General features: G+C 37.7%; 4 protein-coding genes and 2 non-coding genes across 9 annotated transcripts; 5 read left to right on the top strand and 1 right to left on the bottom strand.

Annotated features, from left to right (window-relative positions):
* The first annotated feature begins 14,434 nt into the window (after nt 1–14,434).
* LOC149947287 (uncharacterized) lies at nt 14,435–16,242 on the top strand. Its single transcript, XM_090170872.1, has one exon. It carries the CDS (start codon nt 14,452–14,454, stop codon nt 16,240–16,242), a length of 1,791 nt encoding a protein of 596 aa, XP_090026998.1. The 5' UTR covers nt 14,435–14,451.
* Nucleotides 16,243–40,070: 23,828 nt separating this feature from the next.
* LOC149947286 (uncharacterized) lies at nt 40,071–46,913 on the top strand. Its single transcript, XM_090173046.1, has 11 exons — nt 40,071–40,105; nt 40,154–40,215; nt 40,280–40,363; nt 40,441–40,504; nt 40,560–41,312; nt 41,372–41,566; nt 41,703–41,953; nt 42,013–42,226; nt 42,289–42,558; nt 42,622–46,459; nt 46,522–46,913. The coding sequence occupies exons 1-11, from the start codon at nt 40,078–40,080 to the stop codon at nt 46,856–46,858; spliced, it is 6,096 nt and encodes a 2,031-aa protein (XP_090029172.1). The 5' UTR covers nt 40,071–40,077; the 3' UTR covers nt 46,859–46,913.
* Nucleotides 46,861–52,197, bottom strand: LOC149947285 (SUN domain-containing ossification factor). 3 transcript variants are annotated; one of them, XM_090173049.1, is made up of 13 exons: nt 52,024–52,197; nt 50,790–50,910; nt 50,626–50,727; nt 50,495–50,559; nt 50,033–50,430; nt 49,719–49,957; nt 49,482–49,655; nt 49,259–49,412; nt 49,075–49,194; nt 48,971–49,004; nt 47,560–48,854; nt 47,433–47,497; nt 46,861–47,374 (listed from the first exon to the last, which is right to left on the bottom strand). In XM_090173049.1, the coding sequence occupies exons 1-13, from the start codon at nt 52,089–52,091 to the stop codon at nt 46,958–46,960; spliced, it is 3,252 nt and encodes a 1,083-aa protein (XP_090029175.1). In that variant the 5' UTR covers nt 52,092–52,197; the 3' UTR covers nt 46,861–46,957. The 3 variants fall into 3 exon arrangements, with proteins under 3 accessions (XP_090029175.1, XP_090029173.1, XP_090029174.1); XM_090173047.1 differs by having other exon boundaries at nt 47,560–48,905; nt 52,024–52,196; XM_090173048.1 differs by having other exon boundaries at nt 47,560–48,905; nt 50,504–50,559; nt 52,024–52,196.
* Nucleotides 52,198–52,219: 22 nt separating this feature from the next.
* Nucleotides 52,220–61,689, top strand: LOC149947284 (uncharacterized). Of its 2 annotated transcripts, none has more exons than XM_090173051.1 (12): nt 52,220–52,656; nt 52,728–52,822; nt 52,915–52,990; nt 53,056–53,126; nt 53,180–53,338; nt 53,392–53,506; nt 53,566–53,667; nt 53,781–53,878; nt 58,903–58,987; nt 61,240–61,323; nt 61,393–61,473; nt 61,529–61,689. In XM_090173051.1, exons 1-12 carry the CDS (start codon nt 52,495–52,497, stop codon nt 61,667–61,669), a joined length of 1,269 nt encoding a protein of 422 aa, XP_090029177.1. In that variant the 5' UTR covers nt 52,220–52,494; the 3' UTR covers nt 61,670–61,689. The 2 variants fall into 2 exon arrangements, with proteins under 2 accessions (XP_090029177.1, XP_090029176.1); XM_090173050.1 differs by having other exon boundaries at nt 61,237–61,323.
* An 8,904-nt stretch (nt 61,690–70,593) lies between these two features.
* TRNAT-GGU (transfer RNA threonine (anticodon GGU)) lies at nt 70,594–70,666 on the top strand. Its single transcript has one exon. It is a non-coding gene; the product is annotated as a tRNA-Thr (tRNA).
* Nucleotides 70,667–70,932: 266 nt separating this feature from the next.
* On the top strand, nt 70,933–71,005 carry TRNAT-GGU (transfer RNA threonine (anticodon GGU)). The gene has a single exon. It is a non-coding gene; the product is annotated as a tRNA-Thr (tRNA).
* Nucleotides 71,006–72,089: the final 1,084 nt, after the last annotated feature.

Below are 72,089 nucleotides of genomic sequence, written 5' to 3'. Positions count from 1 at the left end.
TTTAAACTGAAATAGTTAAGAGGTTCTATTCCCGCTACTAGTTTATGGGCCTCCATAAAATTCTACGCGCCAAAAAAACATTTTTGGTGGGACCACTCGTTTGTTATAACGATTTTAGCGCTAAGAATCCACACCTGATGTAAAAAGTTGGGGGCCACTTTTTCAATTTATTCGCCATGGTCTCTACAAATCATAGAATGTCGTAGAATAATAAACCGTTTTTATAATACACTCGGCTCTTTTTTACCAAAACGACACTTTTAGCTAGCGAGAGGGGACACCCGCTGTGTCTATTTTACGCGCTGAGGGTAAGGGCCATTCTCTAGCTACCCTTTACCCCCCTAGGGCCGATATTCCGTAAGACGGGTAGCTTTGCGCATCGTGAAAGTGTTTGAAAATAATGTTACACGGGGGAAAGTGTTTGTCGGCGAAAACACAAAAGGCTCGACCCATTAAACTATTTGGATTTATTTATAGCTACTGGCTGTTTGCATAACATCATGTCAGCGCGTCATTTTTTAGATTACGTAATTAATAGTTCATTGTGTCCATTCATTCGCCCACGTTGGAAAAATATTATAAACGTATTTTAAAAATATTAAGTGTCAATTTACCCATGTAAAAATTACTTTATACGGTCACCTTTAAAAATAACAATGTATTCAATATAAAAACGTTTATTCACATTTTCTTTACAGCGGTTTTAATATTATGACTTTGATTAGTTTTACAATATTCTTGAAAATAAATCAGAGCAGCCATTTCCTTTTCAGTCGGCATTTTTAATTCGGCTGGCAGGTTAGATGTAGTTGGTTCGGTTGATTCCATTGTGGCACCGCGCTTTTTACATGCCACAATAAGTTCGTTAAGATAATCGATAATTTTATCATCTGACATTTCCTCGGCCTCCGTGTAATGGAGCGATTCACTCGCATCACAATCACACGCCAGATCCGAATCTTCTTTCATTGTATTACACGATAAATGTGTCATTAAATGTTGTTTGAAACCTCTCACGGACCGGTATATTTCCGCGCATATCCAGCATTTCTTCGGTACTCTAAGCGGAGACATCTTCCTCTTTCCCATAGCGGCTGGCTTATGAAAACCACAACGCATCTACGTAATCTTTACGTTTCATGGTGTAGATTACGTCATCTTTAGTGAGTCATTTTTATAGATTACGTCATTTTTATAGATTACGTCATTTTTATAGATTACGTCATTTTGGGGTTTAGACCCAGAAATATTATTCCGTAGCTCAAATAGAATCGGGATGGCTAGTCACGAGGATCTCACCACCGTAACCGGTCGGCTAGAAACGTTCAAGCAATGGGACAACGTACACGTGAACAAGGAAGACTTGGCCCACGCAGGACTTTTCGCCGTAGACTCGGACGGCATAGTCGAATGTTACCTCTGCCACGGACAGTTAGGCAGTTGGGAATCCGGCGACGTACCCCAAACGGAACACGACAAATTTTATCCCAACTGTCCGTCACCCGCCGCTTTGGAGGGCCAAGATATCCCGCCATCCGAAAAATACATCTCCGGCGGAACCACAACCACCCCCGAGGGACCCGGCGACAACGTAATCGTAACTCTTACCATCAAACGCCTCGAGGTAGAACATTTAATGAAAATGCTCGTAAAAACGCTAATTTCAGATGGTTCGTTTCAACCCTTTGAGTGAACTTTGGTATATACCCTACGAAGATCGACGTAATTACCATGATATAAATAAAATACATTTCCAAAGACGTATTTTCAATGTAAATCGTATTATACAGCCTCTACTCGAAAAATATATAAATAAAACCGTATAATTTGTATACACTCTGCTCTTTTTTTCCAAAACACTTTTACCGATGACCGCCCGCTATTTTACGCTACCCTTAGGGGCCCGAAAGTGTTTGTCGGCGAAAACCAACTCGAATTGTGCCCGACATTAACTATGACGGGTAGGCTGTTTGCATAACATCGTTTCACCGCCATAGGGGCAGATAACCTATTGACCTAAAATGGGTTAGCACCTGGGTTTTATGGGCTATAACATCGTAAATCAGCTAACCTTTTGACCTAAAATGGGGGTGCCTCCAGCTATTAACTATGACTGGCCGGCTGTTTGCATAACATCGTGTCACCACCATAGGGGCAGATAACCTATTGACCTAACATCGTAAATCAACCCCGTAAATCATCTATTGACCCTAAAATGGGGTGCCTCCAGCTATTGCCCTATTGACCTGCCGAAAATGTACGCAAAATGGGGGCCCCTATAGGGGGTCCGTTTCACACCTATTTAACGGCTGTTTGCATCGTGTCCATAGGGGCAGATAACCTATTGACCTAACATCGTAAATCAGCTAACCTTTTGACCCCGCTGAAAATGTACGCAAAATGGGGGCCCTATAGGGGCCCGTTTCACCCTTATTTAACGGCTGTTTGCATCGTGTCCATAGGGGCAGATAACCTATTGACCTAACATCGTAAATCAGCTAACCTTTTGACCCCGCCGAATATTGCCGCAAAAGGGGGCCCCTATAGGGGCCCGTTTCACCCCCATTTCCCCCGCCCGCAGGTGCCCCTTATCGGTAGACGCACTCACTTATCTCTCCTATATTTGCATTTCAGAAATCTATTTTAACATATTGAACGCCAAGAAAAGAGGCTTTTGTAGTATTTACTACCTTTATTTACATATTGGAATGTAATTTAACGTATTGAAGGTAGAGTATAGAGATTTTGTAGTATTTACTACCTACATTTGCATTTCAGAAATCTATTTTAACATATTGAACGCCAAGAAAAGAGGCTTTTGTAGTATTTTTCCTCCTATATTTACATATTGGAATGTAATTTAACGTATTGAAGGTAAAGTATAGAGATTTTGTAGTATTTTACTACCTATATTGGCATTTCGGAAGTATATTTTAACGTGTTGAATGTAGAGTATAGAGAGTGTTGTAGTATTTTTCTTCCTACGTGACTACACCGGAAACGTCTCTGTGTTATTCGCTTTAGTAATCAAGCCGACTCTGAACATATGTTTTACTCTTTATTCTACGAGGTTTAAACATACACCATTTCAGTACATTCTTAACTTATTCCATACGCTATTTAAAACACATGCGATAAAGATAACGAGGAAACAAGTTAACTCTGAACATATATGTTATGCTCTATACGTGAAGGATGTTGTAAGCTTAAATTAATAATGATTAATGTGTAGTATTTTTCTACCTTTTTACATTTTATAGTATTTCTTTATCTATATTTGTGTATCGGAAATGTATTTTAACGTATCGAACGTAGAGTAAATTTTTTTTTATATTTTCTTTATATATTTGCGTATCAGAGTTGTGTGTTGTCGTATTAAAAGAAGAAAAAGGAACTTTTCATAGTGTTATTCTACCTATTTACATATCGGAAATGTATTTATATTTTACCGTATTTAAAATATAGGTAATTGTTTTTATTGGCTTGACTTAAATAAAGCGTGAAAGTTATTAGTTTCAAAATGATATTTACAAATCTTATCCACACAAATTTAATTTAATTTTAATTTTAGTGTTTTATAGTATCTTTCTGACTATATTTGTGTATAAGAATTATATTTTACCGTATTTAAATAGTAATAAAAGCGAATTGAAAGTTTGAAGAAAATATGAATTAAGTTCGTAAATAAAATCCTTTTATAGTACTTTGAAGGACTCTTAATACGTTTTCAACTTGAATAAAATTAAAAACAATAATCTAAGATACCCTTTAAAGTTAAATTCCTTTAGAGTTTATCAGTAAAACCACTTTAAGTATTTTTTCAATCCTTATACCTATATTTACATATTGGAATTGTTACAAAAGGTTCTTTTAAACGTAACTTAGTACACTAATTAAGTATTTTTAATTTACCGTAATTAAAATATAGGTAAGTGGTTTTTATCTTATTTTATACCTACGGAAGCGATAAATAAATTAAAGCAATAAATTTTTGGAGTTTCGAGATGGGTGGAAAAAAAAATAAGGCTCTTCGTTTTTCCAACTGCTTTTCTGATGTACCCAAAATGGACCAAAATAGACCAAAAGTACCCTTAAAACGACCAAAGTCACCATTTTCGGCCCTATGTACCCCATTTCGGACCAAAAGTACCCCAAACTGGACCTATTAGCTTTATTGTAATGTTAAACTCCCATAGAGATTCCCCTAAAAGAAAAAAAACTTGCGGTCCAATTTTGGGTACATGAATTATTTCGGAGAGGGAATCCATGTTTTAAATTCAAATTAACCGCGCGCCCGGGCAATCCGCCCCTCCCAGGTAATCCGCGCACGCGCGCGCTATCTTCCTGCCTAGGTTATCAAGTATCATACAACTTACATAATTTCCACTTATTTCGTACGATAAAACGCGATCGAGATATTCGTTTTAAGAAATACTCGTGAGATTGGTTCAAGTGTCAAGCGTATTTAAGTACTACAATGATATTAAAATGAAGTTTAAAAATATTTCCATTCTACTTTAACAACGAATATTCCATGACGTCAAAACACTCTTAAATTCAAATTAACCGCGTCCCCCGGGGTAATCTGCGCACGCGTCGCCTAGGTTATCAATTTTTACATCATTTCAACTTATTCCGTACGATAAAACTTGATAAGATATACGTTCAAGTATCTTTCGAGATAAGCGTAGATAAATGAACAAGTTGGTCTGGACACAATATGTTGATATACGAAAAAACAAATCGTCGCGAGAAATATCATAAGTACATTGACTTTTCGACGATTTTACCCCCATTTCACCCCTTAAATCCCGGATCTCGATCCCGAACCTAAACCTGAACCTGGGATCGATGTCTCGCCCTTACTTTCCCTCTACTGATTGTTCCACCAATTGTTCACGGTATTCGTCTAATTATCAATTTTCGATCGCATCGGGCGGGTTTCGAACCCGAGCCCTTCTGTATGACAGGCGAATGTTCTACCACAGAACCACCGATACATATTACGTTTCATTGAAAATTATAAACTCAGCTTAGCGGAACAGTATATTAATGGTTTTTAAAGTCTACATTTTTTAAGTATGAAATTTTAAAGGTCAAATCTTGTTTTAGCGCAGTCAGCAGAGATAAGAGGGTTAGAGGGTGATCCACTTTGTTAGTTTTTTGTTATTTATTTACGAGTTTTCTAATCGTCTTAAATATAGTTGCTATACAGCGAAGGCGTTCATTTAACGTTTATTGATATTCGAGCTTGCGTTTAGTAAAGTGGCACTTTGTGCTTTGTTGATGGTAAGGTTTTGCTTCTTGTTAATACATTTGGTATGGATATTTAGATATCTACGATTCCTGATACAGGCATTGGTTTCCTGGGTTTGCGAGTCAATATATGATATTGGAAATTGGACGGCATTGGTCTTTTTCATGCGGTATGTGTCACAACGTCAACTGGAAGACTACGAGTCGTCCACTACCAGATGTTGAAAATGGCTATTCTACGTTATCTTCAGCAAGGGCAAGTGTTGAAAAATGAGCGTTAAAGGTGTGGCTATAGTATTTCGTAAGCGAGAAAAATACAAATACCCTCTGTAGATATTTCTTTCATTAAAATTTGCTTCGTATTATATTCAACTGATAAACTTGTACTGTAAACAGGGTTTAATTCAATTTTGCATTGTTATAGTACGTCTAACTCACTGTTGTAACTACTTAATTTATAATATTCTGAATAAATTAAAATTGGTCGTTTCGTCTCAATTATTTTAATGGTAATTAAAATTTTATACCAGGCGGGATAGAACTGGGATAACATTTTTAGCAAATAACTCTGAATTGCGGAGATATATTTTTAAGGGTTATCTCGATAAATTAATACCACTAGGGACGATTCTTCCGAGGAGAGGTATATTTTGGCTTGCCAACTTGTTATTATCTTTATTTGCATGGCTTATTTTAATAAACTGAATAAATACGGTGATCATTAAGTTGTCTTTGTGTAATCTGAATTGCGGAGATATTTCTTTAAGGGTCGTCTCGATAAATTAATACCACTGGGGACAATTCTTCCGAGGAGAGGTATATTTTAGCAAGCTTGCCAACTTGTTAACTTTACTATATTTTAAAAACGTCGGACATTATGTCTATAGATTATGACTTGAGCAACTGTTGATTTTCTTATAATTTAACTGATATAGGCAACTATCAATCGTATAAAGCCAGAATTCCTACACTACCATGATCTGTTCCAAAGAGCGAACCGGTCTACAGTTGGAATTTCAGTCTAATTGTTCAAATTTGGTAAGTACATAAATTGAGATATAAATATGTACCAAAATTAAACAACCGGTAGTACATGGAAGATTGTATGATTTTTTTTGAGACATTAAATGCTCTAAAATATATTTTACTTCAAGAATTTGTCAAATTTTTACATTCACGTACGGTATCTTCAATTACTTCAACCCGATTAAATTAAACAAGTTGGCAAGCCAAAATATACTTCTCCTCGGAAGAATTGTCCCTAGTGGTATTAATTTCTCGAGAGGACCCTTAAAGATAGATCTCCGCAATTCACAGTTATTTACTAAAAACGTAATCCCGGTTCAATCCCGCCCGGTATAAAATTTTAATTTTAATTAAAATAATTGAGACGAAACAACCGATTATAATTTATTCAAAATATTACTAGGGCGTCGCAAAAACCGAAAACGGCTCTTTCAACAAAGATCTGAGCGGAGCGAGTTGGAAATTCACTGGTTAATTAGGCTTAAGTTAATGATACCCTCACCCCAGCAGAAAAGGAAACATGGAAAAAGAAAACTGCGTTTTATTTGGAAAAGGAAAAACAATACGGCGTTTGCCAGTTTGCCATCCAGCTTGCCCTATGTGGTAGTGCTCCAAAGGAGCTTAAGTCTTTCAAGTTCAGTTTTTTTGGCACAAAACCCACTTTTATTGTTGATTTTTAAAAAGGTGCCCAATGTTAAAACCCGGCAACATAAGTCATTCCGAGGGCAAATTCGTTAGGCCCAATGTCCGCAACTGCTTTCTCCAGAGTTAAACCTTGGGAACGGTGAATACTTAAAAAAAAATATGTTAACTTCCGGAATAAATTTCATTTCAAAAAAATATGTTAACTTCCGAAATAAATTTCATTTCAAAAAATATGTTAACTTCCGAAATAAAACAAAATAAAAAGAATTGTTAGACTCCCAGTCTCTTTCCCACACCCGTTCACGACTGGCGCTTAGTGCTTACCCCTCTCTTCCCCCCACCGATCCACGACATTTTTCTCCAGCCGCTTATCGAGGCTCTCCCTCTCTTTACCTGCCCACCCATCACCCGACGTCGGACAGCAAGTCGGACAGCAACAGATTTTTCTCCAGCCGCTTATCGTGCCTCCCCTTCTTTTTCTACCCCCCCAGCACCTTGCGTTGGACAGCAATATTTCCGGCGACGGACAGCAAGATTTCCTATCAACTTTCCACAGTGAGAGCTTCGCTCACTCGCTCCGCTCAATAAATTAAGTAGTTACAACAGTGAGTTAGACGTACTAAAACAATGCACAATTGAATTTAACCCTTTTTACATTACAAGTATATCAGTTGAATATAATACGAAGCAAATTTTAATGAAAGAGATATATACAGATGGTATTTGTATTTTTCTCGCTTACGAAATAGTTGCCGCATCTTAACGCTCATTTTATTTCAACACTCGCCCTTGATACCGTAGAATAGCTATATTCGACATCTGGTAGTGGACGACTCGTACACTTCCAGTTGACGTTGTAACACATACCGCATGAACAAGACCAATGCCGTCCAATTTCCAATATCATATAATGACTCGTACACCCAGGAAATCAAAGACTGCATTAGGAATCGTAAATATCCAAATATCCACACCAAATGCATTAACAAGAAGCAAAAACATTACCATCAACAAAGCATATAGAGCCACTTGACTAAACGACCGCTCGTACATCAGTAAACGTTAAATAAACGCCTTTGCATTATTACAACTATTATTAAAAGCCATAAATAAATAACAAAAAACTAACAAAGTGGATCACCCACAGGTTCTAACCTATAATTAACCCTCTTATCTCTGCTGACTGCGCTAAAACAAGATTTGACCTTTAAAATTTCATACGTAAAAAATGTAGACTTTAAAAACTATTAATATACACTTCCGCTTAAGCTGAGCATATAATTTTCTTTGAACTGTAACATGTATCGGTGGTTCTGTGGTAGAACACTCGCCTGTCATGCAGGAGGGCTCGGGTTCGAATCCCGCCCGATGCGATCGCAAATTGATACTAAGACGAATACCGTAAACATTTGCTGGAAACCCTGTCATTTGGACGTTGAGACGTTTATCGTAACCCTCAGCACTCGGTCCGTCCCAAAAGTCGAACTACTTACAAGGAGACTACCCGAGGTGCAACTCACCGATTTTGTTCAAACTCGGGGGTTAAGTAGGCCTTAATGAATCATGAAAATTCCCAAAGGGAAAAGTTTCGACGGGCATTAGTTTTGCCATGGCAACCAAAAATGTTTTCGACAACACAATTTCGAAAATTCCTGACCGAAAATAACATGGGATTTTGAAAAATCTTGAAAAAATTAAAAATTTTGAAAATGCCAAAAAGAGTAAATATTGATCAAAATTGACGAAAAAAAATTAAAATTGGTCAAGTTTTGATCAATTTTGATCAAAATGGGTAAAAGTGGAAAGATGTCATGTAAAACTAATGGAAATCACTTGTATGGATAAAAAACTCTTTGATGGCAAATCAATTGGTCTATTTATCAAATTACTAGAACAAGATAAATTTTACAAAATTTGATTCTAATGTGAAATATTGCTTAATTTTGATCAAATTTAATAAAAATTAATAAAATATGAAATATTTATCAAAATAATTTATAAATTTAATGAAATAAATAAATTTTAACAATGTCTGATCAAACCAGATAAATTTGACCAAATTTGATCAACATTTGAAATATTGCTTAATTTTGATCAAATTCAATTAAAATTAATAAAATAAAACATATTTTAAAAAATAAGGCATGCATTTGATGAAATTGATATATTTCAACAATTTCCGATGAAACAAGATCAAGTTGACCTAAGTTATAAATATTATTTTAGATCAAATTTTATAAAAATTAAAAATTTACGAAATAATTAACAAAATAAGGCATAGGTTTGATGAAATCGATATATTTGAACAACGTCTGAACAATATTGGTCAATTTGATCAAAATGGGTAAAAATGGATTTAAAAAAAGGAATTTGTATTTAATGGGTAAAGATTTTTATAATGGCTTAGATGATGTGGTACAGTTGTTACTATATGCGATTGTTAGTATAGTATAAGTTTGTAATAAATAAAAACTTCATTACATTTGCATATATATATAGGTTTAAAATATTTTTCTTTTTACAAAATTTACATCAGCGTCTCATGTAAATTTTGTAAAAAGAAAAATCTATTTAAAAATATATATATGCAAATGTAACGACGTTTTCAAAAATATACCAGTACTATCAATTTTGATTTATTCTTTAAACCCAAAAAGTAATTTTTATTATTTTTTTTATTTTTACCCATTTTGATCAAATTGACCAATATTGTTCAGACGTTGTTCAAATATATCGATTTCATCAAACCTATGCCTTATTTTGTTAATTATTTCGTAAATTTTTATTTTTATAAAATTTGATCTAAATTAATATTTATAACTTAGGTCAACTTGATCTTGTTTCATCGGAAATTGTTGAAATATATCAATTTCATCAAATGTATGCCTTATTTTTTAAAATATGTTTTATTTTATTAATTTTAATTGAATTTGATCAAAATTAAGCAATATTTCAAATGTTGATCAAATTTGGTAAAATTTATGTTGATCTATTACTTTTATAATTACACCAAATGATTGCTATAAAATTTGAGTTTTTATCCGTAAAAGCGATTTTCATTAGATTTCCATGACATCTTTGGTTTTTTTACCTATGTTGATCAAAATGACCAAAATTGTTAAAAAAATATTCAAATATATCGATTTCATCAAACCTTAATTTTGTTAATTATTTCAAATTTTTTTAAATTTTTATTAAATTTTGTGAAAATTAATTAATATTTATGATGTTGGTCAAATTTGGTCAAATTTATCTTGTTTGATCAGACATTGTTAAAATTTATTTATTTCATTAAATTTATAAATTATTTTGATAAATATTTCATATTTTATTAATTTTTATTAAATTTGATCAAAATTAAGCAATATTTCACATTATAATCAAATTTTGTCAAATTTATCTTGTTCTAGAAATTTGATAAATAGACCAATTGATTTGCCATCAAAGAGTTTTTTATCCATACAAGTGATTTCCATTAGTTTTACATGACATCTTTCCACTTTTACCCATTTTGATCAAAATTGATCAAAACTTGACCAATTTTAATTTTTTTTCGTCAATTTTGATCAATATTTACTCTTTTTGGCATTTTCAAAATTTTTAATTTTTTCGAGATTTTTTACAGGGGGGGAGCATTAGAATTTTTCAAAATCCCATGTTATTTTCGGTCAGGAATTTTCGAAATTGTGTTGTCGAAAACATTTTTGGTTGCCATGGCAAAACTAATGCCCGTCGAAACTTTTCCCTTTGGGAATTTTCATGATTCATTAAGGCCTACTTAACCCCCGAGTTTGAACAAAATCGGTGAGTTGCACCTCGGGTAGTCTCCTTTGTTAGTCCCCTCGGAGAGGTAAAAATAAGTAAATAATTTAGAGATTAAAGTTTTCACAAATTGCTATATCTTTATCTAATCGCGTACATTGGAACGTACATAAAATTACAGGGGCCCATTCTCTTATCTTGCATTGGGGCGCAATTTTCATAGCTAAGCTATTGTGTATGTTAATTTACACTTTATGTTTAGTAAACAGCTTTAAGCTTTCTTAGAATTACACAGTTTTTAAGAACAATCCTTAGACAAATGATCTATGAATCGATAGGAAATACTACAACGTAAATTTTAACGTTAAGATAACATTTCATAAACACCCTTAATTACTTCTCGTAATTTAATATTTCCGTGGTTTGCTCATTTCAAGGAAAAATCTACTGCTACATTTTCCTCTATTCGGCCACTACGAATGAAATACTCATTCTAGCAGCATCTATCGCACGACGTGACGGCGATTGTATATGATTTAAAAAAATCCTCGTTTTAGTCGCTTGCCAAAAATCCTTGTTTTAGATTTTCCGCGTTTTCAAAGAAAATGGCTTTAGCAACGTATTTCTGATTTATATTAATGTATCGTAAGTATGAGAAATTCGAATTAACATTTAAATGGTTAATAAATTGCTTTAATTATTCTCAAATTCGTATAATTCATTTTCCTCGTTTTACTACATTCCTCGATTTAGCAACCAAATGCTATAATTACAAATTTCTGATTTTATATTTTTATTATCGTAGGTACGAGAACGTAAAATTAGCATTTAGCTGCCTCATAAACACCCTTAATTACTCGAAATTTCTCTTAATTTAATTTTTCCGTGGTTTCTCCATTTGCAGGACTAGCGGCATCTATCGCACGACGTGACGGCGATTGTATATGATTTAAAAAAATCCTCGTTTTAGTCGCTTGCAAAAATTCCTTGTTTTACTATATTCCTCGATTTAGCAACCAAATGTTATAATTACGAATTTCAGATTTTATATTTAAAGTATCGTAAAATTAGCATTTAGCTGCTTCATAAAGACCCTTAATTACTCGAAAATTATCGTAATTTAATTTTTCCGTGGTTTGTCCATTTGAAGTAACACACTATGAATGAAATACTCAGCCGCCGGACAACTAACGACATCTATCGCACGACGTGACGGCGATTGTATATGATTTAAAAATCCTCGTTTTAGTCGCCTGCAAAAAATCCTTGTTTTAGATTTTCCGCGTTTTCAAAGAAATCTGTTTTAGCAACGTATTTCTGATTTATATTAATACATCGTAAGTATGAGAAACTCGAATTAACATTTAAATGGTTAATAAATAGCTTTAATTATTCTCAAATTCGAATAATTTCATTTTTTCTCGTTTTAATATTTGCCGTGATTTAGCAACCAAATGTTATAATTACAAATGTCTGATTTAAATTTAAAGTATCGTAGGGACGAGAACGCAAAAATTAGCATTTATAATCTTAAAAAGCAAACTTAATTACTCGTATACTCTCGTAATTTAATTTTTCCGTGTTTTCTCTATTTGCAGGACTAGCGGCATCTATCGCCCGACGCGACGGCGATTGTATATGATTTAAGAAATCCTCGTTTTAGTCGCTTGCAAAAATTCCTCGTTTTACTATATTCCTCGATTTAGCCACCAAATGTTATAATTACGAATTTCAGATTTTAAATTTAAAGTATCGTAAAATTAGCATTGAGTTGCTTCATAAGAACCCTTAATTACTCGAAAATTATCGTAATTTAATTTTTCCGTGGTTTGTCCATTTGAAGGAACACACTTAGAATGAAATACTCAGCCGCCGGACAACTAACGACATCTATCGCACGACGTGACGGCGATTGTATATGATTTAAAAATCCTCGTTTTAGTTGCTTGCAAAAAAATCCGTTTTAGATTTTCCGCGTTTTCAAAGAAAATTACTTTAGCAACGTATTTCTGATTTATATTAATGTATCGTAAGTATGAGAAACTCGAATTAACATTTAAATGGTAAATAAATAGCTTTAATTATTATCAAATTCGTATAATTTCATTTTTCGTCGTTTTACTACATTCCTCGATTTAGCAACAAAATGTTATAATTACAAATTTCTGATTTTATATTTAAATTATCGTAGGTAGGAGAACGTAAAATTGGCATATATATATATTACACGAAAATTATCGTAATTTAATTTTTCCGTCGTTTTTTTATCGCACGGCAAAAATTCCTCATTGATTATTTTCTGCGGTTTACTTGCTGGGCGCAGTGTGACAAAGCCGTATTACTACTATTTAGTAGCTTTCCTTCATTTTCCTCGTTTTCCGGGTTTTCCTCGATTTCCTTGTTTTAGTCGTACCCAAATTCAACTAGGTAATACTTTTAGCGTTGTTTTTCAAAAACTTCTGGAAAGTTTGGGATATAAATCTTACGATTTGATCTTTATCCAATAAGTTTTCATTTAAACCATTTATTTAATTAAAGTAATATGCTTATATTGAGTTTTATTAGTTAATTGCTAAGCCTAACCAAAGTTTATTTTGCTTTTCACAGGTTTCAAGTTTTTAAGTTTTCAAACCAGTATTAGCATTTATTTTATCCGAATTTTAAATAAATAACCACAATATTATTCATATTATTATTATTATTATTATAAATAGCTTTATTATTCTTTAAATTAAGTTCACATTTCTCAAACTTTAGTTTTAAAATATTGCCTTTTTTAATATGCAAAAATGCCCACCACAAAAATTTGTTGTGTTCCATTCTGTGAATCTAAGAAGAATATCAATGTATCATTTCATCAGTTTCCAGTTAATGAAAATTTATGCTACTTATGGACTAAGAACATATCTAGAAAAGATTTTGGGGTCAATGAAGCTTACGCATCACGCAAAAGATTTGTTTGTAGTGTACATTTTAAGGAAAGTGATTACTATGAAGGTCTAAAGATCCGCAAATTAAAGAAAGGTGCCTTTCCAACTGTATTTCCTGATTATCCAAAATACATGCAACAAAACGAGGAAGTTACCAGGAATGTTAGAGAAAGAAATCTAAAGGCTCCACCATCAAAGATCTTAAAGGGAGCATCAACTTCAACTCTACAAGATGCAAGACTTATTCCAAATATTTCTAGCTCAAATGAACTTTCACTATCTGAGCCCTTCAGAAATAATGAAGTTGAAACTGAAATAACAGTTCCAACATATGCCATTTTACGAAATCAGCCAACTGCTGAAAGTTATCTACAGATGAAAAGAACCATTAACACCTTTAGGAGCAAAGTCTGGCGCCAAAACCAAAAATTACAAGATCTGCAAGAAATAATTGACTCACTTCGGACCCAACTTGATGCATTTAATAACCCTCCAGTAAAGAAGGTTCAACAACTGATGGCTGATGCTGATGACGAAAATGACGGGGCTATTTTCTTGCTGAACATAGTTTGCAACTATAAAAAAAAAGCGTCCTACATGGAATGAAGCTGCAGTGAGACAGTGTGCTCTGTGGAACTTTTCTTCTCCTAAAGGGTATAACTACCCCAGGAAAAATGGAATCCTTTCCTTACCTTCCAAGAGAACACTGAAGAGATTTGTAGGTGGTATCAATGGAGAAACAGGTGTGACAACAGTCATCAAAGAACGACTCAGACTTGAAGCTAGCAGACTTGATCCTAAAGATAGATTCGTGTCAGTAATTATTGATGAAATGTCCATCAAGCCCCAAGCGATTTATGATAAAAAGTTAGACCGGATCTTTGGCTTGAAAGACACTGAACGGAACATCACTGTTGTTGTTGCTAGCGCAAGTGATGAACCACAGCCTAAAAAACCAACAGTCCCAGTAATTGCAAATCAGTTGTTATGTTTCCTGATGAGTGGGATGTCAATGTCATTTAGTATACCAGCTGCTTATTATTTTTCAAAGCAACTTACAGGTGTAGAGCTCCACAAGTTAACCATTTTAGTTATCCAAGAAATAGAAGCTTGTGGTTTCTTTGTCATTAGATTAGTGACAGACAACCACAAAACAAATTGCGCCATGATGCGATTGCTTGGTAATGGTCCTCGCTCCACCTTTATACCAACAGTACCACACCCTGTGGACAAAAGCCGAGTCTTGAATCTTAGTTTTGATGCTAGCCACGTAATGAAGAATGTCAAAACTCGATTCCTAGAAACTGATAGTGAAGAAGGCTCTGAAGATGTTTCGGGTAAGTACGTTAAATGGACTTACGAGCTTCAAAAAGACGAAAACATCAAACCAGTTTGTTGCCTCACGAGAAAAGCTGTTTACCCAAGTAATATTGAAAAGATGAGTGTAAGGCGAGCAATAGATATATTTTCAACTCCTGTCATAGCGGCTTTGGAATATCTAATGAACTACCAAGGAAGTCATCCACAAGCGCACAAGTTTAAAACAGCAGGTGCAACTATCACTTATATGAAAGTTATTCAAAAGTGGTATGACATTCACAATGTAGCCACTATGAGTCTTGGATACAGGTCCAGAAATCAGAACAAGTGTCCATTCTTCTCTGTTAATGACGAGAGACTGGCTTGGCTAGAAAATGATTTTCCTCAATATCTAGAAAAAGTTCAAACCGACTGCGAGAAGAAAATATTGACAAAGGAAACATATGAATCTATTAGAATAACTTCATTGTCTACAATATCTTGCGTGTCATACCTCCTTAAATCTGGTTTCCAATTTGTCTTGACAAGAAATTTAACGAGCGATGCTATTGAAATGTTTTTCAGCATCCTCAGGCAAATGGCTGGAGGGAATGACATGCTTGATGCAAGAGCCACTATATTCAGTTTGGAATCCATCCTTAAGAGAGGCACTATATCATTAACAAAACCTAAAACATCTAACGTTCCCCAAGACAGCTTCACAAATCTATCAGCCATGATTGACACCAGACTCGATGAATTTTCAACTATTTTTAACAGCAATGAAGTTACGTTACCTTCTGAAGTTACTGACATACTAAATGCTTTGGATGAGTACCCAGATACACAAAGATGCACCTTACGGCTAGCAAGTATCGCATACTTGGCTGGTTATGTAGTACAAATCCTAGAAGAAAAACATTTTTGCAAATTGTGCCTTGAAAATATATCACAGGCTAATTCTGACTCACCATTACTTGGATTGATAAAATTATCCGACAGAGGAAACCTTAGGTATCCCCAGCAAAGCTTTATCATGTTAATGGCTATAGTAACAACATTCATAGAGAGAGCTGTACCCTATCTCCGGGATTCACCTGCAATTTTAAAAAACATTGAAATCCACTTGTGGCCAAAAATTGCTCTATGCCCTTACATCCAATGTGATTTGAATAATAATCACCCGAATGAAATTGCTGATTTAATTTGTAGAAAGGTCGTACCTCCAATTATCGCAAATATTACCAAAACTCTGTCCGCAAAATTTGAGAAAGTGAAAGAACTTGTGCATAAGCCTCTTTCTCGAAAAGTACTCAAGTTGTAAATTGTAGTTTTCTAAATTTTTCCTAACTATTATTATATTTATCAGATTTAAATACCTTCCAAGTTTCAATCACTATTTTCGTTCATAGTGATCTTCCAAGTGACAGTTAGTTAATTAATCCATGCCAGTATAAATTATCATTATATGTCAACTCTATTCCACCTAGTTAATACCTGTATAAATATATATATGTTAACCGATATTCTAACTTGTAAATACCTGTATTTTATGCGTTAACCACTAACTCATATTCCACCTAGTCAATATCTAAATAAATTATCATACTATGTTAAACCATATTTCACATAGTCAACACATGTACCTGTATAAATTATTACATGTTAACCCATATTTCAACTAGTCAATATTTGAATAAATAATCATACTATGTTGAACAATATTCCAACTAGTCCTGTATAAATTATCATTATAATACATCATCCCATATTCCAATATTATGTTTTATTAAACTTATTTTGGCTCTTAAAAAAACAAGTCATTACCTTAATAATAAACTTTTACGTATTCTTCAAGAGAAGTCGCATTTGTTTTCTTTTAAAATTCATTTATTTTACTACTTTAATTAAATTAAATTTTTAAACATTAATACAAAACAAAAGCCTCTGGAAGTTACTACATAGCAAAAATACAGCTGTAAGAAGAACCACGTGTTTATGTTTACATTTATATACAGAAAACGTCGACGGCGACTTCTGGCTCCAGAATGACCAAATTTTAATAACGTTTTTCAAAACTTTACTTTGCGTTAAAAAATCTCAAGAGGTGTTTAACTTTTTTATTATTAATTCACTTAAATATTACTAAAAAAATATTTTACAAAAAATTACACATTACGCGATAATAATTGAAATTCCAAAGTTCCGTGCAGTTCCTCCCATTCGATAACATGGCTGCGAATTTTCTCAAGGGGGGGCTAGACTAGCGCCAGAAAACGATGTGAGAAGTTTTTGAACTAATTTCCCATACGCGATTTTCGTACGATCGCCTGGGCCGCTATGAGCGCGAAACAGATCTCGAGACGGCCGTGCCCCCACAAAATTGAGTGACAGCGTCAGTGTTTCCACTCTGCGGTAGAGATTTTCGCCTATTTTAGGGGCAATTTTACCAGTTTTCGCCGGTTCTATAGTCGATTTTCGCCGCCGATTTCGCCGCAATTTCCCCCCATAGATTTACCTTATTTTTTTTAGTGAGTATCACTGCAATTTTACTTATCTTTATTTCCAATCTTAGATTTGGGCAATATTTTTTATATAAAAAAATACATTTTATTTCTTCAAATGTTATACATTTTTTATTGGTATATATAAAAATTGAATGGGCGGACATAGGGGTAGAGTAGAGGGACTATAGAGACGACGATTTTTTAGTTTTTCTGACTGAAAATATCGAAAAATATTTTCGCCGCAATTTGCGCCGTTTTCAATGGTTTTCGCCGCTTTTTCGCCTTTTCGCCGGTTTTAAAGTTTATGGTGCCCACCGAGACAGTTTTCGCCGAAAACGCCCTTTTTCGCCGCAAAGTGGAAACACTGGACAGCGTCGACAGCTTGACCATTGCCTTCTATAATACTAGGCCTAGAAATAAGAATAAAAATGGGGTGGCCGTAACGATTTTGAAATATCCGATAGAGGTCGCTTTTTTGGGTAGGGAAAGTGCGGGAAATTCTAACATACGCGAAAAATTTGAATATTAATAGCGAAAATACACTTTAATAATGTCAACATTCAATTTATAGGACAAATAATGAAATAGATTTAGTAAAAAACATTTAAAAATAAGCTTGGATCTTCTACAGGTTTTTTAATCCATTAAAAAAAATACATTTATTGTTTTGAAGCCACCAGTGACAGGAGACTGCTGATTGGCCGCAGCCGTTTAACCTTATTTACCCCAACCAAAAAAACCCAAGAGGGCGACATCTAGCGCGAAAATCATGTCAGTTTGAAAATGTAACTTAAAAAATCGACGTAGCTACCATTTCTAGGCTTAGTATTATAGAAGGCAGTGGCTTGACCGACGGCTCGGACTGTTTTTGAATAGAATATATACCATGAGCATCAAAAAAAGAGGTAAGCTACAATACATGGAATTGTCCAGGCGGTCACTCAAGCTGTCAGAGCTGTCACTTAAGTTGTCAGAGATGTCAATCAGTTGTCACTCGTCAAAAAATTAAGTACAGGATAAGAGGGGTGGAAACATAGAAATCTTATACTCCTACCTAGAATGCTCCCGTCTACGGGAGAACCTGACGCCAAGTCATTTTGTAGCAACGACTAATGATTATATAGTCTTTGCTTAAGCTTCAGCCAATCAGCGGCCATTCATTGACTACGGCAAGCCGCTAGCGCCATAACATGGCGGTTAAAAATAGTAGAAGCTCAGACGATTTTTACAGGATCCATCCGATCCAAGCTCGCAGAATTCCCATAGGGTTTTGCTGGAGTTTTTCACATGAACCACTTCAACGTTTTTGGATTTTTATTTAATAAGTGTTAAGATTTTTTGAACTTTTAGTTTTGTTTTCATATTTACTTATTATAAGGAATATTTAAATGCCATTGTGAGGAAGATAAATAATATTTCGTTTCGGTTCACGTTGAAAATATTTAAGCCTAGGCCTGACATAGGCCTAACTTTTACAATAGCAGGCAATGTCAATGGCAGTTTTGGGAGAAGCAGTGACTGTAGGTCCTTAGTATTAACCTTTGTATTTAAAGGTTATTTCACATTTAAAGTAAGTAATATTATATTTATTATTATGTTTGTAGTAACTTGGATAAACAAAAACCTTATTATATCCCAGAAAAAATACATTACACTAACGAATGACACTTATGACGAATTGACGATAGTCATTTCATTAAACAGCAACAATCATACTGATAATTGTCTTATTTTTCAAAACTTTACCTTCTATTTAATAATATGCTTTTTGTCTTGGAATTAGCTTAGCCAAGATAAATGTCTCACACTTTGCTTAAATTCAACATTCCACTGTTAAACAACATAAGAGATAGTACTTAACGAAGACCGATATTTTCAATGTTAAATAGTGTTTTTAAAAAAACGGATATTGCAGTAATTATAGTCCTGAATTGTTGTTCCACTAGGCTCACTGAACTTCCTGAAGTCACTTTTACCAAGAACGTATATATGTATAAGAACGTTGAACAAAACGCATCGCTTGGGCCATGATTTAATCGGTTTCAGAATAACTCCGCCCTAAAATCCGCGTGCAGCGCGCGCTTGAACTAGAAACGGTTTTAACCATTAGCGCGCGCCGCACGCGGTTTTTAGGGCGGACTTATTGTGAAACCGATTAAAACATGGCACCAGGTGCCAATTTGATCGTTCAACGTTCTTATACATATATACGTTCTTGCTTTTACCAAATCATCAATTTGAAAGCCCGCCGTTTGTTAACATTGCAAAATGCCCCAAGGTTTAAGGAAACCCAAACTTTTACCTGTACAACGACACATTACCGTCCACCGCAAATCGCTTTCTACATGTGGAAATGAAGCATCGAGGAGCCATAACAAAAAACAACGCAATAGTTACCCAAAACGTTTCTTTACGAGTAAAGAAACAGTTTACCATGTTTAAAAACTACATTAAACTCGATCACGGCCCCCTGCACGCGCTCACGTAAGCGCGTGCATAGGGCCGTGACTCGATTGACGTGGGCCAATGAAATGCGTGTTCTTAAGGTGACGTAATATAAAATCAAATTATTATTTTCAGTAACTCAAACTAGATGGCAACGAGTCGTTGCCGTAGTCACTCTTTGAATCGTGATTGGCTGATAATGACGAAACCTCCGAAAATGTAATTGGCCCATTTTGTATTTATACCGAATCATTTATAATATTTCTATGGGTGGAAATTCACTATGGTCTCGGTCTTTAACGCGTCTTGTCATATTTACGTTAGAGAGCATGCACCAGCGATTTCATTATCAGAAACGCCTTGTTTTTAGGAGCAAATATTTCGGGGCTATTTTAGGCTAAATTTTAAATAGAAAGTTTTATAATTTTTCCGTCTTTGATCTGACTTCAATCGAGAAAAAAATGGAAACGTGCTACAAAGGAAACTCAACGCATTTGATCTAGCGGATTATCATACCATTTACAAGCAAGCTAGGAACAAAGCTTACGCATTTGGTACGCAAATCCTGTAAAACCTACGAGATTACAACTGTCCAAAATTTAAATACAAACCCTAAAGCTTTTTTTTTTAAATTCATCAACTCAAAACGCAAATCAAAAAATGGAATACAGAGTTTAAAAATAGACGGAAAAACCATCACTGCAGACATCGTCTCCTCCTTCAACACATTTTGCCCCCGTCTTTTCACCCACCCAAACACCCTCTGTGTGATGACTGTTTGGATTAGAACTCAGCTGACTCTCAGTGTCAACAGACGTGACGTACTCAAGAAGTTACGGAGACTCTCACCCAATAAAGCACAGGAGTCAGACATATATTGCATTCTAATCTCCTAAAAGAAACGACCTCTGACTCATATATTTAGTCTAAGTCTGTCAACAGGGGACGTTCTAGAATGTTGGCGAGTGGCTAATGTCACCCCGATCCCCAAAAAGGGGAACCCAATAAAAGCACAAAATTAACAAGTCTCACTAGCGAAATCTCTAAAATACTTGAATCTCTTATTAAAGGCATGAACCTCCAACCTCTATACCATCGAGGTCATACACCACAAACCTTCTAGAGGGGACAGACTTGTGGACCAAAGCTTTGGATGCTGGACTAGCAGCAGATGTCAAATATCTCGATATACAAAATGCCTTTGACGAAGTGCCCTACCACACCCTATTCCCAAGATTAGAAGCCGTTGGCATAACGGGTAAACCGAGGGGCTAACCACTATCCGTAATCGGTGTACAAGCCCGTAGTTTTGACTGTACTAAAGTGATTACGTAATCAATTACAGATTTAGCACTACCAAAGGCTCTACTCGCTGTAATCGGTGTACAGAGTTTAAGGAAGTGGTTAGCCCTTCGGGGTAAACTCCTCCAATGGATCTTTAATTATCTTTCTCAACGCTCTCAAAGAGTTAATTGTCATGCATGGCGTCCGCTATCCTTGCTGTCCAGTCACCAGTTTGATCCCGCATGGGTCAGTGCTGGCCATCCACATAAATAGCCTTCCTACAGCCGCAACAATTAAGTGTCTTTCCCAGTTTATTCGCCAACGATACAAAATTGATCCAAATACTGAGTCATTCTATTTCCCCTGCGAGCCTACAGGTCGACTTATCCAACATCGAACCATGGGCCTTATCATCCGGGCTTACCTTCAACCCTTCTAAATCCAATGTACTACATCTTGGGAAGAACAATCTACCTACAGACTACTATATTAACAGATACGCATTGTAACCCGGCCACCTGTTACTTGATCACGCACAAGCAACATTGCTTATGTGGTCGAAGGTGGTGCCTTGGGTATTAGCTCTATTTAAAAAAAAAATATTTTAAACTATTCCATCTACCCCTTGCATCCCGGATCTGGGCCTTCAAGCATGGATGAAAAACAAGATTTATCTGAGCCTTGTTTGCCTATCTCGAAGAAAATGAACATGTTCACTTGAATTATTCGTTGCTCTTTCCATTTTAACACACCAAACCAAATCAAAACTTTTCCTCGCCGGTCTGGTCTCCCCAAGTCAAAAAAGGTATTACGCTCATTGATAAATCGATAAATAAACCGACAAAACTGACACCGTCCCCCAAAGATAAATCTGCGGCGGAGAGTCGAACATTCCTTTCAAGACCTTCACTTCAAGAGCGCCATACGGCAAAGGACATGAGTGAAATTTTCTTCGTGCTATCAGGCACTCATCACCTTCAGGGTTCGGATTTCTTCACAAAAACCACCACCAACAACATCCGTGGACATGACAAAAACTATTTATTCCGTGATCATCACTTCGCCAACCGTGCCATCCCTCACTGGAACTTTCTTCCTCAAAAACAGTTAATCTTCGTCAAATACAGGGTGTTTCAAAAGGTTATGCAAAAATGTTAAGGAGTTGTAGGGGCTGAGTTGAGAAGTATGCCCGTTTTTTCCCCATTTTCCTACGATGAGTTAAAAGAGCGCCATAGAGCTTCAAAGTGTGGCCTACTAGTCCCTGGAAGTAGGCTGCAACATGTGCAAAACCAAGCAGCAGGGAAACGCGAACATATTAAGGTTTGGGTTCGTGTGATAGGTAAAAAAGGACTTTGTAAACAAATCGAGCTAACCAGCGTAAAAAAGTAAACTTAAACGGTATTTAAAGTATCTGCTGCTTGGTTTTTGCGCTTGGGACATACTATATCTGGAGCTGGTATAAAAATAAACCAAGGTAGAATGGAAGCGATTCAAGCAATCACGTCACCTAACAACACCGCTGAACTTCAGAGATTTCTAGGCATTGTCACTCAGCTTTTAATAGCGGATGCATTATCGAGAAACCCTATTAAAATAGATATGGTGAACACCGATTATCTAGACTGCGGTTTTAGCGATTTCGGTAGTTATTCCACCAAAGGAAGCTCAAATTAAAGAAGCTACCAGTAGGGATGCCACACTAAAACTCGTGACTGAATATATATAAGACGGGTGTCCTACCCATAAAATCGTAGCCAAGTTAGAAGTCAAAGAATATTGGAAGGTGAAGGACGATTTGTCGATGAAAGATGGTCTTATTTACAAAGAGACTAAAATAGTGTTTCCGAAGGAAATGCGTAACGACATTCTCAATATATTGTCTTATTGCACAGCGCTCATCAAGGAGTAGTATCATGCAAGTTAAAAGCACGAAATTGGCTTTACTGGCCTGGAATGTCTAAGGACATTGAAGATTTCGTACTGTCGTGCCAAATCTGCCAAATCCGAGCAAAGGCTAATGCGCATCAACCATTATCCGTACATGCTATTCCACAATTCCCATGGGAGAAAGTGGGAATGGATTTTATGAAAATAAAAAACGACAACTATCTGTTAGTAATTGACTATCATTCTAAATATGTGGAGGTTCAACAGTTAAGATCAACAGCTAGTGGACCTGTTATTCAGGACATTAAAGCAATATTCGCTCGACATGGAATACCAGTGACAGTGTTTTCGGACAATGGTCCACCTAAACTTATGACTCCAAAGAAATGAAGTGGTTTTACGACCAATGGGGAATCACGGGCCATACCTCTAGTCCTAGATATCCTCGGTCGAATGGAATGGTAGAACGCCATATACAAACTGTGAAGAATATACTGCTGAAAGCTAACGCCGACGGGAAAGATTTATACATCGCATTGTTGGAATATCGAGCATCTGCAACAGCCTCTTTACCGTCGCCCGGTGAAATGTTGATTTGCAGAAAGCTTCGTACTACCTTACCTATTCCACGTACGGAACTTAAGCCAAACTTTCCAATCGCTGAAAATATTCGGAAGCTGGAATTACGCCACGGAACTATGTTGAAATGGTAACCAGCACGCAAAACAACTATCTAAGTTTGTGGTAAATCAGGATGGCGGGTATACAACAAAGACCAGAAAATGGCTACCAGCAATCATTCAATCAATTGTACCGACAGACAATTGCTACTGGATTAAAACACCAAACGGCTCGATTTTCAGAAGAAACCGAGAGAAATTGCGTCCTCAGTGATTACAAGACCCGAAAATGGGACAATCCGGACACGCACCCACGTCTTCAGTAGAGCCTATAAGTTTGAAAGGATCTCCGACGCGTGTCACACCGTCTAGTATAAGCTCTGGTGATCCAGTATATGCGCAACAGCAGGGAAGTGGGACTGCTCAGACACACACTCCAATTAGTCCTAGTCAAACTCCTTTACATCACTCACCATCACCGGAATTGACCCAACCAGAAGACTCAGTCGTGTCGAAATCGCTCGATACTCTACCTACTTTCGACACACCGAAGAGACGTACAGATATGTGAAATGCGTCAAGTCCACAGATGTCCTATGTTGAACGAACCCGAAGTGGCAGAGCCGTCATACCACCAAAGCGGTTTCAAGGAAATTGAACATTTGAATCTGTCTATTTAAAATAGTAATCTATTATAGTTGTCTATAGCTTTTTTGTTTCTTATATTGTTTCTTTAAAAAAACAGCGTGATATATATTGTAATTTAGTTTATGTCGGTAGCACGAGATATGGCGTTGTAGTCTGGATGAAGGGACATCATCGCCACCGCACACCAGACAGTTTATGGTAAAAAATATTAAAGCTTATATTTGTTACGTTAACTAATGTCTAGATTAGTTATTCTTATAAAACCAACTAAATAGAGGTTATAGTTTAATATTCAAACTACAATGTCATTCTCTTATGCATCGCCTGCTCAACGCCAACGGTGCCTCACCGCCAATGTCGTGACTTCTTCAGAGGGGACTACGACTCGTTCGGTACCTTTCTCTCCCAGGTAGACTGGCGAGCTGAATTTGCCTCTGGTGATGTTAAATTCTGCTGGTCCCATTTCGCGGCCATCCTTCATGACAGTATCCAGCGTTTTGTTCCTTTTCGGGTCATCCTGCACGCTTCCAGAAATCCCGCCATTTTAAAATCACTGCCTGGGACCAGTAAGTGAGTTCTAAACGTCTTGAGTACTCCCAATCTTGGGTTTAAAAGGACTATACTGCCGCTTACTGCGTACAAAAATGCCAGGAATGCGGTAACTAACGGCAGTCGGAATTTTAAGTAGAGGTCGGGGATGGTTAATCATTATCCATGTTTAAATTGATTTTTTTCGGGGGAAAAATGTACACAAAGAAATTTACCGGTTAATATTTCGGAAAATGATTAAAAAACATGTATTATTCGGAAAAATTTAGCTTTTTATCGAAAAAAACAGTTCTCTTGTCTGCCACCAACGACTGGACCACCTGGTTGGATGAGGGAAGCCTGTCGATGTCATTTATCTTGACTTCCGAAAAGCATTCGATACCATCCCCCATCTCACATGGCTCTTCAAATTCGTCACCGGGCATCGGCATTCACCACCACAAACTCCTCTCACAGGGGTTCCCCAAGGGAGTGTGCTTGGACCGATCCTTTTCACCGTTTTCATCAATTCCATGCCGCAGGCGGTCCAGCACCCTCGACTCTACTTATTTGCCGACGACTCAAAATTAGCAAACCAGGTTTCCGCCTTATTGGATCATCAGCGCATCAATCAAGACCTCCAAACTGTGGTGGCCTGGGCTAAAGATCACAAAATGGAATTTAATGTTTCTAAATGTGGAGTGAACCACTTTGGGCGTGCTAACCCCTGTGTTTCGTACTTTTTGGGTGGTTCTACTATTCCGACAAGTGATTCTCCGGTGCGCGATCTCAGAATTTAAGTGGACTCCTCCCTCAACTTTAGTCACCACTGCACAAAAGCTGTGAAAAAAAATTAATTCTATCACCGGCTTGACGAGTCGCTCTTATTATTTTCGCTCCCCACGGCTGATACGTACCTTGTACAACTCCCTTGTCTTGCCCTATATCAACTTTGCATCCGAAGTGTGGAGATCACCCCTTCAAGGTGTCCGGGATAACCTTACAAAAGCCCACAACCGTTTCAGTAAACTCACTAAGGGACTCGAGTGCCTTCCTCCGGTTGCGCGGAATGAGGCCCTCAGACATGCGGGTAGTGACCTGGTGTGTAACTGGAGCATGTGGTTGGGTTAGTCTGCTCTCCATTTGTCCGCTCTCTTCAAATTAGACAATCTTCACAAAACCAGGGGTCATGCAGCTAAACTATTTAAACCACGGTCCCGAACCAAACAACGTCAATGGCACCTTGCTTACCGTGCTATCCAAACCTGGAACGCCCTCCGCTCAATCTCGTTGGACTTTCCGCTGCCGCGCTCGGAAGTTTCTCCATTCTACCGTTTAATTCTGTTTTGTTTTTTTTTAAAACTATTTCCTTCTTTCCTGTGTTTCCACCTGTGGGTTATATATAAGCTATTCTAGCTTTCTAACTTGTATTTTTCTTAATAAATAAATAAATAAATAAATATATAAATAGAAAACGCAAACCAAATGTCATCGGCCTAAAAAATTCAGGTTCTAAGTGACGATATGTAAACACTTGGTGGAACCACTTTTCGAGTCCTGATTGGCTGAAATTTGTCAATACAAGCACGCAAATGGAACGTGAAAAGTTGATCGGAGCAATCTCGAGCGCTCGAGAGCAGTTAGAGATTGATTCGGAGTCTCGAGTAGTCAAATGGAAAACGCAATTTGTTACACGGAATCATTCTACGCGATGAAATTTCTAAGGTTGCTACGTTTAGTCACTACGTTTAGTGAGTGAACTACCTAATGCAGTTCTTTATTGATGGTAGAAGAAGAAGAATAATCAGCTAGGGTAATACATAAGGCACCACCTTAGGCCCAAGTAATCTAGCGACTTATAATGCCAGGTGGCCGGGTTACAATGCGTAGGAGGGTGGTGGCAAGCTCTTCATTCCACTCGAGACAATAGCTCCCAACACTAACTATTACCATTAAATGACTACATTGATTTCATATTATGAATTTTTCGTGAGACCTCATCGTTCCGTTAGGCGACTGAGCATGAGGGCTACCCTTTTGCCGGCTGTACAACCAAGTACTGCTCAGTGACGGAGAAATATAATTAAAAAATATTTTGAAGAGATAAAATGTTGGTGGTCAGGTAAAGAAATTTCGAATCATCTTTACATTAGTTATGCTCTCTAAGCAAAACATTTGAAATTTCTTTATTTAACAATTGATAGATTTTTAGATGAAGTTAACAGTTTTTCGGTTGAAGTATTGTTTATCGAATTTATTTTATTTCAGAGAAAGATTTTAAAACCTTTCGACACCTTTATTTAAAATTTAGCTCTCGAAATACTGAAAAAAAAAACATGGCGGCTCTCATTGGTAAATCACTCTCTAACCATAGATAATATAAAACTCGTACCCTATATTCGAAATAACTGCCTTGCTCGTAGTTAATAGACGCTTCAAAAAACCTCTTCAAGAAAATTGCCAAGAAGTAAGATTTTCAAGTTACTTTTTATAGAGTGCTTGTTGAAACAATGGAAACCTTTCACCTATAAACAGAACGTCGTGTTTTTGCTAAACCTTAATATGTAAAAAAAGCTACCTGGTTAAAAAGATTCCACTATGTCAACAAGCACTATATAAACAGTAACTTGATGGTCCTGGCCCTCGGAAATTTTACTTCTTGGCAATTTCCTTGAAGATATTATATCATATGTAACATAATTACTCATAAGTGTGCCAAAAAGAACGTCTTCTCAATGAGACCTTGTTCACAGGATATGACGTAATTGACGTCACTTTCCAATCAATGACGGCTTTTTCGTCATCAAAACCTGGTCTGGCGGGGAGGGAAGGAAATTAAACCGGTTTTGCGCGTAGTTCGTTCGTGATTTCTTTTGGTGAAACAAGGTCTCATTGAAATTTTTAATACAGATATGTTATATAGAGGCATACTTATGAGTAATTATGTTACATATGATTATATTAAAGCGTCTATAGCGTTTACCCACACTTCAGAAAAAAATCTGCTCAATAGCATAGACTAAAGGCCCATTTTCATGCTCGCTGGTAGCGGATAAAAATCGTCAAAATTCGCATCCGCCACTCGCAAGCGTGAAAATAAAGTTTAAATATCTGTTTGAAACAGATCGACGAGGAAAGTGAAAAAGTGTGTAGCGGAAGCGGATTTTGTCGATTTTTACCCGCCACCAGCGAGCATGAAAATGGGACTTAAGAAAAGAAAAAGAAACCTATTCTTCTAAATCATTTATCGTTTATTGACCTATGTTCATAGTTTCCATGGTATGGGTACGGAGTTCTATTTATCTTTGCTCATACCACGAAAGGGACGGGTTATGCCTATAGCTTCTCTAATTCTATACGCACGGTCCGCACCGAAAAAATAATTACTCATAAGTATGCCACTAGCTCTATTTCTTCACTAACGGTTTGTTTCACAGATATTACGTCATCCATACCCTACGTAATATTTGACGTCATCGAATCTCAAATGCCGATTATGCCGTCGCACAGTGGCGGATTACCGCACAGGCACATAAGGCGCGTGCCTGGAGCCTCAGCAAAAGCGGGGGCCCCAAAATCGTTGGGTGATCGGAAGCACCCAACGATTTTAAGGCCCCACTTTTGATGAAGATCATCCTCGTTCGTTCGAGTTTTTAGCTTAGCCTTAGTCAGTCAAAAAACCAAAGATGGGGGGGCGAAGAGACGCGCATCCTCGTTGCGCACGCAGAGAGGTGAGAGCAGCGTTTGAAATAAGGCGGTGGCAGTGGGCAAATGACCAGTTTAAAAATTTCCCGGACCTGTTGATTAATTCAATTGGAGGGGGGTTAGTGGGCCACTGGACCACTTAAATAAGTCGAGGTGTTTTAATTTTTTTATAGTGATTCTGTTTGAATATTTTGCAATTGGTAGGTCCAAATGTTATTATTTATTAGTCTATTAGTTTCTTTAGTTTCTGGAATGACTGATGATGGCTCCTTGATCAGCACGAGGGCACCCATTTTGATTCGCCATTCAAACATAGATAGGTAGCGGCTAAAGCAGACGCTATTAGTTTTTCCTCATCGTTATTGGCAAATTTGACTTAATAAATAATGATACTTGCATTTTAATATATTTTTTCATCGTTTGCTTATATTTTAGTTAGTTAATTTAAGAAAAAAACATTCTTTAAAAAAACGTTCTTATGACTTTTTAATTGGATGGTAGCAGACGTTAGATCATAGGCTCTACTATTATAAATAGTATTTTACGAACCTTGGGAGAAGCTCATTTCAGTCGCGAATACTCTTTAATTAAAAATGATTGTTTCTAGGAGTTTGGGTATACATTCCATCTCTACTTTTAAGGACAGTGAGCTAAAACTCGAACAGAAATTTGATTAACTTGAATAGTCCAATAAGGCACAACTGGATAGCCTCACCGAACTGTTGACAACTGGACTCTCTACCGTTAGAGAAACAATGATTCACGAGAAATTTTATAACCATGCTTCCTCCATTGCGACTACGGTTATGGCCCGATGCTCAAACAGCAGGAAAACCATTTTTTGGAGTTATTGAATAACAAAGTTGACGCGTCTATAATTGCTGACACCGTGCTTGAAAGGATGGAACCTATGCTACAGCAAAGGGATATGGCTTACTTGAAAAAGGTTCATTCTAAGGTAGACTCGTTAGAGAACATCCAACAAGAGAGCCTGCGAAGGAATAATGTTCTTCTGCTAAATGTACGGGAAGATACTACGCATTCTGATGATGTCTCCGGCCGGGAGTGTGTTACGGATCTGCTCAAATGCTGTACCCTCCCTACTCACATCCGTTTCTTTCGACTTCCAAAAGCTTCACCCACTACTCCCGGACGCTTCCCAAAGCCAATTAAACTCCTCTTCCATAACGACTACCAAAAACAAGCATTTCTGAACAATCTCACCACCAGGAGGCAGGACCCCACCTTTTCTCTGGTTACTCACCAGGACCGTACAAAAAACCAACAAGCTCGTCACCAAAAGGCTGTGGCTGAACTACAGACTCGACTAACGGCTGGTGAGAGTAATCTCTGAATCAGGAACTATAAAGTCATTGCTCTTCCTGCTGCACCTACGACTCGAAATACACCCCCTCGCAGCCCATGGGAACTTCCCGTCCCTCCCAAGATTCTCGTACTACCCCAACACAAGTGCAGCAACCAGTCTATCCGTACTCGCGATATCCTGGACCACAAAGTATGCAGCACGAATACTACCAACCGCCGAGCCAACCGCCACCTCCCCAATTCCAGACAGCACGTCAGCCGCCACCCTCAAACTGGTCTCGTGCTTCATGCCAATCTCAACCCTACTGAAGCCAAGCCCCCACCCCCCTTCTGTGGACAATCGGAGACCCACATTGCGCAGGCCCTCCAGTGGCACATCATTTCCTTAACCCCTGTGCATCAACTTTTATTACTTCTGCCAGGGCTCTGCTCCGCTTCCTATCAACAAACACGGGGTCTTTAATCAGTAAAATTCAAGAGCTATGCTCCCTCGCATGGCAACTTGTTCCTGACTGTATTGCGATCACTGCGACTTGGATATTAGTTCGGACCTCTTTCTCATCGAAAGGTATGATTCCTTCCGCGCCGATTGTGTATCGACCAAAAGTGGGGGTTGTGTCTTGTACTGTCGTTCTACCCTTGCTGCCAACTTGAATCGCTCTCTAACTTCGCCTAACTTTTTAGTCTGTCAACTGTTTCTCGTACTCTGCTATTATCGCAGCCCGTCCGCTTCCCTTGATTTCCTGAAGAAGTTGCTGAGCACGATCGAGAGAGCAAGTAAGTTGGCAGCTCGCATTATTGTGTTAGGTAATAATAATAATAATAATAATAATAATAATAATCAGCTAGGCTAATACCCAAGGCACCACCTTAGGTCTAAGTCATCAAGCGCCAGACATCGATTGGTCCTCTTTCACAACGAGAAAAGGGGTTCGTTCTGTTGAGAAGAGACTAATTGATACTGTATCGGCTTTCAAATTGCGACAGCATGTCCTCTCTCCCACTCGACAACGGGGAGACAACCAACCGTCCCTCCCTGCTGGACCTGGTCCTCATTTTTGACTGGGTTGCTGTACAGGATCTATCCCATCTACCCCCTTTCGGGAAGGGTGACAATGATGTTATCTCCTTTTCTCTTCAATTGCGGAATGCTATCCCGGAATCGCCTGCTCCACCAGCTCACCATTCGTATAATCGTGGTGATGATGATAATCTCTTTCGCGCGGCACTATTGATTAAGCACTGGTACAGTGTCCAGTTGGCCAATTCCCTGGATGCTATTATTGAACAGTTTCTCTCCCTGGTTCGCAATACAGTTACTACGAAGTCTGGATTACGCAGAGAACCGTGGTGGACCAGGAAAACGGAGGTTCTTATCTGGGTCGAGCGTGCCGCCTTTCGAAAGTTTCGGGCTTCCCCCTCACTGGAGTCTCGTCATGATTTTGCTACACATCGTAACAAACTCATTTCACACATCCGCTCCGCAATATATGAATACGAAGCCTCCCTTGTGGAGGACGTACCCAATAATCCGAAAGCTCCCTACTCCCATGTGGCCCGCACTTTAAATCCCAAGAAGCCTCTTGTTGTGGTTGTAGATCAAGCAGGGGAAACTCTTAGGGATCCCAAACGATTGTGGAGACACTAAATGATTTTTTCCACTCAGTTTTTAATGAGGAACCCCATGTTGAAAATTGTCGCGCATTTATTGAAAATATTACTAGTTTATTGTTTTAGTCTTTATTTAGTACCATTGATTTGGAAATATAACGCTGTCAAAATTATATTGTTAAAAGTAAAAGATTTGTAAAAATATGTATAATTTAAACGCATGTAGGCCTATATGTATATGAAATATATTATTTGCGCATAGAACAAGAATAAAGGCGTTATAATAATGTATCGAAGGAAAAACGGCGTTAGACGCGTGATCTTAAATTCGCTATTTTAAATCGCGCGCTCTTTCGACGTTAATAAAAAATCCAACGATTTTCCAGTTTTTTAATTAGATAAGAATTTTGTAAGCCCCGGAAAAGTGGAGCTTCATTTAGGTCCTGTTTGGTTATCAACAGTAGAGTTTTACTTAAAATAGTTAGAATTAGTAAAAGGAATTCAAATGATTTTTCAGTCGGTCATCTGAATTGAAAGTCGGAATAGCTCTCCCAATTAACGTAGTGTCTAAACAGTCTAATACAATTCCGACACCTACAATCCCAGTTGAAGACACTCCACCCCATAAGGAGGCGGTTTACCTGGGCGATTTCGTTTCACAACTCGATGGCAGTGCTTCGCCTGCTGTTGATGCCCTGTCCCCCTTAGATTTTGGCCTGACAATCAAGAATGTTCGCCTGGACCGGATAATCTTCATCCGCGACTATTACGGGAGGGCTCGTCTAAACTTGCCACTCCTCTTCTCGCTATATTTAGGGGATCCCTGGAGTCCGGTCGCCTGCGTGCAATTTGGAAACGGGCAAATGTTACGGAGATACGAAAATTGCCCAACTCTAGCGCGTTCGACTCCTTCCGCGGGATTAGCCTCACTTTGCTTCCCTTGTAAGGAACTCGAAACCATAGGCGTGCGCACGATAGAGCCAGGGTGGGCCATGGCCCGACCTGAAAACTGAAAGGGCGCAAAAATCTGGGGAAAAAGGGCGCAAGCCTTAACATTGTAGGTGCCCAAAATTTCCTAAAATAGTTATCGGTAATATACTATAAAAAAAATTGTTATATTTTAATAAACTGTTTGTGAAAATGGCGACTGACGGACACTGTCGTGAAATTAGTCGTTTGGAGCTAGGAACTAGCTACTAAAAACGGTTTAACCGTTTCAATGCTATTTTACTAAATGTAATTCACACGAGCCCTAAATAACAACTAGTAGTCGTTAGTACAACGCCGTAACTATATTTGCTACAGCGAAATACGTGACGACGGCATATTAAGCATGGACTGTAGTCAGGGAATGGGAGAGGTGGCATTGCCCCCCGGCATTTATGTGAGCCAAAAAGGTCACGAAAAATTTTCATATAACTACATTAGAAAGGTCTTGTTTAATTTCATGTATACATTGTTTTCGCTTGAATGCTATTATTTATTTCATTCTTATGTAGTTCGGCGATATCCACTTACATTATGCAGCTTCAGTGACAACACGCGATGGTCTAAACATGGAAAGTTTTCGACGTATTGTTGCGTTTTTAGTAGGATATTGAGATTGAGCAGTAAGAGGAAACTGTAACCAACACAGCGGTATTTCCAGTAGTATATAGGGAGTTTACAGTATGACGTGCCACTACGTCACCCGTGCTTTTTCCTATTGATAAAAAATTTCCCCCCACAATGGCGGCCATGCTCAAAGCTACGGAGTGATGATAATTATACCCAAGGCTATTGGTTGTAGTCGGTGTAGTATCGCAGGGCTGCTGGTTGTAGTCGGTGTAGTCAAATATAATTTAAACTCGTACCCTAGATTCGAAATCACTCTCTCGCGCGTTGCCGATAGCGTTTACCCACTTCCCGCCGGAACTCAGAAAAAATTCGCTCCATGGTTTGCGCCTTACCGCAACCACGGCCAACTTCGATCACGCGCTGCCGCGCTATAACGCGGCAGCGCGTGATCGAAGTTGGCTGTGCCACAACCGATGGAGCCCGATTTTTCTGAGGTCACGTGCCGGAAAAGGGTAAACGCTTCGTAACAAAACCGTGAATGGGAAAGCTCTCAGTATTTGAATCTAGGGTACGAGTTTAAATTATCTTTGGTGTAGTGTCGCGCTGTTGAGGATACCAAATAGCATATATGCCTACGGGAACTAGAGATAAAACGACGCAGGCGGCATGCAGTAAAATTCGCGATGACTGAAATATTTTAGCTTCAGTGACTAAACAAGCGATGGGCCGGCCGTTGATTTCATTTTTTAGATTTTAAACTGGAAAGTTTTCGACGGATTGTTGCGTTTTTAGTACGACTGAGCTGTATGAGGAAACTGTAACCAAAACTGCGCCCTTTTTGGTAGTACCTAGGGCTGCAGACTGTAGTAGAAGTAGTGTAACGCTGTCGGGCAGTTTCCCGAGTTTTTTTTAAGAAAATAGAAGACGTAATTTCTTGTAAGTTGTAATTAAATCAAGTTCTGGCCCCTCCTGAAAAATCCAGAAATGACGTCCCCGACTGTAGTCCAATGGGATTTTTACCATTGCTGTAGTGTCGTTCAATCACTTTTTCTTCTTCGTGCATCCTGCGTTATCAGAAAAAGGTGCAAGCGAGTGCTTTCCCCGCCGAAATTCGAGCCGAATCTGCTCGCCGAACCAAAGATAATATATATTTTATCTATATTATCCTTGGCCAAACCTTCTTCGCATTGCTTCGCGAACCAGCGCGTAGAAATACATGTGTTAAATCGAAAACGTAAATCGGGCAACGATTTTAAAAAGGAATGTCTAAAAAGGCTACAGGTTGAAAGCTAGTAATAAATCAAACACGAAAACTAGATACCTGGATTAAAAAGGATAATATAAAAGGTTTGACGGATTTTTTTTAATATAGTAAATGTTATATTATGGAATTATGAAAATCAAATTTTAAAAAGTAGAACACGTTTTTGTTAAAGCAACACGCGGCAATGTAATTTTGTTAACTATATTGGTTTTTAGTCTAGTTTCAAATGAAACGTACTATTGGTGACTCTGTTGATCTCATTTATCTCGACCCCCGGAAGGCCTTTGACACTGTCCCCCATTCCATGCTTATCCGAAAACTGGAAATTCTTGGAGTTCCACATATGATCGTTAACTGGATTGCCGACTTTTTGAGTGGTTGGCTCCAACGAGTAGTTCTTGGGGATGTCTGCTCTGCTGCTTGGTCGGAGGTTACTAGCGGTGTGCCTCAGGGGTCAGTCCTTGGCCCTACACTATTTGTGATATATATATTTTTTTAAACTCGTTATGAGCGATTGTGACGGGTGGGACAATTCAGTCCGCTCCTCCATCTGATTAATCAGGTGTGAGATGTGGGTTACGGCCACGCCAACAGGGAGATACTTGGGGATAGGGACGGGACACCCGTGGCGGAAGTATGACAACCAACTGTTGGGGGATTAGTGGTCGTCCTCACACGGCCATCTACAAACTCTGTCTCCCAGACACTTGGGATTACAGGAGTACGCCACTACTCCCGGCTGTATTTGTGATATTCATCAATGATCTTCCCTTTGTTATTCGGGAATCTCTCTTGGAACTATTTGCAGACGACAATAAAGTTGGTCACAGGATCACCTCACCTACCGATGCACACTCCCTCTAGAGGGACATAGATGCCCTTGATTGCTGGGTATCCTCCAATGGTATGAGCTAGCTTCAACTCAACAAAATCTATGGTGCTCCACTGCGGTGCAAATAACCCGAACTTTCAGTACCGGCTGGGTGGCCGAGCAATCGAAGCTTATGCCGTGGTTCGTGACCTAGGAGTCATGCTCTCTGGCCACATGTTGGGGACCTCGCATAGTAAAGTGGCGTCTTCCCGAGGAATAAGAGCCTTATACATGTTGCGACGATCCTTCTCCCATTTTAGTGTTAAATCGTTCAAAATCTTGTACCGAACAGGCGAACATACGTTCGTCCTCACCTCGACTACTGCTCCCGAATTTGGTCGCCTCACCTGGTAAAGGACATTACGAATTTGCTGAGGGTGCAGCGAAAGGCCACGAAACTTGTATCTGGTTTAAGCCCTACCCCGAAGATAGGCGTCTTCGAACGGACCTCGTGGAGGCCTTTAAAATTATTTACGCCCACTACAACATCACAACTGATCCGTTTTTCACCCTCAAATCCCCCTTATTGTTAAACAAGTCAGCAAAGGCCGTAATATTAGTTCCACATCAGTGTATTCGAGTGGGCAAACCCATACACCCTTAGTAGACACAGGTAGGCAAACTAATGCAAAAGGTGTTGAGGGTACGTGATTTCTTATCGTTTGATATATAAATTGCCATCCTAAGTTAAAGAGTGGATGCCGCCCACCATCAGGAGACCCGGGTGGGAAAACTGATATAAAAGCTGTTGAGCCCATGTGATTTCCTATTGTTTGATATATAATTTACCAATCTATGTTAAAGAGTGCGCACCGCGTACCCTCTGGATACGCGGTTCCATCCTAATTAGGATGGAATTTTATATATCAAACGATAGGAAATCACATGGCCTCAACAGCTTTTGTATTGGTTTGCCCACCCACCCTCAGGATACGTGGGTGGGCAAACCAATACAAACGCTGTTGATGCCATGTGATTTCCTATCGTTAGATAGACGGAAAGTATCAAAGGTGAAATAGGTAAGCAAAACACGACGAACATAATTCTTTTAAATTATTGAAATTAGTGGAAATATGATTTAAAGAAATTGTTAAACTGGGATTCAAATGGGTTTATTTTAGGAAATTTATATCAAACATTTGGGTAGTTTATACACCAAAAGTCATGTAAATTCGCAAATTCATAAAAAAAATACCCATGAATTTATTAACTTGTTTTTTTCGACTACTCTCCCTTTAAGGGGGTGGTCGGAGGGGGCGGAAATTAACGGCACTGCGTGCGCGTCAAAGAGTTCTATCCAATGACACCAACTTGTTTTTTTTCGGTCACTCTCCCTTTAAAGGGGTTGGTCGAAGGGGGCGGAAATTACCGGCACTGCGCGTTCTATCGTTTGATATAAAAAGTACCATCCTTAAAGAGTTGACTTTAACGTATTGTTATTAAAGGGGGGGGGGTCGAAATTGTGCCGCCTGTTTACCTGACAGACCTGAAACTGGCCATCGGTAAAAGTTGTGTAGCTCCACACTGTAATTCAAACTTCCCGCCACGCCCGTGTCACCCTTCGTGGAAATCCACTGAGTTGGGGTGGGGGCGAAGTTTGAGGTTCACTTAACCTTAAAACGCCGTAAATGTACGTAAAATAACGCGGAAAAAGGAACGACAATTGCGACAACTTAACTAGCCAAATCCCCCCGCGTCGCTAAAAACGACTAGTAGAAGTTCCGAGTATATACAATCTCTGGACCAACTATACAAACTATAAAAATGTGCAAGGCTAAAAGTTCAAGCGTCGAGAATGGCGTAGCTTGGTTGGTAAAGGTGTCCATTTTAGAAATTACACGGCCAGCAGCTATCTGTGTTTGAGTCCCGATGCCGCCAATAATATAAATTATTTTTCGCAGCTCCATCTACCGTGTCGTCACTTTCCGCAACAAACAAACCAACTACAACAACACTTAACGACATTCCATCCGTAGCAAAAGTTCCACTTCGATATATATATCTCGATGTGGAACTAAAAACAAGTTGGCAAGCCAAAATATACCTCTCCTCGGAAGAATTGTCCCTAGTGGTATTAATTTCTCGAGATAACCCTTAAAGATATATCTCCGCAATTTAGAGTTATTTGTTAAAAATATTAACCCATTTCTATCCCGTCCGGTATAAAATTTTAATTATAATTAAAATAATTGAGACGAAACGACCAATTTTAATTTATTCAGAATATCATAAGTTAAGTAGTTACAACAGTAAGTTAGACGTACTATAACAATGCACAATTGAATTAAACCCTTTTACAGAACAAGTTTATCAGTTAAATATAATACGAAGCAAATTTTAATGAAAGAAATATCTACAGAGGCTTTTTGGAATTACTCGCTTACGAAATACTTGCCGCATCTTTAACGCTCATTTTATTTCAACACTCGCCCTTGATGAAGATACCGTAGATATCTGGTAGTGGACGACTCGTTCACTTCCTGTTGACGTTGTGACGCATACCACATGAAAAAGACCAATGCCGTCCAATTTCCAATATCATATAATGACTCGCACACCCAAGAAATCGTAGATATCCAAATATCCACAACAAATGTATTTACAAGAAGAAAAAACCTTACCATCAACAAAGCACAGAGAGCCACTTGACTAACCGCCAGCTCTTAAAGCAATTAACGTTAAATTATCTCCTTTGAATTAACAGAACTATATATAGGTCGTTAAGAAAGTGGACCACCCACAGGGTCTACCCTTTAACCCTCTAATCTCGGCTGACTGCGCTAAAACAAGATTTAACCTTTAAAAAATACCAGATTAGGCCTTCATAAATTCATTAATAAAAAAAGACTTTATTACCTATTATGCTTACGATGCCTGTCTTAATTTCAGTGAATCTAAGCAGCTATCGGTGGTTCTGTGGTAGAGCGCTCGACTGCCAAGCCGAATGGTCTGGGTTCGAAACCTGGGTGGCGCATTTGTTTTTAATCAATAGAGAAACGCTAAATTAGAATTTCTTCGATGCAATAATTTCAATTTCAATTCTATTTCAATTAAACCAAAATTTCGTACTCTATTAAATACGCTTCCGATAAAGCTGAAGGTCTAATTTTAAATAAGGCGTAACAAGTGTCGGTGGTTCTGTGGTAGAACGTCCGCCTGTCAATCAGGAGGTCTCGGGTTCAAATCCCGCCCGATGCGATCGCAAATTGATACTAAGACGAATACCGTGTACAACTGGTGGAAACCCTGCCATTGAACGTTGAGAGGTAGCATTACACTCAGCACTCGGTCCGTCCCAAAGTCATTAAGAAGAAGTTGGAGAGAAAACGCCCATATAAACACAACAGACTCAACATGCACATCCATCAGAACACAAGCACAACAAATTCAACACTCACAACCTACGCATAAACATTACAAAAACCGTAATACACCAAACCGTCACGACGGTGAGCGAAAAAACACCATCCAAACCAAACCGCAAATGCATCCGTTAACGCTCACCGTCGCACGGTGGTTTTGCCAACCCTTTGAGAAACTGCGTACGCAGTGATTACACTTTGCACCGAAAATGCGAACGCGTTCGCAGTCCTGACAGACAGACACACCCACAGACCCACCCACAGACCCACAGACAGACACGGTCGTTGTATAACCCCTCCTAGGGGACTTTGTCCCCTCGGAGAGGTAACAATGTTTCAGCGCGGTTCGACGTAATTTCTTTACCCAACGGGTGGTTAACGTTTGGAACTGTTTTCCTTCTGATATCAAAGCTAATGCGTCCGTGTTTGCCTTCAGGGCCCGCCTCGATAAGTTTCGGGGTTGGCGCTAGTGGTGCTTACCCCATGTAATTATCGTTGCTGTAATATTTATTTATATATATATATATATATATATATATATATATTAACAAATAGGTCCGATTAATATTAATATTATATTTATATAAATATATATATATATATAAATATATATATATATATATAAATATATATATAAATATATAAATATATAAATATATAAATATATATATAAATATATAAATATATATATATTTATATATAAATATATAAATATATATATAAATATATAAATATATATATATATATATTTATATATATATATATATATATATATATATATATATATATATATATATATATAAATATATATATATATATATATTTATATATTTATATATATATTTATATATTTATATATAAATATATATATATTTATATATTTATATATATATTTATATATTTATATATTTATATATATATTTATATATATATATATATATATTTATATATATATATATATTTATATAAATATAATATTAATATTAATCGGACCTATTTGTTAATGAATGTTACGAGCGAAATACAAGTTGGGAGGGAAGGAAGTTAAAACCAACAAATAACGCCTCATAGTGAGGAACGGAGGAACTAAGTAGCACTGGTCAAAGTACTTTTTGATTTTTCGTCGTTCTGTGGAGATGCTATCGCCATCTACCTACGATATAATACCATAGACTAAACAAAGATCCAGAAAGGCGTCCATAAATAGTCTTTTATGTTTTCGATCTCGAGTCGAGCATTCATTAAACCTTTAGCATACGAAAGTTCATAGATTGTCACACTTTTTGTAATTATGTCACTTTTGGTTGAACCCATTGTCAAAATAGCATTGACTTTTGCTTGTCCGCATCGCGTTGTCGGGGCACAATAGCTTTCTTTACCTGACGAATAAAATTATTATTATAAGAAAAGAAAAATTTCGACACCAAGGTCCAAGGCCGAAGGGATAAATTAATTTTGGTGATCTGGCATCACTGTCTCACAGTAAAAACAATCGTCTGCTGGCTTAGGGAAATAAAAACACCCATGAAAATTGAAAAGCAGTAATGGCTTTAAGTAATTTTGTTTTAAATAGTAAGTTTAAATAATATATAATATATGCTATAATATAATTTTTTTAAGGGTATGGTGATCAATCAGATATTCAAAAAACTTCAGCATCAATAAATTCTTTAAAACATAAGGTTTGCATAACACTTAAAGGTCATAGTAAAAAAAGTAATGCATTCCTAATTTCTGGTTTTACAGATTAATTTAGTGGAGCACTCATTAGAGAAGCTAAATTTTCATAAAGCTAAAGAAACTGTCCCACAATCCAAATTAACAAATGTGGTTTGTATTGTAATTTAGTATTCTAATTGTTTGAATGTCTTTGAATATTATTTTGTAATCATAATACATTTAAACAGCTATATGACAGAAGAAGTAGCAATGCGAAGACGAAATGCCTTAAAACAAAGACACTTTCACAAAGTAAGAAACTTTTTTTCCCAATTTATTCTTATTTCATTATTTATATTTTTTAAAGATTATGAACCAACACTTCTGGGATGTGTATATAGTAACTCAAGAAAAAAGACACACCGTAAGAAGAAGAGTGAAATTTTGCACATGGACAAAACAGAGAACCTCTCAAGTAGTGACACAACGATTAGAAAAAATAAGCGTTTAATTAAAGGAATAGTTATCAATGAGTTTGAATTTAAACCATCTTTGGTGGAGCAACCTAATTTTGTTTCAACCTTACCTAATGTAACTTACGCAAAGAAAATTCCACCTGTTGACGTATTGGAAGAAGTTGCTGAAAAGTGGTACAAGACATCATATAACACTCTTAATGTGCAGAAGAGGCAAGAAAGAGTCGAATCCCAAATCTTGAATAATGCTCGTACAGACATGTTGAAAAACCTCCAATTATCAGTGAAACACGACAAACTGCAAAGCAATTTGAAAAGTCCAACAAGGAAAACTAGGAGCAAAGAGATGGTTGAAAACAAAAACAAAGTGAAACCACCCAAACCTTTTTCAAAAACCAGAACTGAAAATATGGAAGAGCTTCGCATTCTACAGAATCCAACCTTAGTATTAGACCAAAAAAACACTCTGGTAACTGAAGTTCAGCTTTCAAGGAAAGTTGCTCCAGCCCCAACCCCACCATTTTACCCTGGTTTTTGTGAATATGGAGAAATCAAACCAAGATTTATAGCAAATAGATTTAATTTAATTGAACAAGAGCATTTAACAAGAAAAAAAATATCTGTAGATAAAAATAATATGAAAGGTATATTTTGAATTAATGCAATTCTTTACAATATGATTAATTTATATATTATGTTTCAGACCTTATATCACCTTTTAGTTGGAGAAAAGGGGAAGATGGCGAACTCAAAGAACTTAAAAAGAAAAAACCACCTAAAACTGAAATTAACTTGAAGGAAGTGCTTATCAGCGATAAAGAAAATAAAATTCGCTCTCCTCTTAGTTGGAGAAAAATTCCAAAATTTAGAGAGAAAGAAAACCAATCAACTGAAAAACGTAGGTATTTGTGATTTTAAAATAAATAACTGATTTCCACTAGGTTTGACCTGTAAATTAATCCTGGTGGGATTCAAGCAGATTTTACCAAAATGGTGAAATAGTTTATTCTTATAAAAATCATATTCTTAAACAGCAAAAGGCAAACTAAGACCTTACAATCAGAATGAAGTGAGAGATTACATTAAAAAACAACACAAGGAGCGCAAGCGAAAATGGAATGAAGAGAAAATGACTATTGAAAATCTTAGAAAGAGAAAAGAAGAAGCATTGCGTGGTCTAATGGAAATTCAAAGGAAAAAAATTAGTAACTCCAATGACGATATAAAAGCCAATACGGGAAAACTAATAACTATTAGAAAATTCAACATTCAGAAAGCTAAACATGTAAGAATTGAGAACTTCAAGCTTTTTGGCCGAATAATAAATAATATCAATGTTTTCAGGATAAAAATAGGCATCCAAGTTTTGTAATATCTCTTTCTAATAAGTCTCCGGTTCCAAAAAGGCATAAAAATGTACAAACAGAACACCCAGTAGTAAGAAAACCTATTGTTGAAGTACAAAAGAAGAACATTGCTGTTCAAGTTGTAGATGAACATGAAAAATCAATCGATGATGGAAAAATTTCTTCTAATTGTACAAGTGTTCATACTGAAAGTAAATTTTACTGTACTATTTTCAGTCATACTGTTGGCTAAAGTCTGAATGTTTTGATTAAGGTGAAAAACTTTTAACAAATGGTTTTCATGTGAATGTGCCATCCCAAAGTGCACTTGATTTGAACCCACAGCCAATTACTGAAAACCTTGCAAATGACCATGAAATGGAAGAAAATAATGAACCTTTACAGCCTATGGATTTGTTAAATATATCACATTTGGAAAAGGTGCCCACAAAAATTCCTCGTACACCTCCTAACTTATACTATAACTATGATGGATTACTGCCTGATCCTTATAGTTTTATGAATGTGCTGAAACTGAAGTATAGTAAGTTTGACTATGTCATTAGAAAAGTCTCTTTGTATACCTGTTGTTCTAATTTTAAAATAGGTCAAGTAACTTCAAGCAATGACAGAAAAGAGGATTCTACTCGCTATGCAACTGCCAAAAGCTCAATGTCCCAAGCCATAAGTGCTAGTGATAATTTATTTACCTCGATAAATCTTCCAACACAACTGGGAGAGACTACATTTGAATCTAAGAGTTCCAGTTATTCGTCTTTTGGGTCTTTATCACAAAACGCATTTTCTAGAACTGACAATACAAAATCTAGTTACAGTGAACAACTAAGTGTGGGTAAAAGAAACAATCAAAAGTCAATTTCCAGTTCATCTATTCTTGCTAATGAATTAACAACATCTGGAAGATGCAGTAAAAGTATTGAGATTCCTGAGAACTTACAGTCCTTCAACTCTTCAGATTCAGCTGAATCAGTAAAACCAAAAGGAGTTGAAATCCAAAATGCACCACAAGAAAGTGATTCAGAAATGAAGTTTTCTGATCAATGTGTGGCAAAAGAAAACAAAAATCAATCCTACAACACAATTTTTAAGATACCTGGAAACAATGTAAGTCATAAAAGTACCTCGAATGTAGAGTATTCTTCTACTTTATCATCCAGTTTATCCGAAATTCATAAAAACCATGATACGTCAAGTAATAAACTATACAAACCTTTTCGAGGTTTTTTTGAAAATTTGCAGCCACCTAGTTTTGAAGCTGAAAATTTGCACCAACAACTTAGATTTGGTTTGAATTACATGGAAGATGCTCATTTACTAAATGAAATGCAGTGTTTGGAAATGGCACAAATAAGCCAACAAAATCTTAATCAGCAACAAATATTTAATGAAAATCTACAATTAGCTTTTGTTGAAGAGGAAAACCAAAATCAGAAGTTCTTGCAAGACATCAAGGTTAAATATCAAGATGCCCTAAGTAAAGCTGTTGAAGAAGCTAAAGATGCCATCATGAAGTCAACGTCAACAATTATACCTTTAACAAATCAAAAATATACCACACCAACTTATTCATTTGCCCAACAAACAACTTCTTCAGTAGCTCTTCAGACTAGCGAGCTAATGTCCAAGTTTAGTCCAAATAGATCGAGAGAATCAATAAGCACTTCAAATGAATATTCATCATTTAGTCAAGATGAGAAATCTTCAAACTTAAACCAAAATATTGAAGAAAGCCTAGATTTATCTAAATCTTCAGAAAAAGAATCAAAAGCAATTTGTAGTGAAGAAATTGAAACTTCAGCAACTGCTCACAAAATTCATAGTAGTTTATCAAGTGAAGTGAAAGAAGAATTGAATTTGAAACCTGAATCTAACAATATATCCAGTGTTAGTTCAATGATTGATAACTTTACCATACAAGATGCTAAGCCATCTGATTCAATAATTTCAGAAGTGGTCGCTGAGGAATTGGACTTAACTGCGTCCTCAGTGATTGAATCAGTATTAGAAAGTATTAGAGATAATGCTGTATCAGATTCCTCTGACCATACATTATCTGGAGAAACTAATTCGTTCGAGAATCCATTGCCTACTAGTCAAAAAAGCAAATCTTCAACAACCAGAATTAGTGAAAACATGAGACAAACTAAGGTTAAAATGTTGTCACCTTTAATCCCAATGAAGGCATTAAAAAAAAAGAAAGATTGCTCCTCATCTGAAGATGAATCTGTGCTTTCACGTAACTCGGGGCTTATTACAGAACATAGTGATTTAGAAGGAAGGGTCGCAGCTTTACGAGAGCAGTTAAAAAGACGAAAAAATGAAGCAGCTAGATTAGCCAGGGAATGGAAAAGGAGATATAGAGACACTTTAAAAGAGAAAGAAGTTTCACTACAGAAACAGATTAAGGCCTATGAAGAATTCATTGAAGAAACCAAACATAATTTGGAAAAAGAATTAGACACAAGCAACCAATCTTCTACTTCAAGATATACTAAACCAAAAATTATTTCCCGTAAATCTGATGAAACCAAGAACCAATTATATGATTCCTTAAGGGCGAAATCTATTTTGCCAACAGACTCTTCGAGTATCTCCTCTCATTTGTTAGTAAATAGTGAAGATAAAAGAATATCTTCTTGTAATGTTTTTGATGAAGACCCTGAGCAAATTGATGATATATATTCAAGTGACAAAGGTGAATCTGTTATTGATAGTATTAAAAGTGTACTTTCAACTGAAGAACCTAGTTTTGAAAGTCAGACATCAGAAAAATTCACTATTGAAGAACCTTCTGGTAAGGACAGTGACATAACTAGTGAAATTGTTTCTGAATGCAAGAATGAGAAGCCAAAATCGGTTTCAAATGAATATTCTGATGAAACACCGGTTCCAACTGCCAGTGATAATGATGAGGAAAGTATAAATGATACTCTGATATCAAGTAACATAGAAGAATCATCAGACCAAAACATAACGGTAGAGAACACCCAAAGTTTGACCAGTAATGAAGATATACTTGAAAGCCATAAAACCTCAATATCAGAACAACAAGAAATTAATTCATTATTTGAAGAGAATACAGAAAAGAGCCAACAAGAATCAGACTCTACAATTGAGAAAGATAGTTCCATTATCAGTGTTGAAAACCAAGCTTCAAATTCCCAAAAACAGCCAACAGTAACTAATGAAAGCCTTATAAGTCAAACAGAACATAATGAAAAGTCAAAAGAAGTTTTATTGAGCCCACAACAATCAAATGTTCAAGAAAATTCAAATGAGAAATCAACTGATAAAGAATTTACTTCTCAACCTGCCCTTACTGAAGATGATGTTTCTAGCATTTCTGATGTTTATGAATTTCAAGAAAAAGATGCATCATTCCATTCCGACTCCTCTAGTACAAATCAAATAAATTCTGACGAGTCTTTGCAAAGTAAAATAAATGGTCATGAAATTCCCTCTATGCACATTGCCATTGTGGACAAAAAAGTTGAAACACAACACAGCATTCCCGATAACCACAAATCTAAGTTTATAGATGATGCTTCCACCAATGAAGCGTTGGACATTTTAGTACAACAGCAAGTTGAATACTGCTTGAAAATTTTATCATCCAAGAAAGAAAAACTATCTATTAAAACCCATTTCTTTGACGAAGTATCTCCTAGCAATGACTCAAAGAGTACTTTTAAGAAGGCAGACGCAAACGAAGATGAAACTGATAAATTAACAGAAAATATACTATCCGATCTTGTTGAGAATACTGTAGACTGTTTGAGAAATTTCAAAAACTACAATACATCAGTAACTCCACCTTCCAGCTTAGGGATAAGCAAACGTGTGAATGATATACTTTTGTGTTTAAAAAAAGAGAAGAACAAATCACCTCCATTAAAACACCGTCCCCAAGATTTAATGATTCTATCTCCGATAGATGATCAAGACTTGTTTGATAAAAATGTGCCTGAAGAAACTACTACAGTTGATCCAGTGACAGATATTCAAATGGACGTTGAATGGTTTGAAGATGATTTTGGTTTGAAATCCCCAAATGACAATGCAAAAGGTTCGTCTTTTAATGGCAACTTCCAGTACTACTATCGTCAAATTCCTGACAAACCGCCACCACCATACACACCTCCACAAGGTGCAATGTTGGAAAAGCTAGCTAAATTAGGTAAATCATTACCACCGCCATGGAATATTCCAAATTCGGAGAAAGAAGTGGATAAACTTTTAGAATCATCAGCCGAGCAGCTTTTCAACAGTTTCTGCCTTAACAAAGTGCCATTGGATGAAATAGTTCCTGATGAAAAGTATTTTAAAATGGAAGCTCGTTTTGATGAGATAACTGCCAAGAGTGAGAGAGCTTATCGCCAGCTTCTGTTTGACCTTTGTAAATCGGCAGTTACTCAACTACAATTGTAAGTCCATATGAATTTTAATTTGGACTTTCTTCATTAATGTTTTGATCTTCAAAATGTAGGTCTTCTGAACAGCTGAAACATGAGGAACCTTGGAAGAAAATGAGACATACTGTCCAGAACCCGGTTCTACCAAATACAAAGGATGAATTCATTTCCATAATTATCAAAGTCACAAAGTCATCATTGGACACCAAAATTAGACCTGGACTAGCTACCAAATTCAAACACAAGAAGCACGACTTTGTAGATGCCTTGCTCCTCCAAGACTTGGCCACTGAAGAAAACCTATGGCTCAATTTCGAAAATGATGAAGTAACTGTTAAACGTTTTGTTGCCGATTCCATTTTTGCTCAATTAGTAGATGAAGTTGTTAACTTTTTTAAAAAAAAATCATAAAATTAGTTTTAATTTTAAGTCTTACGTATTTATTTTTATAATTTCATTTTTTACACATTAATAATTTAAGATGGGACAGTTTCTGTAATAAAATACTGACTAGACAACTTCATTCTTACGGAATTTTAACAAGTTTCTGAAACTGAAAGGTTGTTTACTAGGCATAGTAACCTCTCTTATCTTGCTGAACTCATTTGCAGAGCTAGTACTTGGTTTAAGGTGACTAATTTCTTCCGGCGCTAGAGCTCCATTGGTTACATTTTGCAAAGGAACTTTATACGGTTTTACTGGTGAAATTATTGTAGGGAGTGTTGGGACAAAGTGGTAGCAATTTTCACAGTTAGATATCCCGCAAGCTCCAAACAAGTCCCCTGCAACAGAGCTAATGCTACTACTTTTTTTGGAGTGGCAGTTTTGACATTTATCGATAAAATTTTCTTCACTTATAGTAGGGTTGGATAAAGACCTCCTCAAATTACGATGCTGAGGTTTTCTGTGTCGATTCCTCTTTTTGTTCTATTATGACAAACAATTAGTAAAGGAATTGGGTTTTTGCAAATCATCGCAATCTTACTTTAACTCCAGGTTCAATATAAATAGGCATAGCCGGTTCCACAATTAAAAGTTCACTATAGTTGCCTGTACAAAAAGGAAAACACATGTTAAGGTTCGATACAAAATAGTGTTAAAAACCTACAAACCTGAATATGATACAATTTCACTAGGCCTTCGTTTTTTGCCAGGAACAAAAGTTCCAATTATGTCATTGGTAGAATTATGCCTCTTTAAAGGAGATGAACAATGACTCAATACCTTTTGCTGATGCACAGAATCTGTACTATCAGAAATCAAGTCCACGTCTTTTCCATACAGCGGTTGATATTTGAATCTTCTTATACAAAGAGTCATGACTGTTACGATAACAATTGTTTCCACAGCCAAAAGGAACAAGTGCGCTTCTAGGACCTGCCTAAAGAAGGACTCTCGTTCGCTTGTTAACTGATCAACGCCTTTTTTTAAATCCATTACAATAAGTTGAAGATTCTTAATGGCCTCTTGTTGTTGTTTATCTCTTCTTTCAGCTAATTGAGCTGTCTCATTCAGAGCGGCGACAGTTCGATTGAAACCCCTTTGCATATCTTCCATTTGACGACGATACCTTTGACTTAACTCTTGTAGGTAGAGACTGCTGAGAGACATGTTCATCTCTAATATTTTGATTCTATTACTAAGTCTCATAAACACAGATTCCTTTTGTCCAGTAGGAATAATTACTCCCAAATTTCTAATGGGAATTGGGTGGGATATTTCAATATGACCGTGCATTTGATCTTTCTTAGAAGACTCTCTCATTGCTTCATCATCCATTAACAAATTTTCATCATCTAACATGGGAGTAACAGTTTGAACTATCGTTTCAGTTTCAGCTACAGCTGACGCGGATATAAAGGGAGATGAAGATGAAGATGAAACACTTTGCAGAATGGGTTGAAATGAAAGGTCGGTTAAAGAACTCTGTAAATTGGGAATTTCTTGAGATTCCGTTGTAGGGAATGAAGCGAGACTGGGAGTTTTCAGGGATACGCTGTCATGCATTTGGCTATCCTCTCTAATTTCCGAGGCATTGGAATCTTCCAAAATTGGTGGGACATAAATAACCGTACCGGTTGAATTTACTTCTGACATAGTAGGTTCATCCAATCGTAAATCGTCTTTTCTTGGCTCTTCAGTTTCAAATTTTGGTTTAATTTTTTCTTGCTGAGGCTCAGGAGTAGATATTGTCTGATTATTGAAAGGTGGGGAGGCTAAAGAGCACGCTGTTGTTTGGCAAAACTGAGCAACAGTTGAGATGTTAAAAATTGAGAGAAAGAACAGGCATTTGTGACTGTGGAAACACGGTGAGGCTTCTTCACTCTCAACACAGAGTCCACATTCATCTAACAAAAGACCCAAACCAGCAGTCTTCCTCCATAGGGAATGTGTTGTTTTGTTGATACTGATTGGAAAAGAAGTGTTTTGTTCCTCCATATTAATAGTACTACTTGATCTATAAAATACTGACTCAATTTAATTTCCGTAAATCAGTAACGAAGTTAATTATTAATGACTTACCCTAAACTGGATTCCGTTGATACTGGTGGTTCTCCTTTGAAACAGTGAAAAAAAGCAATTAGAAAAAAAAACAACTCCACGTGGCTATTATAAAAGATTATTACCAAAATCTTCCCTTCCTAAAGCCCTCGCCGCTTTTCTGACAATGTTTAAAACAGCATCTCTAGCGCTTCCGAAAAGATTCTTAGTTGAATCTTCTTCAGGTTGTTGAAACGCAGGTCCATCTGCAAAATTGAATGCAGAACTTAGAAACCTCAAAAATTTGGTCTTCAAACCTAAAAAACCCACCAAGTATCTCTCTATCAGACTCTGCTACGTGAGTATGCATGTGAAGTCCCCCAGTTTCCATCTCTTCATATTCATCTACCATAGACGTACCATAAACCCTTACCAAACTAAGGGGGCAGTAATGTTCTCTACCATAATAACTGTGAAGTTCAACCTAAAACACATATATTAGTCAATTAAATTAATACCGATAGTCTTTTATTTAATACACTTAGTCACTTACCTTTAAAAATTTTCCATAACCATGTTGTTTTAAGTCAAAACTATGGAGTACTCTTTGTTCAGGAGCGAAAAATTTTCCTAATGGTGTCCATTCACGAGTTGGAAATCTATCACTCCAATATAGAGAGAAGTCCCGAGGCAATGAAGAGAACAGTTCAAAATTTGCCAACTCGAACTAATAAAAAAATATTAACTTAATATTTCATTTCATATTATGTTTTAAAACTTTAAAATTGACCTGGGCCGCTTGAATAGTATCACAGAGTTCAATTATGAACCAAATTTTGGCTTTACAAGGATTTAGCATGTACATATCCATTTGTTCATTAAGAATTCGACCAGGAGCTTCTGCTTCACTATTAGATGCAACAATTTTAGCTCCACACTCCGAAGATGCGTAATTTCTGCGTCTTTTCGTAGTTGTACCCAATTTCTTGCCTGGAATGCTAGGTATCTGAACTGGTTTACCACCAATCCCTAAATAACAAACACAAAACCTTCAGTTCAGTATCCAATACATCACTTACGTTCAAGGTGAAAGCTTAAGCGTACCATCAATTTGCTGATGTTCAGCGAGCATTTTCTTTTTCCATTCGTCAAAAGAAGGCATGTCTTCTGATTCAACAGCCGGAGCTTTTTTCTCATTTGAAACAGAAACATTCATTTCATCCGCATGTTCAACTTCTGTTTTTTCCACTTGCGCATCAGCTTTTTCACCTTCTAGCTGCAAACCTTTATTATCAGTAGCATTTTCTTCTACAAGCAATGAAGGTTTTGTCTCCAATAGGGTTCCCTGACTAGCTTCTACATTGGTAGTAGGGGTAACAGGTGTAGGAACTAAGGTTTTTTTGTCATCCGCTTCTACTTCAACTCTCTTTATCTCTTCAGTAGCTTTTTCTACACTTTCACTATGACTTCTGGTTGTAGTTGGAATGGATACGATTTGTTCGCTATTATAGAAAAATAAAAATTGAGTATTTCACAAATATAATACAGAATTAAAATCAAACTTACCTAGCTGACCCATCTGAAAGACTAGATATAGTGCTTTCCACATTAGGAATTTCCTCTGTTTTTATCTATTATTATTTTAAAAGAAAATATGAAGTAAAAGCATATTACACAGAGGTAGCCCAAAAAATTACCTTATCTAGTAAAATATTGGTATTAGTACTAGAGCTGCCAATTGAATTTGTTAAAATTGGCAGTGATGTTGACTGATATACACCTCTTTCGAGATCATGATCCTGCGATTTTTATTCATTAGAATATTTGAATTTTAAATGTAGACAAACAAAATATACCATACCGCTTTAGATACCCTAAGAATAGTACTACTCTTCTTCGGCCTTTTTCCTCTCCAAAATATTTCAGAAGCATTAATGTTTCTGCTTAGCCTGGGATTGGATATATTTCCCAGTGCAGAGCTTCTGAAATAAATATACATTTTTATTAGAGGCTATCTATTTTAATTATAAATTACTTTTTGGAAACATTTATTTCTCACAAAGTCATGGAAATTTTAGGCATAAATAAAAATTTGTCAAAGGCTATTTTTGGTCAAACATTTCCCCACTTCAATATCAAAGAGATAATGAAAATTCAAACTGACTCAAAAGATTTTTAAACAGAAATTTAGATATCATGTAAAGCAACAGTCTTGCAAAATAATTCCCTAAAAATGTTTGAGAATTATGGGAATTTTTACTTGGCCCATCAAATCACTGGCACATTTTTAACTAAGTTAAAATTGTGTAAAATCAAAATTCAAACCATAAAGCCAATTACCAATTGGATTAATGGCATCTTCTTTACATAGGTTTTGCCCAAATTTGAGACCAAACACAAGTTTGATCATCATGTTGAAATTAATATCCTTGAAACGAGTTTAAAACTATCTATTACAGAATACCAAAACCTGTATTTGCAGGGGGCGATGTATACTGATAACTTCAAAGATGACATAAGAATAACTAAATTCGCTAACAAAGTTATTTCCAAAAATGGAATTTGGTTTGTACAAAAATGTCTTGAGAAAAATATCAGTGGTTTAATACTAAAGAGTCAGAGACAAAACACAAAAATTGCAAAATATTTTGGCTCCGAACAAAAAGAAATAAAACCAAATATAAGTCCGCTATAACAAACAATTTCTCAATAGCCCCACAAATAAAATCCATAATGACAGTGTTGTTTGGGTGCTGAACCATAACAAACTGAGTTAAAAGATTTTTTGATCTTAAAATATAAAAGCTGTCAAATCTAATTATAGTGACTGTGGACAGGGTTCAGACTCAAGTTAACTCTACTCAGCAATGATCAGTGGTTTCTCTTAATCAGGATTTATTTATTTATGATTAATGCCTGATTTACAGTTTGGTAACCACAGTTATAATCCTTTGTCTACAATTGAACAAAGTCAGGATCAAACGATTTGTTTGGACGTTGAGACATTACTAAAATGAATTGATAGTTGTATGTTTTGGGTTTTCCACGACCTAGGCCCACTCAAGGTTGCGACATTTTGTTTGAAATAAACTTACTTGTAACTGGCTGTGATACACATAAAGAGAACAAAGAGAGTTGAAAAAGACCAAATGCGTTTCAGCATTTTGGTGTTTTGATTTTTTAACTGACATCGAATTATAAATAATAGTCACAAAAAACAATCTATCGTAGGTTGACGCGTAAACTTAAAGAAATTTAACTTCCTCGGAAAACAACAAACGACTTCCTGTCTAGCCTAGCACGGTGGAAGAAGATGATTGGTTGAAGTGTAACAATTTCGATTGGTGGAATTTATAAACTATCGTCTGCTGAAATTGAATTTGAAAATTTAAATTTAGTCTAACTTTAAGTCGTATCGGATTTCATATAAGTCAAAACAGTTTTGACTTTAATCATATATAAGATTCATTATAACTATTTTGGTATGCACGTGAAAAACTAAACAATCATCGAATCACTCATTTTGTAAGGCATGAATATTTAATAAAATTGATAAATTTCCAAAAATGTCAAACAAAGGATCTAACGAAACAAGGAACAAAACCGCTCCAAAAACTAAGAGAAATAAAATCTATAAAATTCGTCCTTGGATCCCCCCTCCAGCTAAAACCAGCGGGTCCTTGACGAATTTAAAAATAGAAACAAAACCTCGAAGTATTAAAAATAAAGTAAGGCTGCCCGCAGAACGCAAATGCCATGATAGTAAGTCGACTTTACGGGGTATCTTTTCTATCTGTAGGTTTGTGAAAACGAAACTTTACAAGATATTCAAAGAAAAGTAACTGAACTGGATAATTTTATAAAATCTTTAGATTTGGTTTTAGGAAAAGTGGGGTATAATAATAAAAACTTAATTTGTTTTTTAAATTTTATTAAAAAAAATATTTATAAATACATTTTTAAAATTAATCTCCCATGAAATGAAGTAAGGATTCCAGTGAAGAAAATGGCACAAAGCAAAAGAGTGATATTTTACATACAAACAATAAAGAAACAGAAAAAGTAATGTGAATAAAGGACATTGTACCTGATAAATTATATTTCAAATACCATTTTGTTTTAAAAAGAGAAAGGAATCAACAAAAAACAAGCTTAAAGGATACAAGAAAAAAGTTAAATTACTTCTCAAAGTTGCCCAGTATGTGAATTTAAATATAATTTACAGTTCAAATATTTAAGGTATTGTAAAAGCTTTTCAGAATTAGAAGTAAAAAAGATGAAGGAAATTTTGGAGGAGAAAGAACACGCTTTGATATTACTGATGAAAGATAGAGATCACTTTAAATTTAAGCTTCAAGAGTCTGATAAAGAAAAAGGAGAAGTTACGCATAAATTGGAAAACATACTCCAGTAAATTACCAATACAATGATAAATTAAAAGAGTGCTTACCGATTTATTTTAGAAAATTATATGAAATTGAAAATAATCAAGCCCTCAAGGAAACTAAATATTCTGATTTTAATCAAGGCGATTCAAATGCACTCCTAAAACTGCAAGAAGAAAATGAAAAGTTAAAGGTAATTCTTGAAATTAAATATAATATTGATTTAAATAATATAATGAAATGTATATTAAGACGGCGGAACTCAATATGAAAACCCAAATTGCTAAATACGAAGTGGAAATCAAACATTTAAAAGATAAAATCAGAAAATCGACGAAAGGTGGAGAGAAAAAGGTTATGTTTTTGCGTTCAGATTCAGATTCCAGATGGCGTTACATTCGCTAATTCTTGCTATTTTTAAAGAAATTACATCTTTTTAAATACCAAAATATATTTTGTTAAAATAGGAAATAAAATCTAATGAAGCGACGAAACTTCAAGCTACATTTGATACCATGGAAAAACAAAACGTTTTTTTTCAAAATGCGCTTAAAACAATGGAAAAGTAAGGAAATAGTCACAACACTTTTACTATGTCCTTCAAAACTTTGGAATGTAGTTTAATCCCTTGCAACCATCGGTCTATAGTAGAAATCACTAACGCTTTTGTCTGACATTGTGATTGAATCGACCCATAGCGTTCTCCCCGACCAAAAACTATATATAAATAGACTGGCGTGTTCAATGGCTGGTCAAAATTTTCCCCGCGCTTCAGGGTGCTACTAGTGGTGCTTCTAACGGCTGGTCAAAGGCTTCTCCCGTGTTTCGAAAGTGTTAACAGGTTTTTTGTATGGCGACGCCTGTCTAGTAAGCGAAGCGTATATATAGTCTTTGGGGATCCCTGACGTTGCCAAACTATGTGCTGCCAACACGGGATATTTTTCCATACCACTTTGGCAGCAAAACATATTTACTCCAAACAGTTTTTTTTAACTTTCACGAACGAAATTATATAGTTCAAATTATTAGCCAGGGTCTATTTAAGTAGATAATTTTGCCGTTTTATGTCGTTTTAAAAATGGGAACTACCGATTTAAAAATTACTATTTATGCGTCACTACCTCTATTCGCGACCGAAACGAGTCTAGATGGCGTAACGGTGCTAGCTTCTCCAAGGTAGCGCCTAAGATCGGGAGAGTTTCGTTTGGCCGACCACAAAATACACGTTACGCCGACTGTCCATTTGCCGACTGAACATTTGTCCGACTGTCCATTTGGCCGACTGAGAAGTTGGCCAAATGGACAGTGCATTTGACCGACTGCTCGTTTGGCCGACTGCTCGTTTGGCCGACTGCTCGTTTGGCCGACTGCTCGTTTGGCCGACTGCTCGTTTGGCCGACTGCTCATTTGGCCGATTGCTCATTTGGCATTTGGAAGATACTAGGTGTGTTTGGCTAGGTACTGTCCTCTAGGTCACGTTTTAGAAGGCCCAGCTGGTTATAAAGAACGGGGCTGGGGGGGCGCCGGTCCGGCCCCCCAGCGCTCGAGCGAAGTGAGTGCGCGGCGCCGTCAGGCGCCAATACTTAGAATACATTGCCCGTTCTATAAGTCAACCTATCACTAAAGACATAGAGAAGGACAGGCTATAGTATAAGAGTCGGTGAAATGAGCAGTCGTTCAAAAGAGCAGTCGTTCAAATGAGCAGTCGGTCTAATGAGCAGTCGGTCAAATGAGCAGTCGGTCAAACGAGCAGTCGGTCAAACGAGCAGTCGGTCAAATGAGCAGTCGGTCAAATGGGCTGCTCATTTGGCCGACCATTATTTATAAAGTTAAATTTACGAATAACGAAGAAGAAATACTATTAACGTCTGCTTTAGCTGCTACCTATCTAGGTTTCAATAACGAACCAAAGGGGGCGTAACGATAGTTTTCGATCGCGAATATTATGAGGTTTCACACTGTATTTACTCGCTTTTATACCCTAAAATGACGACTAAAATTTTGAGATCGGCTGATTGATTTTTTTTTACATAGAAGTCTAAAAGCACACGGCGGTGTTGGATAGTTCTAAATTTATTTCCTAAATTCCTATCGAAATCAATCGGCATTTTGGGTAGGTCTGAAACATGAAAAAATGCTGTTTTAAGCCAAAAGTTTCATAAACGCCACAGTTGACGGTATTGCGAGAACCGTAAATTCGTATTTTTCAGTAGCCTAATTAGGTTCTTAGTAGAACACTAAATACTTCAATTGACGGGCGTAGCACTTTGAAAATGCGTTATTCGTGAGTTCACCATAATTCCTACTAGGGTCGCTAGTGTCGGGTACTATTCAAGAATTGTTTTTTTTAATTTGGACAGTATGATCGGCTTGCTCTCGAGGCAGACTCTTTTTCTTCTATGTCTCTTGGCAGGAATCCTCTACTTGGAATGCTTATCGCGACAGATTTTCGTCTCGAAGTGGCTGACGGTTTTTTTGACGTCACTAGGTTAACTTATCAAACAACAACGTGAGAGGGGAGCGCGCACAAAGGGGATTTTTTTCTCTCGAAGGCGGGGCCAAAGCCGTCAGAGTGATCTTACCATACGCGATACGGCAGGATAAGCATTCCAAGTAGGGGTATGGATTCCTGCTCTTGGTCAAAGGGAGTTTGAACTAAATCGAAAAATCGACTGATAACACGCGTTACCTTTTTTAACGTAACCATGGCAGCGCCAGGGGAAAGCCGGCTCGGCTATAGCCTACCTCGAAATTTGGAGGGGCCCAAAACATTTTTTTAGGGAGGCTGAAAAATGTTTTTAACAATTAATGACCACCTTTTGGGGTTAACTTCAAAATTCGTTACGTTGCAAGCTAGTTTATTTTTTGGTGCACGACGACGAAATGCGCGATTGAACGAAACAACAACCAAAAGAAACAAAACTCGACTTCAAGCTTACTATTTCGCCTTTGTAAATTAGTTTATACGCTTCATCGTGTTCCCTGCTTTATCACAAAGAAACTAAGCTAATATTGACCAATTCGTAAAGACAGCCCATCTATACTCCATATAAACCAATTTAGATCCCAAATAAAAATGCATATTATTACTGTACCTTCAACATTTTCTACAATGTAGCCAATGTAACAATGCATTTTTTTTTAATTTATTTATGTTGGATAAGTTTCTGAAGCTCCTCTCTGTGCAGCCTTGTATAGTCCCCATGCCCATGTTAATAATTATTACTCAGGGTTGTTCAAAATGCATTTTGAAAATGTATTCTGCTTTTTACATTTGGCATTTTGAGTTTCTAGGAAATTTTTTTGCATTTTGCATTTTGTGGGTTTGATATGTGGAAAAACATTTTCAAAATGCTTTTTAATTTTTTTTACTCTGTTACTATCATCGCAGCTCTTGTAGAGAAAGTTCGTCTGCTATTTACTCCCAAGTAATCATAGATGGCGATACTCAGTGACTCACTTATTCAGAAGCAGACGAACATTCGTACAGTGCCACCGCTTTATTTCCCACTCTAGCTGCGATGGTTTTGAAATCTCTACGTAATTATTATTAGTTAATAATAACAATAATAACTAATTAATTATTAATAATTACAAACTAACTGTGCATTTGTAAAAACATTTTGCATTTTGAAAAACAATTTTCAAAATGCATTTTGTATTGGGAATTTTGAGTTATGGAGAAAGTATTTCGCAATTTGAACCGCCCTGTTATTACTAAACCGTTTTAGCAACTCATAAAACTGGCGAAAACAAAAAGTCTATGACTTTCCCTAACATTGGTTCCAACTGCGGGAAAAGTCGGAGACGTTCGCGTTTACGGCTGTTTTACGAGTTGCTGAAACTCTATAATTATTACTAGTTTCAGTTCTCAGTTCTTACAAATAAACAGTGCTAGAAACGAGTACAAATTAATGTTCAAAGTAGTTAACTTTATTGTCTTATAAAAAAAAATAATACAGGTAACAAAATCTTAAAAAAAATATAATTTTCATTTAACATATACAAATTAAGAGTTAAGAAGATAAAACTTTCGGCTGTTTAACTTTATTTAACTTTTAATTAAACAAAGGTTTCAATCTTGATTTGGATTAAAGGGCCTATAAACCTCGTTTACACGTAAAAACTTTATCGACCTGTTTTGTTTACGTATTTCACGCGTACACCGCAAAAGAACTTGGCGTTTGTGTAACCTCCACGTAAGAAATCTCTATTGTGAGCTCGTGGTCAAGGCTTGTTGAAAATTAAAACCCCTTCAAAAGCGAAATAGGGCTTACTTCAGGGAAATAGTGATAAATTCTTAAATCGGAACCTAATATTGTAAACTCGCTTATGTTTTTTATTGCTCGAAAACTTTTTTTTTTCAAAAACTAATCGCTAGAATAATCGATTTCGGAAAATATAATTTTTTTTGAGAAAGTTGTCGTCATCGAAAACGTACGAATATCGTTAGTAGGGATAGGGGGTCTGCTAATCGAAATTTTCACCCACTGACTTACGGAATCGACCACTTTACCGCAGCACGGCCAACTTTGATTTCTCGCGCATCTCTCGCGCTACAGCGGCCATCTCATTCGTTGACGTTTCTGTGTTAACCTATGAGCAAAAGATGTGTATGACGTCAGCGCCCCTAGCGGATTATTATTTTTAGTATAGTTTTTACATTGGGGACAATATAACCACCGAGCGTGGCGCTGAACTCCTACACATTATCCTTGCTCGCGGAATTTCGACGAATGTGTTGGCCGTAGTAGCGCGAACAGCGCGTGATCAAAGTTGGCCGTGACCGCAGTCAGGAAAACATAGCTCTAGTCTCGCTATGCTTCAGATAGGTTAATTTGATGAATAAATTTTACAATGGAAAAATACTAATACAAATTTCCGCAGAATATTTGGTTATTTTAGTAATTTCCATACGTCCGTCCTGGTCAGCTAAAATCTACTACGGGTAATTAGCGGCCTAATTTTATACTCTTTCTATATTTACACGGCATTTGAACGTCTGGGACCGCTGTTTCACTACTAAGTTTGTATTTGCCCGGGTTTATTTCTCAAACCCTACAAATGATGAGAAATCCCGCTTCGAGTTGCTACAGTCCCAGTAGAACGTCGCATTCCTATCGATCATGCGAGATTTAATTTATTTATACTACGTTGAGATGATCCACGTGCGAGAACGAGAACCAAAATGTCACCAACGTGTACATCAATCGAATCGGAACCTTTAAGAGCGGGAGTTTACCGCGAGGTATATTGGGAGAAACGCTAAAAATTGTCCCAACATTGTCTCCCCCCTAAATATAAATACATACATTTTTAAAGGGAATATAACCTCTGGTATTTCTGTCGCCCTCCAAGGGTTCCAATATCGTCCGCTGCCTCCCATGGCTTTTCACACCGGCGGCGCTGATAATCGCTGATTGTGAAGGGAATAAAGGAAATTGATGGGGTCTTCCATAAAGAACGCGTTGGGGGTTCTATTCCCTTTAACGCATTGTATATAGATACGTATGACGAAATCTTTAAATTAAATATTTGAACTTGGTATATGATATCGCTCTCATTATTAATTGCAATGTATTTTTCTAGACAACTCCTGGAAGCCCATAATTCCGTCTTTCAATTAACGTCGGATTTAAATAAAACGAAAGAAAAACTTCGGGAGACGAAAAAGGTTGGTTTTACGTCTTAGCTTTCTAAGAACTCGGCTAGATTACGTCTAATCCTCTTCATCTATACTTTCGTTTTACTCGCTCTCACTGCAGTATCAAAAGATAAGCGTAGTGGGGAATTAATTACACTATGTGAAATTATAGAAAATGGAATGCGTTTTTACTAGTCAGATCTATACCATGTGGAAGTGTAGTTTGTACATAATAAAGCTACGTCTACACGCTTACAAGTTTCCTCATTCACGTTTTCGAGAGGTGGCTTAACTTGTCTGCTAATAAGGATTAGGGTTTTCAATTTTTATGTTTGCTGTAAAAATTACCATGGCAATAGCTACTTTGAAGTCTATACTTATCTGTAATAATATTGGATGTATTAACGATAAATTTAGATAAGATGGTGGACATGGCTCTAAGACAAGTAGAGGCGGGAAAGGGGTATGACGTCAAGATAATACTTCCTTTTGCCAAAGCTACAGATTCTACTCCTTCCCTTAAAACTCGAAATGGTTGAATCAGAGGCGTATAATATACAGGATGTCTACTAAAAATAATCGAATAAGCTATATTTCCTAGGAATTTGATATTTTCAGATCGCATAGCACGCATAGGGAGTCAATTGACGATACGAGACTCAATGACCTTGAACCATGTCTTCAAGATCATTCAAAATCTATCTCAAGAACCGTTGGGCTTAGAGACTCGGTTTCAAGGTGTGCGCCATCGCATTTTATGTCCAAGTGACTCTGAACCGATGTAAATTGGCCAATAGTACGCCAACAAAATAAACATAAAAAAAAAGAAGGTCATAATAAAAATGTCAAAGACATCATTCTTAGGTGTTAATAATTTAGAAAGTACTTGTGCTAAGGCATCGACATTTTCAGAAAAAAATAACTCTGGTACGATATCTTAGGCTATTAAAATTCAGTTGACCTTCAACCATGTCTTCAAAGTCATTCAAAATGTATCTCGAAAACCGTGTACACCATAACTTTTTAGACCGTAATTGATTTCCACCGACCTAATTTGAACTTATTTTTTTTTTAGAAGCTCGTTATGAGCGATTGTAACGGGTGGGACAATTCAGTCCGCTCGTCCATTTGATTAATCAGGTGCGAGATATGTGTTACGGCCACGCCAACGGGGGGATACTTAGGGATAGGGTTGGGACACCCGTGGCGGAAGTATGACAACCACCCGTTGAGGGATTAGTGGTCGTCCTCACACGGCCATCCACAAACTCTACCTCCCAGACGCTTGGGATTACAGGAGTACGCCACTACTCCCGGCTAATTTGAACTTAATTTAAAGAAATTTTTATTTATCATCATTTTTACCTCTCCGAGGGGACTTTGTACCCTAGGAGGGGTTATACAACCACCGTGTCTGTCTGTCTGTCTGTCTGTGGGTTCGTCTGTCAGGCCTGCGAACGCGTTCGCATTTTCGGGGCAAAGGGTAATCGCTGCGTACGCAGGTTCTTAGAATTAGGGAAAAGGTTTTTCCAAAAGGGCCCGTTTTGGTTGTCACTGGGTGTAGTATAAATATTTTTCAATTTGCGTTAGTACCGGGCGGGATTCGAACCCGAGCCCTCCTGCACGTCAGGTGAGCATTCTACCACAGAACCACGGATACATTGTACACTTCACTGAAAATTAGAAACTTTTCCGAGGAGAGGTATATTTTGGCTTGCCAACTTGTTGTTATTTGTATTTATATTCTTGGCTTACTATTGAGCAATTTACATCGGCGCTGAGCCACTTTGACATAAAATGCGATGACGCACACCTTTCTAATTGCAACCGACAGTTTGCGAGATAGATTTTGAATGACCTTGAGGATATGATTCAAGGTCATTGAGTTTTGTATCATCTAAAGATTCCCGGCACGTGTTATACGATCTGAGAATATCAAATTCCTGGGAAAAATAGCTTTTCGATTATTAGCTCTGGATCGTTTTTAGTGGAAACCCTGTATATCTTAGGAGAGTAGATCAGCGGGAACCTGCGAATATACGTGTTTACCGCGAATAGCATTAGCAGTACAGGAAGATGAATTCTTTTCTCGTAAGAGATGTAGTTCAGGTAGAATGTATTGAAATCGCAATAAATTATTTCTTGGTAAAATATGTTTCTTGAACACTTGACCTCGGTGGATAGGAACTAAAGCAGCTGCCTGAACTTATTGCCCCAAAAATAATGTAAAAATTTATTAAAGTAAACGTAATTGATGAAAATTTTACGTACTCCTTTAGCAGAACGAAATGAATTCAACGCGGGAAGATGTAAATCTTTCGTATTCCGAAGATTTGAAAGCTCTGCACGAAGAACTCGTTGCTAAAGTAAAAAATTCTAGGCCTATATAACATTTTTAGGTTCGCCTACTAACCGTAAACTGCAAACTAAAACAGAAAATAAGAATACACATTTTGGAAGAAAACGTCAAAAAAAAGTCGGATGAAGTCGCAAATATAACCGAAGAAAAACTTCAGGTATATTTTAATTGATTGCCGTGAAATAGACTTTTAAAAATGGTGTCTTTTGAAGTTGGAAGAAGACTACAGAACCAAATTTAAAAGCTGCGAACGTCAATTGCAAATATCATTGAACACCAACCGCAGCCTTCAAAACTACCTGACTCATTTGAAAAATTCGTACGCCACTGTTTTTTCACATCCAATTTTGTAATATTTACCCGCTTTGTAATCTTAATTTGCGATAAAATATTTAGTTTCTTATGTTTTTCATTTGGAATTCTTAATTACTCTTATCATAAGTATATAATTATTTTTCATAAGTGTTCCGTTTTTACTCCGATTATGCTGAAGGATGGCGCTACGCAACACTATGGGGCTTTCCCGATTCTATTCAGTGCATGGACCAAGAATCACTGTTCGGACTTAGAAAAGCAGGCGTTAATACTGGGAATAGGAAAATCACGGGGAAGTTTAGTTCAATTTTGACAAAAAGGCGCCGTTGTTGTCGGTTATATGAGAAGGCTTAGTAAGTTTTAGACCTTTTTTTGGAATTGGTTCTTTAAAAGTTTAAGTAATGGTAATTAACCATTGTGATAAGTAAAAATAAATAGTAAGCCGCATATAGCTAAGTTTTTTTTAAATCATATTCCTAACCCCGACTAAGCCTCTCGTAGTGAGAGTTGAATTTGAGGCACTTCAAACCGGCTGGTGTACCCCGGTAAACCTTCCAATTTAGACCACGCCTACCATGTCAAAATATCGGGAACAGTGAGTCCTGTTAGATTCTTGGACCATGCTTAGTCGCACATTCCAATTAACCCATGTCGCCGTTATTAAATAAATGTGAGAGAGTCCCCAATGTTGTATAGCGACATCTACCCCATAGTATCTAAGTAACAATTTTCCTTATTACTGATAGCTATGTGTGGAGTATCGTAGAATTGACGTTATACTATACTCTAGCGATAAAAATACACCACTTAAAAACAAATTTTTACGCTATGGTTTTACGCCTCGCCGCGCGTAATTCGCAATGAAGACAAAGCAAATAACAACTTTTATGCTTAATGACTTACCCAGAAATTCCGCAAAAATGCATGGTCATTATAAAAAATAGCTGTAGAGTAAACATTTAACCAGCGGAAGATAGGGCACTGGCGCACTTTTGATGAAAATAATTATAAAGTTAATATCTTACCGTCTCACGTCTAATGCTTGTTTTCCACTGGCGCGCGCAACGACGCGTTTTTCAGCTTTGAAACGTTCAAACGTTATTACGCGCGTAAAGAAAATAACATTATGACGCGTGCTAGTGGAAAACAAGCTTTAATTCTTTGAAGATAAGCCCGCAAACAAACTTTACACCTTAAACCTACGTATACACTCTTGTACGCTTAAGCGTGGGCTAAACGTCTATAATATTATCTGAACAAACACAAGGAGAACGCAGCTAGCCTTTAAACACGCTAACGCAGTGTTTTGTACAAATTTCATTGGACGAACCTTTACGCTGAACGTTTTACGGAAAGGGGGAAGACAATTTCCGAATTTTCCCCTTCCGACGGCAGCAGGCGCTAAAGTGTCTAACCAATGAAAAATGTACACAAGAAAATTGGTTCTCCTTGTGTGGGGTGATCTGTTCGTTGCTATTAGGTGCTACGCACCATTAGTGATAAATCAATCTTCGTTCACTTAAAGCACTAGTAGTTCAGTAAGTTTAGAGTTTCACTTCGGAAAAATTTCTACCGGGATGAATTTTTGCAGGCGCACAAAAATGGCTTTTGTCTTATATCTCGGTTTGTATTGTATTTACGCCTATACACCCGATTACTAAAATTTGTGCGCAGTTATTTCCTACAAAAAAGTTTCTATGGAATATTTCGGTAAAAGTCATCGTTTTTGCGCACTCGCAGTTTGAACGTTGTATCCGAAAAGTGTTTTACAATTAGGCGCCTTCCTTGACGGGTGAATTTGTTACGACATACTGTAGTCTGTTTGCCACTATTTTTCCATAGTTTTTGCGCAATATCTAGTTTTTTTACGTCACTCTATATGGACGTTAATTGAAATTACATTGCGCATTAATTCGATTTTCTCATCTCAATACGGAACTTTTATCTAGAGTATTCAATCCACAAACGCTAAACTGTCACAGTTGCTTCATTTTCTAGCTTTTTATCACAGATACAACAATAGCTAGTCGAGTTATCCATTTTAAACGCGGCTACATGGATACAAACGTGACGTAAATTCAGGCGACTGCGAAGGAGTATTAATCAAGCAAGGCGCCAAATTGTAAAACGCGTTTCGGGTACAACGTTCTATGTGCGATTACGCCAAAACGTTGGCTCGTACCGAAATATTGCATAAAACCGTTTTTGTAGGAAAAAGCTGCCTCCTAATTTTAGTAATTGGGGGTGTATAGCCGTAAATTCAATACAAACGGAGATATTATCCAAAGGCCATATTTGTGCGCCTTTTTCCCGCCATAAAGAATTGTGCTCGCAACAAAATGATGGGGACTTTTGACACTTCGTATATTATGAGCAAATGAAGGTGCCTGCAAAAATTCATCCTGGTAGAAATTATTCCGAAGTTTGGCCAAAAGTTTGACTGGACTATAGTAACGAGAGCCTTAATAATGGTTTGGGGCTCGTTTCAAGGGACGCTTTTTGCCATCTCGACCGGATCGTGGTCCTAATTCGAAAATCAGCTGAGCAGAGATTAATGACAAGGATAAATTAATCCGCCTAATTTAATTCCAGTCCCAAAAACAACAGCTAGCTCCCGTTAGACGTGTTTACCTCTGAGCTATAAATTCCACCTAACTAATGCTTACGTTGGAAACGCAAACAATCGCAAAGGCTTATCAAAGAATATAAAGCCCCAGGAATGGAAGGATTGATATTATTGGCCGCGTGTTTTGACCGAGCTAGAAACTTCCGGCAAAGCAAATCAGAGTAACCGGAAACGGTTAACGCAACCCGGTCTCTCTTTAAAAACGAGAGGCGCAAAAGTTCCACTAGACGGAGCTACACCTTCCATTCCTGGGGCTTTATATTCTTTGGGCTTATCGTCCTTCGAACGTTTTGTCATGTGGGTAGGTATAAAGTGTTTCGTATCAATAGAAGTAGGTAATATATCTCTTACGAGAGAAGTATCCCTATACCGCTAACGTTACTCGATTGCGAAAATTTACAAATTGGAAACATCAAGGGCGTATTTTAGGGGGAGGTTTGGGCTTAAACCCCCCGAAATGCGGATTTGGCTTATTGAGCGTAGCTCTCACTGTGGAAACTTGCCAGGAAAGTTGGCTGTCCGTCACGCATTGGGGGAAAGGAAAAGGGGAGCTGTCCGTCGGAAGCCAAAGGAGTGGGGGAAAAGGGGAGCTTAGGAAAGTGACTCGAGAGAAAAGATTGCTGTCCGTCGGAAGCCAAAGGAGTTGGGGGAAAGGGGGAGCTTCGGAAAGAGACTCGAGATAAAAGATTGCTGTCCGTCGGAAGCCAAAGGAGTTGGGAGGAAAGGGGGAACTTCGGAAAGAGACTCGAGATAAAAGATTGCTGTCCGTCGGAAGCCAAAGGAGTTGGGAGGAAAGGGGGAGCTTCGGAAAGAGACTCGAGATAAAAGATTGCTGTCCGTCGGAAGCCAAAGGAGTTGGGAGGAAAGGGGGAACTTCGGAAAGCGACTCGAGAGAAAAGATTGCTGTCCGTCGGAAGCCAAAGGAGTTGGGAGGAAAGGGGGAGCTTCGGAAAGAGACTCGAGAGAAAAGATTGCTGTCCGTCGGAAGCCAAAGGAGTTGGGGGAAAAGGGGAGCTTCGGAAAGAGACTCGAGAGAAAAGATTGCTGTCCGTCGGAAGCCAAAGGAGTTGGGGGAAAGGGAGAGCTTCGGAAAGAGACTCGAGAGAAAAGATTGCTGTCGGTTGGAAGCCAAAGGAGTTGGGGGAAAGGGGGAGCTTCGGAAAGAGACTCGAGAGAAAAGATTGCTGTCCGTCTGAAGCCAAAGGAGTTGGGGGAAAAGGGGAGTTTCGGAAAGAGACTCGGAGAAAAGATTGCTGTCCGTTGGAAGCCAAAGGAGTTGGGGGAAAGGGGGAGCTTCGGAAAGAGACTCGAGAGAAAAGATTGCTGTCCGTCGGAAGCCAAAGGAGTTGGGGGAAAAGGGGAGCTTCGGAAAGAGACTCGAGAGAAAAGATTGCTGTCCGTCGGAAGCCAAAGGAGTTGGGGGAAAAGGGGAGCTTCGGAAAGAGACTCGAGAGAAAAGATTGCTGTCCGTCGGAAGCCAAAGGAGTTGGGGGAAAAGGGGAGCTTCGGAAAGAGACTCGAGAGAAAAGATTGCTGTCCGTCGGAAGCCAAAGGAGTGGGGGAAAAGGGGAGCTTAGGAAAGTGACTCGAGAGAAAAGATTGCTGTCCGTCGGAAGCCAAAGGAGTTGGGGGAAAGGGGGAGCTTCGGAAAGAGACTCGAGAGAAAAGATTGCTGTCCGTCGGAAGCCAAAGGAGTTGGGGAAAGGGGGAGCTTCGGAAAGAGACTCGAGAGAAAAGATTGCTGTCCGTTGGAAGCCAAAGGAGTTGGGAGGAAAGGGGGAGCTTCGGAAAGAGACTCGAGAGAAAAGATTGCTGTCCGTCGGAAGCCAAAGGAGTTGGGGGAAAAGGGCAGCTTCGGAAAGAGACTCGAGAGAAAAGATTGCTGTCCGTCGGAAGCCAAAGGAGTTGGGGGAAAGGGGGAGCTTCGGAAAGAGACTCGAGAGAAAAGATTGCTGTCCATCGGAAGCCAAAGTAGTTGGGGGAAAGGGGGAGCTTCGGAAAGAGACTCGAGAGAAAAGATTGCTGTCCGTCTGAAGCCAAAGGAGTTGGGGGAAAAGGGGAGCTTCGGAAAGAGACTCGAGAGAAAAGATTGCTGTCCGTTGGAAGCCAAAGGAGGTGGGGGAAAAGGGGAGCTTCGGAAAGAGACTCGAGAGAAAAGATTGCTGTCCGTCGGAAGCCAAAGGAGTTGGGGGAAAAGGGGAGCTTCGGAAAGAGACTCGAGAGAAAAGATTGCTGTCCGTCGGAAGCCAAAGGAGTTGGGGGAAAGGGGGAGCTTCGGAAAGAGACTCGAGAGAAAAGATTGCTGTCCGTCTGAAGCCAAAGGAGTTGGGGGAAAAGGGGAGCTTCGGAAAGAGACTCGAGAGAAAAGATTGCTGTCCGTCGGAAGCCAAAGGAGTTGGGGGAAAGGGGGAGCTTCGGAAAGAGACTCGAGAGAAAAGATTGCTGTCCGTCGGAAGCCAAAGGAGTTGGGGGAAAGGGGGAGCTTCGGAAAGAGACTCGAGAGAAAAGATTGCTGTCCGTCGGAAGCCAAAGGAGTTGGGGGAAAAGGGGAGCTTCGGAAAGAGACTCGAGAGAAAAGATTGCTGTCCGTCGGAAGCCAAAGGAGTTTTTGGGAAAAGGGGAGCTTCGGAAAGAGACTCGAGAGAAAAGATTGCTGTCCGTCGGAAGCCAAAGGAGTTGGGGGAAAAGGGGAGCTTCGGAAAGAGACTCGAGAGAAAAGATTGCTGTCTGTCGGAAGCCAAATGAGTTGGGGGAAAAGGGGAGCTTCGGAAAGAGACTCGAGAGAAAAGATTGCTGTCCGTCGGAAGCCAAAGGAGTTGGGGGAAAAGGGGAGCTTAGGAAAAGGACTCGAGAGAAAAGATTGCTGTCCGTCGGAAACCAAAGGAGTTGGGGGAAAAGGGGAGCTTCGGAAAGCGATTCGAGAGAAAAGATTGCAGTCCGTCGGAACACGGGTTTTAATATTGCGCGCCTTTTAATAATTAACAATAAGAGTGGATTATCTGCCAAAAAAACCGAACTTGAAAGGCTTAAGATCCTTTGCGGTATTACCAAGTTTCAAATAAGATAAGCAATAGCTGTGTACAGATATTTTCGATTTTTATTTTGTTTTATCTTTACCAAATAAACAGTAATCTTTGGTTAACTAAATTATTTATCTCGCTTTTCTTTCCCTACTTGGGTTTAATTAATCTAAGCCTAATTAACCACTGGATTTGCAGCTCGCTCGAGCTCGCTCCGCTCAAGTCTTTGTTGAAAATGCCGTTTTCGGCTTTTGCGACGACCTAGTAGGTCTAAAATGGAGTGCGCAGTTTAAACCCCTCAATAAACAAAATTCTGGATACCGGCTTATAGTTCCGCCACGAACAAGCGAAGGTACGTGTTTCATTTCAATGTCCTAAACCATACTTCTCTAGAAAGAGTAATATGATAAATTCGTGGTATCAAGTATATCATACATCTTCGCCAGTCGGTGTATGCTAATTTTGGCACCCTGTCGGAAGAATCTAAAATATCTTTAAAAAAACGCGCCAAAGAAACCACTTCTCCGAAAAATCTATCTCTGTCCGTCCGTCTTTGGGCGGGACGTCATGTCGGTTGTCCCCGTGCGCGATGTAGAGCTCGCTCCTCCGAAACATTCCGTCGAGAGTCCAGGAACTACGGAATTAATCTTCAGACCTATTGATTTTGAAACGTGATAGCGGGCAGAGCGGACGAAACGTAGGTCTTCTTGACCTTGCTACTATGGCACCAAGGGCCGCGGGCATCCGCGAACGAGAAAGAAATGAGAGTCGCCGGTAGAGTGCTTTTCCTCGCCGCGTTGTTTTACACCCTTGTTTGGCCACGATCCTATACACTATTTGTCAGATACATTTATCGTATCTTTCGAAAACAGCCTGTTTCTGCTAATAGGAAATGGTTCGTGCCGAGATTCTCTATGTCGCTAGTTTAAAGAAAAATTTAGACAACTTTCGAGATTGCGTTTTGCGGTTTGGAAAGCTTACGCTACATAATAGAGAGGTTAAGTAAAGGGCTTGAGACGTTTTAACAACAATGTCGGGAGTACGAGGCCTATGCGTATTTCAATTTAAACAAGTATTCACGCTTTTAAACAAGTACGCTGCCTCGATTTGTTGAGTTGGTAAATTATATTTCTCAGTATTTTAATTGAAACACTATAAATATATTACGACGTGTCACATAAGCTCGACAGAAAATATGGCGTCGTCTTGAAGTTGCTAAATATTCGAGTGTGAAATGCAAACGGGAAAAGTAAAACGTCTAAAATGTTAATGTGAATCTCGACGTTGTTGTTCAAACTTCTAGAGTGCTCTGCTTAACGTCACCTATGGTTACTTATGTCGCGTACAGTACGATTGAGTTATAGACTCTGACTGTGCTAGACGCTTCTATAAAATGAAGTATAAATATTAACACGTTTGTCTTACGTCACAAGACGGAGCTTTTGACACGCGCAATTCCTCGCGACTGTAGCACGCGCTCGTAAAACTAACAAGGAGACGACCCGAGGTGTAACACACCGATTTTGTTCAAACTCGGAGGTTTGGTAGACCTTCATGTAACTTGAAACACCCTAAAGGAAATGTCTCCATAGGCAACCGTTTTGCCATAGCAACCAAAAATATTTTTGACAACACAAAATGGAAATTTTCCCATAGAAAATAACATGGGAATCTGACCAATATTAAGGGTACCTACCCCCTGTAAAAAAATTTAATTTTTGAAAATGCTAAAAATAGAAAATATAAATAAGAAAATAATGAAAAAGTTCGAAGTTGATTAAAATCTTTACAGGGGTACCCTTACATTTGCAGTGACGTCCGAGCTACATTATCCTGCCGTATCGCGTATGGTAAGATCACTCTGACGGCTTTGGCCCCGCCTACGAGAGAAAAAATTCCCTTTGCGCGCACTCCCCTCTGACATTGTTGTTTGTTAAAGGGCAACGCGAGTGAGCTGGCATTTGTGTGACTATATATGCAAAGTGCGAAATTTACGGTAAACTCTGCGTGGTCTCGCCAGTACTGAGGGGGGTGTAGGGGGTTAAAAAGCACGTTACTTTTTCTTTATTTTGCCACAGAGCTTGCGTTGCCCTTTAATTCAATATAGTAACTTAAAAAAAACCGTCAGCCACATCGAGACGAAAATCTGCCGCGATTAACATTCCAAGTAGAGGTATGGATCGAGGGGTAAGACACTCTGCGAACTCGGTGTACACTGCCGTACCTTTGACGGTGCTAAATGGAACTCGCGAACTCTTGAAAATCCGTACCCTTAACAGTGCTAAATGCACGAACTCGGTGTACAAGTTATCTGAGAGTGTCTTACCCCTCGGTATGATTCCTGCTGATGATAATGATGCCATTAAATCTGAACAATTGATATGTTAATGAATTACCTCAGAGAAATATTATTTAAAATATAGGCTTTCAAAGTCATCCTCAATGGAAATCATTATTAAAATCTCACTAGGCTTAAAATCTCAGTACTGCTTACCATCACAATGATTCACAATCACAACCATGTGTTTTTTGGGGATAAATGAAAAGCACGTGCTACAAGATTTAAGTCCCTAAAGTGTATATGATGTATATTTCGCTATTAACTAGTCTTTGGTTCGCTCCACTAATTTGAAACACTGACGCCATCTAGCAATGAGACTTATCATGAATGAAAAAATCGCGCGGGATTTTCTTGTGAAGCCTTCCATAAAGTGTTGTCGTCTGAAACCCTGCGACGTCACCATTGTAATTTGCCTATTGATAAAAAACGGTAACTGTCATGGCGGCCACTATTAACACTACAGCTGTGACGTTACAAGTTTTTAAAATCGTATCAGACGACAACACTCTATAGTCTAACCACCTGTAAGGGAGTTAGAACTTTCAGGCTTATATGGTGAATTAACGAAATTAACATTTCGGTCACCAGGTTTAACTGTAGCTAGAAATTCGAAGTTTCATTTAAATCAAGGAATACTTCTGCGTATTGTTCCATACCAGAGTGACTGAGAAAAATCATATCACCTCGGGTAGGAATCGAACCTACGACCTTTGGGTTACCGTCCCAACGCCACTACCATTGGACTACGCAGAAGTAATCCTTGATTTAAATGAAACTTCGAATTATATAAATTCCTGCGTAATAATAAAATAAAATTATCTCTATGTTATGACTACAGGCTATCAAGGTCCTGTTATAAATTAGTTGACGTTAAATGCTACGGCACCGTCAACAACGGGTTAAATATATCCCGTCAATAATGTGAACCAGATCGAGTCATTCTTAAATTGGATGTCCGAGGCCTGATTATTCGTGGCCTCGGTAGTCCAATGGTAGTGGCGTTGGGACGGTAACCCAAAGGTCGTAGGTTCGATTCCTACCCGAGGTGATATGATTTTTCTCAGTCACTCTGGTATGGAACAATACGCAGAAGTATTCCTTGATTTAAATGAAACTTCGAATTATATAAATTCATGCGTAATAATAAAATAAGATTATCTCTATGTTATGACTACAGGCTATCAAGGTCCTGTTATAAATTAGTTGACGTTAAATGCTACGGCACCGTCAACAACGGGTTAAATATATCCCGTCAATAATGTGAACCAGATCGAGTCATTCTTAAATTGGATGTCCGAGGCCTGATTATTCGTGGCCTCGGTAGTCCAATGGTAGTGGCGTTGGGACGGTAACCCAAAGGTCGTAGGTTCGATTCCTACCCGAGGTGATATGATTTTTCTCAGTCACTCTGGTATGGAACAATACGCAGAAGTATTCCTTGATTTAAATGAAACTTCGAATTATATAAATTCCTGCGTAATAATAAAATAAAATTATCTCTAAGTAGCTAGAAATAATTAGCCCTTTGTTCCTAGTCCTGCTACTTTCTACTTAGGTAAAAGTAAAATATCCGACTTTATAATACTTTATTCTAGGATTCCATTTATTGTTAGAATTTATTTATCAGTAAAACAGTCATGATTCACGCGCATACTTTCGCTCTTTTCGATTTCACAAACCAGAGCTTTGACCTGGGAACTAGAGACATTAGACAGGTTAAGCCACCCCTCGAATACGTGTAGGATAAACTTGTAGCTGAGTGAAGTCGTAGCTTTATCGCGTACAATAGACACTCAGCTACAAGTTTTCGAAGGTTGGCTTAGCCTCCCTTTTGAGCAAACCCTTCTAGAAGTTTGAACAAGAAAGTGAGAAAGCCATGACAGCGCCGCCACGTTAACTTCTCCACAGTTCGAAAAATATTTAGGGAAAGCCAGCGTTCAACGACTTTTGTATATATTTTCGCAAACACAAATAGCGGGGAAATTTAAAAATCAATAACAGACGAGACTCAGCAACAGCTGCTCTTGCCAATATGTGCTTAGGAACAAAAGGATAGTATTTTTTGTACGTCATTTGGCTGGTGTACGTTGACGCACTCTGGCCGGTTCACTTTTGAGACAGCTATAACGGCCCTTTCGTGAGATAATTGTCATTTATCCAATTAAAAACTGCTACGGGACAAACAAGAGCGTGATGAAACGGCACATTTTGGGAGTCTAATTGCTAATGGCAATTGGAAGTGGACTACTAACTAAGAACCTATTTAGGTTACAGAGAACGTCGACCCGTTTACAGAAAATCACAATAGGCGCTTCAATAAATCATCCGGGTTCGATTCCAGCTTGTGGCACTGGCTGAAAGCCTGAAAACTCGGAAGAACTCCTTCTGCGTTGAGTTCACAAGTTATCTCCCCGCTGGTTTAAGGAGTTTTCCGCCGAGCTCTTCAGTTTCCCCTTCCATAACAACTTGTT

The sequence above is a fragment of the Leiobunum rupestre genome, chromosome 4 (assembly GCF_980474605.1).
Source record: "Leiobunum rupestre chromosome 4, qqLeiRupe1.1.hap1, whole genome shotgun sequence".
Classification (NCBI taxonomy): Eukaryota; Metazoa; Arthropoda; class Arachnida; order Opiliones; family Sclerosomatidae; genus Leiobunum; species Leiobunum rupestre.
The sequence above is the reverse complement of the archived record's forward strand: the minus strand, read 5'-3'. Positions and strand labels throughout refer to the sequence as shown.

Coding starts and splice junctions, on each gene's coding strand:
- LOC149947287 (XM_090170872.1), top strand. CDS start 14,452: ATGTCCATCAAGCCCCAAGCGATTTATGATAAAAAGTTAGACCGGATC.
- LOC149947286 (XM_090173046.1), top strand. CDS start 40,078: ATGGCTTTAAGTAATTTTGTTTTAAATA. Junction 41,954..42,012: donor ACATTCAGAAAGCTAAACAT/GTAAGAATTGAG, acceptor CAATGTTTTCAG/GATAAAAATAGGCATCCAAG. Junction 42,227..42,288: donor TACAAGTGTTCATACTGAAA/GTAAATTTTACT, acceptor GTTTTGATTAAG/GTGAAAAACTTTTAACAAAT.
- LOC149947285 (XM_090173047.1), bottom strand. CDS start 52,091: ATGCTGAAACGCATTTGGTCTTTTTCAACTCTCTTTGTTCTCTTTATG. Junction 50,560..50,625: donor CCAATATTTTACTAGATAAG/GTAATTTTTTGG, acceptor AAATAATAATAG/ATAAAAACAGAGGAAATTCC. Junction 49,413..49,481: donor GTTATGGAAAATTTTTAAAG/GTAAGTGACTAA, acceptor TATGTGTTTTAG/GTTGAACTTCACAGTTATTA.
- LOC149947284 (XM_090173050.1), top strand. CDS start 52,495: ATGTCAAACAAAGGATCTAACGAAACAAGGAACAAAACCGCTCCAAAA. Junction 52,991..53,055: donor ACAATAAAGAAACAGAAAAA/GTAATGTGAATA, acceptor TGTTTTAAAAAG/AGAAAGGAATCAACAAAAAA. Junction 53,668..53,780: donor CGAAAGGTGGAGAGAAAAAG/GTTATGTTTTTG, acceptor TTGTTAAAATAG/GAAATAAAATCTAATGAAGC.